At 36.9% G+C, this 72,089-nt stretch overlaps 1 protein-coding gene and 1 long non-coding RNA gene across 3 annotated transcripts; both read left to right on the plus strand.

Annotated features, from left to right (window-relative positions):
- Nucleotides 1-8,840: 8,840 nt before the first annotated feature.
- LOC141642887 (protein PIR) lies at nt 8,841-32,158 on the plus strand. Of its 2 annotated transcripts, none has more exons than XM_074451868.1 (30): nt 8,841-9,217; nt 10,344-10,416; nt 11,237-11,301; nt 11,934-12,011; nt 12,218-12,337; nt 12,435-12,505; nt 12,970-13,062; nt 13,204-13,273; nt 13,408-13,472; nt 13,573-13,768; nt 13,897-14,048; nt 14,945-15,038; nt 15,149-15,364; nt 15,783-15,994; nt 16,294-16,441; nt 16,879-17,047; nt 17,182-17,258; nt 17,739-17,909; nt 18,714-18,790; nt 18,900-19,002; nt 20,323-20,442; nt 20,543-20,686; nt 21,380-21,529; nt 21,822-21,965; nt 22,678-22,765; nt 22,853-22,980; nt 23,267-23,474; nt 24,225-24,397; nt 24,974-25,180; nt 31,736-32,158. In XM_074451868.1, exons 1-30 carry the CDS (start codon nt 9,164-9,166, stop codon nt 31,928-31,930), a joined length of 3,861 nt encoding a protein of 1,286 aa, XP_074307969.1. In that variant the 5' UTR covers nt 8,841-9,163; the 3' UTR covers nt 31,931-32,158. The 2 variants fall into 2 exon arrangements, with proteins under 2 accessions (XP_074307969.1, XP_074307970.1); XM_074451869.1 differs by having other exon boundaries at nt 8,852-9,217; nt 12,418-12,505.
- Nucleotides 32,159-43,452: 11,294 nt separating this feature from the next.
- On the plus strand, nt 43,453-45,836 carry LOC141642888 (uncharacterized). The gene is made up of 2 exons (XR_012543507.1): nt 43,453-43,514; nt 45,595-45,836. It is a non-coding gene; the product is annotated as an uncharacterized LOC141642888 (long non-coding RNA).
- The last annotated feature ends 26,253 nt before the right edge of the window (nt 45,837-72,089 follow it).

The following is a 72,089-nucleotide window of genomic DNA, read 5'->3' on the forward strand; positions in this document are numbered from 1 at the left end:
GTCAAAGACTTGGAAGTAGCCTTTCAAATCTTTGGAGAAATTCAATATGATGCTCAACCCACAAAAATGCCATTTTGGAGTCTCAAAGAGGCAAATTCTTGGGCTATATGGTGACAAAAAGAGGAATAGAAGCCAGCCCCCGAGCAGATCAAAGCTATCCTGGAGCTAGAACCACCAAAGACGGTCAAAGACATACAAAAGTGATCGGAAGAATAGCGGCCCCGAACGAGTTCATTTCAAGATCGTCAGAGAGGTGCAAATCATTCTATAATCTGCTAAGGAAGAACAAGGACTTTCAATGGACCCCGATCATCAGTCGCCGCCTTTGAAGACCGAAAACATATCTATCCTCTCCTCCCTTGCTTTGGCAAAACTAGTCAAAGATGTACCCCGACAAGATACCCGTCGATCCACAAAACTTCTTTGTCGGTGCGATCCTGGTCAAAGAAGCAGACGGACAACAACACCCCGTCTATTACGTAAGTAAAAGTCTACTGGATGCGAGAGATCGGTATGGTCCGCTTGAAAAATATGTTTTAGCTTTAATTATGAGTTGCACAAAATTAAGACCATACTTTGAAAGCCACCCTATAATAGTCGAACCAATATTCCTATCAAGTCCGTACTCGGGAAGCCGAATTGTCCTGGACGAATGTGCAAATGGTCACCCAAATAAGCACATACAACATAACATTTGAACCAAGGACAAAAATTAAGTCACAAGCACTAGCAGACTTTGTGGCTGACTTTAGTCCAACCCTAGAACCCGACCTAATAAAAAAGTAAACAAACCGACCAAATGGCGACCAAACGGACCTAGAATGGACCCTATTTGTCGATGGTGCAAATGCCAACATGAGAGGCACAGGCCTGGGGTAGTACTAAAATCGCCACGGGGGGATAAGATAGTACAAGCTATAAGCTGTGCATTTGAGGCTACCAACAATGAGGGAGAATATGAAGCCCTAATAGCTGGATTAAAGGTATGTATTGACCTTGGTGTGCAAAACCTAAAGGTACGTCTCGATTCCCTTCTTATTTCCAACCAAGTAAACGGAATATATACTTTAAAAAGACTCAAAAATGATGCTTTATTTGAAAATCGTTCAAATTTTAAAAGCAAAATTCCGCAATTTTAATATTGACCAAATTCCCGGGGACTTGAATACCTGTGCCGATGCCTTAGCCGGCCTAGGATCCAACTTCAGTCCCCTTGACTTCGACAAAATACCCATCGTACATTTATTAGAAACTGCAATAAATAAACAAGATGAAAGTTTCCCAATTTATGTTGCCAATTCTCCGACAAAACCCTACTACGATCGCTACAACAGGGGGAATCCTTCCCCTAAATAAGCAAGATGCCAGAGCACTAAAAATAAAAGCCGCTTCATATACTATTATTAACAACGTGCTTTTTAAGAAATCGCAGTCAGGGCCGTACCTCGGATGCCTGGAACCACAAGAAGTCGAGCAGATATTATCGTAAATCCATGAAGGATACTTGGGAAATCATAAAGGCGGAAGGAGCCCACAAGCAAGGTACTCGAAACGTTATTATTGGCCCACCTTGAGGGCCGACCGCTGAATTTAGCTCTAAATATAAAGCTTGCCAGATTCACGGACCATATATCCATCAACCATCTGAGGAACTACATTCCATATCCGCACCCTGGCCATTTATGAAGTGGGCATGGATATAGTAGGGAAACTACCTCAAGCACCCGGGCAAAAAGTTTTCATGCTAGCAATGACTGATTACTTCTCCAAGTGGATAGAAGGTTTATTCATACAAGCAAGTCAAGGAAAAGGATGTCATAGCATTCATCAAACACAACATCATATGTAGATATGGCATCCCCTCGAAATAGTATGCGACAATGGCACGCATTCGTGGGAAAAAGAACAAAGAACTTCGTGCTCAATGGAACATCAACCTGGTAACCTCCACACCAGGATATCCAAAAGCTAACGGTCGTCGAGAATCCAAGAACAAAGTAGTAATCACCGCATAAAGAAGAAGCTAGAAAGAAGGAAAGGCGATGGGTCAAGAGCTCTCCCTGGTCCTCCTGGGCCGACGAACCACGCCTAAAACATCCACAGGCCAAACCCCTACTCCTTGGTCTATGGATGTGAAGCGAAGATCCCTACCGAGGTTGACATTCCATCACCAGATGCGGCTGAACACAATAACAAGCAATATACCTCTAATGGAAGACAACCTGGACTTAACGGAAGAGCTAAGAGATGCGACAAGATTAGATTGGCGAAGATACCAAAGAAAAGAGTTGCAAAAAGCTACAACAAGACTCACAAAGCCGAGTATTTAGGGTAGGAGACCTTGTCCTCAGGAAAGTCTTCCAAAACACAAAAGAAAAGAATGCTGGCAAATTGGCCCCAACCTGGGAAGGTCCCTACCTGATTGACTCAATAGTCGGCCAGGGAGCATATAGATTACAAACCCTGGACGGCGAAATGATCCCAAGGGCTTGGAATATTGCACATTTAAAACTATTTCACATATAAAATACATCTCCCAAATCCGGTATAATTTTCACCTTAATATTTCTTGTCGGCCTGATATGATACTAAATGTATGATACTTGCCATTATATGAATAAATGTCGTATATGATTTCTTCAAATTATGTGTCCAAGTACTTGTCTATATTCTCATATTTACTTTTACCAAGTAGAATCTTCAATACTTGTTTTACATACTGCATTTTATTTAAAACAAATCTTAAAGATTGGGGGCCACCCCACCAATATCCAACTGATACCCAATTTTCAGTTGCAAAATAGGCCTTAAAATATTGAGCTCCACTTAATATACAAATCTGGAAAACCTCTTCCTGACTTGTATAACATAGATGGGTTATAAGCCCTCCAGGCAGGCAGGGGGGGCGTAAGCCCTCCAGGCATGTGCAATAACCCCACCCATAACACAATAAATCGGCGAGATCCAAGATAATAAACGGCGATTGATTCAAGATAATAAACTGGCCGATCGATAAATAAAAGCGGCTTTGATCCAAGGTAAAAACACCCAATACTACAAAAGTACCCTATCAAAACACAAAAAGGAACCAACAAAGACCAAATATTTATTCATCCAAAATAGCCAGCCTTGCCTCATACTTAATATTTATCCATTCCAGGGACATCCCCCCTGGATGGGCCAAAAAATACCTAAATATTCATTCCAGGAACATCCCCCCTGGATGGGCCAAAACAAAAATGAAATACATAAATCTAAGTAGGTTTTGAGCTGGTAACCGACTCACAACCATCCACCATTTCCTGATCACCAGATTTTTCTTTGGAAGGAGGAGAATCTGCCTCGTCTACTTGACCCATACGGCCAAATCGGGATATCAAGGCGTCCGAGTCGCCTCATCCCGGTCCGGGTCCCAATTAGCCCGCTCAGATTCCGGATCCCTCATAGCATCAACCCGGCCTTTCCCAAAGAAGTGCGAGCGGCATCGCAAGCCGCGCCTCCACTAGTTCCCTTTCAAAGACCAAGCTCTTCATTTTTTCTCACCGATCTTGCATTGCCTCGCTTCTCGGCACCAACTCTTCCTTGACAGTTCTCGCTCTTCCCTTACACCTCCAACTCTTGCCTCGATAGCCTTCTCGGATTTTTGCACCACCTCACAAACTATAGCGACCCTGGATGTCTCTCTAGTTTCCCCCACCGAGATTGAAGTACTACCTCATTTCCCCGGATGTGAGCACTCACGGTTAACTTTATCCACTTTCTCTTCCAAGCTAGAAACCTTAGCCTGGCATCCCCGAGTGACAAGCGGTAGCCAACCCGGCATCCAAACCCTACAAGAAACAATAGAAAGTCAATCAACCAAATGTAAAGCAACACAAAAGAACATATGACAAACAAAAATTCCCGACAACTAACCTCCTTGGCTTGAGAAGCAAGCTCGGCGACCTTCGTCACAAGAGAAGACAAGATAGAAACCACTTTAGTAGAATACTCAAGAGTATTAGCAGATAAAAGATGGCTGCCCATCCTAGCAGAAAACTCATTTATCCGTGCCCGGCAAAGATCCATATCATCAATCCTAGCAGACACCTGCCTAATACTCCTGATCGGTTGAGCTTGAATAGGCTCTTTCTCTCTCTCCTCCTCTTCAGGGACGACATCTTCCCTCCTTCTCTTGGAAGCTTGAACAACCTCCGGTGATACTAGCCTGGTGGATCCCGAGGAGGCCGGACATCGAAACCAAAATATCAAGTGTCTTATCACTCCCACTAGCCTCCTGGCTCTTGGACTGTTCGGCAATCCTAGCGACCCCGACTTTCAAATCTTTTGCGGAAAAAGTCGGCCAACCTAGCGAAAGACCCGAATCTTTGAATATACGAGAGAATATACATAAATATTAGATGAGAAGCGATAAGAAGACAACAGTTGACATAAAAACATATAGAAGACGTACATGAAAGAGCAATGGAGTCAGGCTTGCCTTTGGGTACTTTGACCACATTCAGCTTGGTCTTCATATACCGGGGCAATAATTCCCTGCCCAGACTAGCAGGTCAGACCCTCTCTTCCTCAGGAATAGCAAGGAAAGCCTCTATCCTGGAAATAGCTTCCTCGTCAAGAGGATCAGAGTTCCAATCAGGAGCTACAAGAGTCATCAAAAATACACAGGTGAAACTCAAAACATCCTAATTTCATATAATATATATTGCAAACTAGCAGTACAGGAAACCTACCACTTTCCAGAGGGGGATATCTCGGGTAATCAAAGCGACCCCGGACTCTCAAATCCGGATAAACAGAAAGTCTTTGCCCAACTTTTATCATCTCCGGAGTCCAGGTTAGTGATTAATGGAGACATCTTCGATTTGATTCTCAGATTAAAACGACCATTAACAGGATTTTTCATATGATATATTGCCTTAATATCATTAATAGTAATTACAAGATTGTGTTTAGCACATAAATTTTCAATGGAATGAACAAGTTTCCAAACCATTGGCATAATTTGAAAAGGTGATACTTCCATAGCACGAATGGTGTCAATCATTAAGGGAGTAAAAGGTAACTTACAACCTGCTTTGAACGCCCATTCAAAAATACAAAACCAACCAGGTGACACCCGGTTAGCTCTGACCGGATAAGATTCAGGAATCCATACCTCAGTCGAATCAGGAATAATATTTTTCTCCCTTAAAACCCTATCATAGTTCGTCTTCAATAAGTTTTCTTCAGGGAAATAAGGATCCAGAGATTGAAGAGCAGAAAAAATGGAATCCTGATATTTAAAAGCTATAGCACGAGCAGGAGGATCAACTTCAATCACCTCCTCCTCCTGGACGTCTTTGGGTTCGAGTTCAAGTGCGACTTTACTGGGGTGCAGGACGCTTTTTGGCTCCCATATCCTTTATTATTTAGTTTATTGTGATGAATTTTATTTATTGAAAAATATAAGTTAGCAGAGTAAGACTCCTGGGAAATAGGGGAGAATTTTAAGAGAAAATTTAGCAAAGAAAGTGGAAGAAAATTGGTGGAAAACAAACTCGTCACAAGTACCATATTTATAGAAAGGGTTTAACGGTGAAAAAACCCTAGAAATTGCAAAACTGTCATCATGACGTCACATAAATTAGCCGTTATAGTATTTAACGGTAACTAGGAGTCTAAGAGTCATTGAGTAAGTATAATTCTTTTTATTGTTCAGCCCGGTAAAATTGACATCTCACCCCTGGCCTGATCCAGCACGGGTAAAATGTCAAGGGGCAATTGTTAGGCCCAGTTTAGCCTGGTCTGACTCTAACCTGGCCTGACCTTACTAGGCTGAGTGAGGCAATCAGAGACCGGACAAATCTAACTACTATTTAGCTGTTGAAGAATATTATAGCAAGCAGGCTACTAAATTCTGGAAGAGAAGCCTGATGGTAAATGCGGAATAGCCTGGCAGGGCATTCAGACAAGCTGGATTAAGAAGATAAACGAAAAGTGCAGTTGTATGAGTCAATAACCGTGTCCCATTCTCAAGGAAGACCAAGTCCAACTATAAAGCTACATCATCTATGAATGTTAAACGGGAAAGACTGAAGATCAGTTAAGAAGTAGAACAGGTCAAGCGAATTAATAGGGAGCATGCCCTATTAATCTGGCAACAACTCCTACAAACGGGGAAGAACGTTGAGAATAATGTAACATTAATATTGGTAGAATTATAAATAGCAGAATCAAGCATTTGTAAAGGGATTCATTATTCATTAGTTTTTATTCAGCTACTATACAATTTATCTTTTATTCCCGTGTATTCAATTACATATACAAATTTGTATTCAGCTTATCAAAATAATAGAAGTGATATTCCTTACACCTCGTCTTCCCTTATTATTCACTCACAATATACAAAACTTATAGAACTAGATACCCAAATCACTCTTTAAATAAAGCCGGATCCATTCAGGGGAAATCCTGCTAAAACAGGGACGAACCTTCAAGGATGACAAAGATTTTGGATGATAAAAAAGGAGATTCCTCCCGAGTAACAGATTCTCATAATCTTGGGACGACAATCGCAAATTATTTTTAGGATGATTTTTGTTGGAGAAGGAGTATTTTGCAGGTCTTGAGGTATAAGAGTTAGTGGGATTACAAACACCTTTAGCAGACAAAGCTGGAGCAGCCTCATTAAGGCTATCAATGCTATAAGAGGTCGGATTGAAGACAGGATCAGTGGTCGCAAACAGGATTCCAGAGTCCATAAAATTGTCGGTTACATTAGGGTTTTCGGAATCAGTAAACACAGTGGAACTAGAAGTAACATCAACCTGAGGAGGAGAAACATGATTTGTTACCAAAGGAGTTGTACTACAAGACGCTTCGTTCAATTCAACATGGATAGAATCAACCACATCATTAGCCATGAAAGGTTTTTTACCTTTCTTATCTGAACCCAAAGGGTTAAAAGGATAAGCGACTCGTTTCCCATTAACATTTAAAAGTAAAAGGTCAACCACATAATTGAGTTCTCGATTAACTTCTTTGTTATGCGGGTCAAATTTCACATCATGTTCAAAGTCATCAAGAGCCTTGTTAAGAAGATTTAGATGTTTAAAGGCCAAGCCTCTACGATAAAGGGCCTTAACATTACTCGGATCAAAAGATAAGACGAAAGTGCAGTCACAACAAACCCGATTATACTGGGAAAGCTTCAACTCGCAGCCCGCTAAATTAAGGACAAGGGAGAGGCATAGGGAAGAGGCTACGGGCTGGTCATGCACGGGTGGAAGGCCTAGGAAACATATGAGTTTAAGGGCTCGAGTGTAGTGACGGGCAGCTAAAAAAAATTCCCTTCCCTGAAAAGGGAGTTCCCTATGTCTTTCACCAAATGGATATTGGAGATGAAAGGTACCCCCAATTCCATAACCAACTTAGCAAGGTCATCGTCATCGATGCCATTCATCCACAATAAACAAATCACAAAGATTAAACAGAAGAAAATGATACACCATCTAAGAAATCAACAAAAGAAACCCGGGTACAGCCAACAATTATCACCCAGTAGAAGCTCGATTAAAACGTACAACCGAGGAGCAAAACAGAGGGGAAACTAGTATTAGACGATAAAACGAAGATCAAAGAAGGAAAAAACAAGAGAAAACCTGTGATAAATAAAAGCATGGGAAAATCGACTGTAGATCAGCCTCAAGATGGTCAACACCTCTCAGGCGGAGCAAACAAACAAACCTCTCTGGTGGAGAGAACAAACAAGACCTAGAGGCATTGAGGCGGTGATTGATTTTTTATGAAATTAGGAAAGGTAGAGAGAAGGGGGAGGATTTTCTCTCTCTACCTTTGGTATTTTTTTTTCAGTGTTACTTTTTCACATACGCATTTTACTCTTTCACATACTTTTGTTTCATAATATTTCCATCACATACCCTTCTCATCAACCTTGTTCTCTCTTTTTTCTCTCTTACAACCTAAACAAAATTCTCCTAAGTTCATCAATAATGAATCTTAATCTCGCATCTCTCATGTCAAACAAATTGTTATTAAGAATACATTACATCAATTTTGATTGATTAAGTTAATTTGTGTTATAGGTTCTTTAATTAGTTAACTTTGTCAACTAGGGTTTGATGGGTAATCTACACCCTGCTAATAGCGGTGGTTGCATCTCGATTCGGCATCGGAGCACGACGATGGCGTGCGAAGGAGATACAAGGGACAAAGGAGGCGCTATGATGGAGTTCGGGTGGCCAATTTTGGGGGTTCCTAAGGGGGTTTATAAGGTGGTGAGATGTGGTGGCTCGGTTGTGATTCACTATGGTCTTCGGTGCGCAAGTGGCTGATTGTTGTTGGCAACGAAAGGGTAGTGGGCGACAAGGTGCGGATGGTGGTCAGGTGGTGATAGGGATCGACGAGCCGCTAGTGGTGGTGAAGGGAATGATGGCGGTGACAATGGTGGGGAAGAAGTTGTTCTTTTTTTTTCTCCTAATTTATCAGTTGTTGTAAAAGAGAGAAGGGAGAGCAGAAAGAGAAAATTGAAAAAAAAAGGTAAAAAGGTAAAATACTTATGTAAATGAGTAAAGTCTGTATGTGAAAGAACAATATTTTTTTTTGTATGATACGCGCAGTTAGTCTTGCTGAAGACGGGTCGGAGCAAGTGACGGGTAATGCCACTCACAAAACGGATAGGGGGGACAAGGTGGGGGCACCCCCATGTGCTTCCCTCTCTCCTTTATTTGGGTCATTTGTGAGAGAAAATGGTATCCGTCACTCTGATACGTGCCGTCTTCAATGAGATTTTGTGTACGCGTGATCTGAAGTACTAATGAAGTAAACCAAGAATGAGTACGGTTTCCGAGCAGCAAAAGAAAGAGTGAAGCATACACAAAGCCCCCTCCCAAGTCCCAACGACTAGTGCCCACTTCAACCACCTCCATCAACCTTTATCCCTTTCTTTAGATCCCATTTTTAACTCTCCAAACCTCGAACACATTTCATTTCCCAATTAATAATTCATCTTCATCTATTCACTTGTAACTCTAACTCCATTCATTCCTAATTCTTCCTTTTTCTGCTCAAATGCATTAAATTTCATCTCCTCTTTTTTTTTGCAGCAGATTATTATTATTTTTATTATTATTATTAGCTATTCCACGCCTTCTTTTTCGACATGGCTGTTCCGGTTGAAGAAGCCATTGCTGCACTATCTACATTCTCACTCGAGGTCTTCGATTCATTTTTCACTTCATTTCTCCGCCTTTTTTTTTGTTTAGTTTAGGGTTTAATTATTGTTTTGTTTAGCATGATTGTTGAAATATGTAAGATATGATCACTAAGGATTAGTACTTGATTTCCTCAATTTAAGATTTAATTGTCGTTTTTGTTTCGCGTAATTGAGCACATATGTAAGATATGATCACCAAGGATTACTACTCCGTTGAGTAATTACATTTCTGTAGAATCCGGACTCTCTACATTTGCAGTCGACCTCCTTAATTTTATTTCCACTTAATTTCACCGCTGTTTTTCTTGTCGAGTTCACGGTTTAATTATCGTTTTTGTTTAGCATCATAGCTGAATTATATATTGGAGCATTGATGTGCTACATTGTTACTTTTTACGGAATACTAATCTGCGTAATCTATACTATTTTCGTAGTATAAAAATTTGTGCATTATTTAAATTCTTACTTCAGATTCTTAATTAACTTTTCACTCACTTTCTTTGCTGTTCTGTTAAGTTTAGGTTTAATTATTGTTCTCGTATGGCATTATTGCTGAAATTTATAAGTTATGATCACCAAGGAATATTTCATATAGTACTCCATAGTATTGATGTGTTACATCATCATTTTGTACTAACTACTGTAAATTTGTATACTGTACTATATGTGTTGTAAAAACATTTCTGCGCTATCTACATTCTCGCTTTAGGTTCTCAATTAACTTTTTAATTGATTTTTTCACTCTTTTGTTAAGTCTAGGGTTTTATTATCGTTTTTGTTTAGCATAATTGCTGAAACATGTAAGATACAAAGGAATATTATCTATAGTAGCACTGATTTTTTTACATCGTAAATTTATAATTATCAGCTTTTTTTTATGTTATACTGAATGCTGTGTTTGTGTTTGTGTTTGTCTCCTGTTGTTTGTTGGAGTGATATCATATTGGTGTTGGTATATGTTTCTGCATCCACTAGCTTGTTTCTACTTTCTAGAATCAATTGATATATGCTACCACTTACCATTGATCTCGTTCTTTGCTTTTGATGTGAGAGCAAATTGTGGAACGTCTTTAGACTCAGATTTTTATTTTACTTTACTTTTATGAATATTGTTTATTGGTTTTAGGATGACCAACCTGAGGTGCAAGGGGCAGCAGTTTGGGTCTGCGCTGATAGAGGCGCTACTATTAGTCCAATCGGTAAGCATTATGCTATCTAGATACATTTTCATTGATAATTTGTTTTTTTTTGCTCAAGTTTTACTTGTTGCGTAAGGGGCAAGGGCGAATAAGATATGATAAGGTAGGTTACTATGTGTTACATGACTTGTATGCTTTGGTGACAACCGTGGCTCAAAAGAAAACGTGCGAAACACAAGGGTAGCAACTATCATGATGTGAACCATAGTTAATACCTGAACATAGAATTCAAGGATGTGTTTATGGTAGTCTAATTTCTCTAGATGTATGTTTCCTCCTTCAATCCAGCTAGGTACTTTGTACATAGAAGTGTATGCCGTAGTTGTCTCTTTCTCTTCAAAGCTATGCGGCTCTGTATCAATGTTCTTTGATGTGTGTGAATTAATATCTGTTTGGATCCTGACTTTCCTTTAAAAAACTCTCATATGCTTCATCCAAATCGAACTGTGACTTCTCTATTTTTTGTAGATAAGATTACGCATGATAGTTTGAGAGTGTAATTATCAACCTCTCATTTTGTATATGGGCGTCACATTTAGGGTGTCTTTTTGTATATGGTCGTCACACCACTTGTTTTTATGTAGAGGGCGTCACCTCTATGATATCTTTTGTTCATGGGTGTCATCCCTTGGTTACCCCTTGGTGTCCCTTAATTAATATTACATCTTAAAAAAAAGCACACAAATAAGATACTCTCTGTTGTACTTGCTCACAAAGCATCTAAGTGACCTTTTATATTTTCGCCTAAAAGAAAGGAAGAAAAAAAGCACTTTGCTGTTATACGTTATTGCTTCTCAAGCTTCACTTTGCTCATCTGCAGAGTATAGTGATGTTTCTGCGTATCGCCTTTCTTTATCAGAAGACACCAAAGCTCTTAATCAACTGGTATGCATCTTTGTGCTCCATTTTTTTAATCCTATGTTAATCAGTGGTTAAAATATTACACATAATGCTCATATCAGGTTTTAAATGATCATATTTGTTGTTGTAATAACTTTGGTCTTACCTGTCCATTATTTTCGAGTCTAACCTATGGTTTTTAATTCCTTTTATCTTTAAATTGAAGAATGATTTACTTACTTTATTTTTATTGTGGTTTTTTCTTAAAACAAATTCATATATAAGCAGAGGCGGTTCTAGGATTTGATGGATGGGGGTGCGTAAAATTTTTTAACTATGAAAATATGGAGTTATATGAGAAAAAAAATTGCTTAATTGGACAAAATGTATGGTAATATAACATTAAATAAAAATTGTTCAATGCAAGGATAGAACCCATGACCACTAACTAAGAAATAGTCTTAATAACCACTAGACCAACTTAATTAATGTGCTCCTTTACTAAAAAATATTGTAACTATTTTTCGGGAAAGGGGGTGCAGATGAACCCCCTGCACCCCCGCCAGAAACGCCACTGTATATAAGAGACAAGGCTACAGAACTATGTGCATGTGTTTGCTCTGCAATTTTTGTGTTTCTACGGGGTTGTTATTAAAGTATTCACGCTTCACTTGCAGAACATGCTAATTCAAGAAGGGAAAGAAAAGGCATCTCTGCTTTATACATATCGTAGTTGCATAAAGGCACTTCCTCAGGTTAATTTCAGCTTTGCCTTTTACAATTCTAGAGAGCAGATAATTTTATGGTCCAATAATATGTTAATTTGAAACAAGATTTCTAGTTAGTCAGTAGTTCTTTTATTATAAGTTGGCACTAGTGGCATTATCCATCCCAAATTCTCAATAGACTACATTATCTCATGCATGCTCATATTCGGATTCTAAGTTGAGAGCAATTGCAGCTCCCTGATTCTATGAAGCATAGCCAAGCTGAGCTATACCTAGAGACTTATCAAGTTCTAGATCTGGAGATGAGTCGTCTTCGTGATATCCAGCAATGGCAAGCATCAGCAGCATCTAAAGTATGAGTCCCCCAGTCCTTTGGTTTATCTCCCTGGCATACTAGATCCTTTTACTTTTAACTAATGCATGTAAGTGACAGTTGTCATTTAAATGCAGCTAGCTGCTGACATGCAACGGTTTTCAAGGCCTGAGCGTAGAATTAATGGCCCCACTGTAACTCATTTATGGTGAGCAAAAACAACTTCCTTCAGAACAAACAAAATTTGTAGTGATAATTTGGTGTACTGGGGTCATTAGTCAACATCATGTTCCTCAACTCTATTGCTTTCATGATATATAGAAATAATGACAGTGCTTCATTCTTATCGATTGATAAATGCATGGTACAAAATTAATATTAGTTAACATGGACTTTTTTTTATTATATGTTTTATAACCCCTGCCAAGGTGTTGACCTTTTTTTCCATTACCAAAAGATGACACAATCCGATGGTAATGTGTATCATGTACTCTACCAGCCTAACAAGTTTTTCTTTGTGAGGGGTATGGGTTTAAAGATTATTTTTACAAGGTAATAAACACTACCGGCCTAACAATTTTTTTTGGTGACATTTGTGGTCAGAATTCTGTATCTATTGCTCTTTATAAATACGTCGTAGTTGTTGTCCTGAAGCTGTGCTGTATGCTACAGGTCCATGTTAAAGCTGCTGGATGTTTTAGTGCAACTTGACCATCTTAAAAATGCCAAAGCTAGCATACCTAACGATTTCTCGTGGTATAAGAGGTATGCTTGTTTATTATGCTATATATAGTGTTCTTCTGGTTGTCTTTGTCAGCCTGATATTTTCTGCACATCTTGTGGATCGCTCTTTTACTTGCATCTTTTGTAACCTATATGTAAGAAAGTGAGTCCTTTTAACTGCAGGACGTTCACCCAAGTAAGCGTCCAATGGCAAGACACTGATTCAATGAGAGAGGAGTTAGATGATCTACAGGTGTTGGGAAGATTTTCTCACTCTCCATTTTATAATGACGCTGCTCATATTAGTAGTACACCTTTGATTGATTGTCATTGGTGTGAATTCCTGAATATATAACTTGGTTCAATCTTCTTTTTGTCTGCTAGTAGATTTTCTTAAGCACAAGGTGGGCTATTCTATTGAACTCACATGTGGAGATGTTCCGAGTGAATAAGTATCCTTGCTTCATAGGATTTAGGAGCTGCATGTCAGATACTTGTAATTATCAGGATGCAGTTATCTTTCATTTCTTGACATCCCTTAACTCTGGATAGTGTTGAAGACATCCTTCAAGCTCTGATTGTCTTCGCTGTTGAGTCATTGGAGTTAGACTTTGCACTTCTCTTTCCAGAGCGGCATCTTCTTTTGCGTGTCCTACCTGTTCTTATTGTTTTAGCAACTACATCTGAGAAAGATACTGAAGCACTCTATAAAAGGGTTACGATCAACCGGCTCATCAATATTTTCAAGGCAAATATTTAGAATTGTCTCTTACATCTTTCAGGCATATATATTGATTCCTAATATTCTGAAGATTAGATTTCATCTATTGGTGTGCAACAGTGGTTTTTTGACTTGCTTCGCCAATAAATATGCAGAGTGACCCCCTTATACCAGCATTCCCAGATCTCCATCTTTCTCCAGTTGCTATCATGAAAGAGTTATCAGTATACTTTCCGAAGTTTGCTAGTCAAACACGTCTTCTTGCTCTTCCTTCACCACATGAGCTTCAGCCTCGCGAGATCCAAGAATATCCTTCAGTTTTTTTTGTTCTGTAGTATATCTGACATATATAATTGAACTGTTTCCACAGCATTGTGATAGCGTCTCAGAGCATGAAATTACCAGAATCTACTGCATAACTATGAAGTCATACCATTATATTTTGAAATTCACCATTACTTTGACTTGGGCGTGAATTGCAGAATTATAAGGGTAACTTGTCATCATTAGTTGATGAATTATGAAGTTTGAACTGCGCTGACATGGTTATTTTTTTCATTTATCTTATGAAAGGTCTGTTAGCGGAATAAGTTTGAAGTGTGTTTGATAGATTATTTTAATTTTGTTGAATTTTATCACATTTCTGTCAGTCATATGACTCATATCCCTTCACCCCTGTGACTATCCGTTGTTACAAGCTTGTGCTATGTAATTATGTATAACTTAGGGATTTAGATCTCTCATTTTGTAAATCTGAATTTGGTCACCCATGACAGTTGGTATATAGTAAATTAAGGAAAGAAACCATGAATGTAATAACAGCATTTAAAAAAATGTATCAATTGGAATTCCAAATATATTGTAGTTGAGAGTTTGCTTCTTAAATTTCTATAATTTCTGTATATCAGTTACGTGGTATATAGAAAAACAGGTTTAGTTAGTACTAATATTCCAAACATTTGATTAATTGCTGATCACTTTCTTTCTGGCATAACCTTCTCAGTTTGAGGCGAATGTATCTGCCAACCTATATACATTTCTCTTGTTTCATGGCAAATTACATGTATCATAGGATGGTAATTTTTGCCGTGTATTGGTTACATTATTTCCATGTGCATGTCTATTGACAAGCATATATGCAGAAAGCTGACAAGCATATATGCAGAAAGCATAAGACTTGTAATTCTCCCTGACCTATGTTACCTATCAGCGTCAGTATCTGATAGTCAATCATATAGGAGCTATTCGGGCTGAGCATGATGATTTTGCAATTCGTTTTGCTTTATGTATCAATCAGGTATTACTTCTCAAATGTGTCCGTATCTAGGTCACAAAAATGGAAGTTTATGTTTTTTTTTATCTTTCGCATAAGGATTTTGATGTTTTATGTCTTATGTGTTTCTGGAGTTGGATTTATTGAAGTCCACTGAGAGTGCTGATGTTGAGTGGTGCAAAGATGTCAAAGGCAACATGTATGATATGGTTGTTGAAGGATTTCAACTCTTGAGCAGATGGGGTGGCCGGATATGGGAGCAGTGTGCTTGGAAATTTTCTCGTCCATGCAAGGATCAAGCTTCTGAAGAATCAAATAATGCTTCAACTTTGTATTCTGACTACGAAAAGGCACAAACTAAGTCACCTCTCCTTTTTTATTGTTGCTCAGATACCCTTGATGTTCTTTTAACTAATGAGAGATAATATTAATTAAAGAATACCAAGGGGGTGACCCCCATGTATAAAAAGCTGTTTTAAAAATTATATGGGACACTTCTCTTTAAATAATAATTTTAAAAGAGACAAAAAGAGAGATTATTTACATCAGCTTATTTTTTGGTAGAAAGCTAGTGTGCCTGTGGAAAAATAGGATGAAGTTAGTCAATAGTCTTTATCCTGGAAGGCTCAGTGGCTAGATGGTGAGAGAGTGGAAAATAGGGAATATATCTGATAATATTCTGTACAGCTACTAAGGTCCATCCTTACATATGGGATGCAAATATGCAGAAGGGATTCATTCTGATGTTATGCCTTCTCTCTGTTGCAGGTTGTAAGGTATAATTACAATACAGAGGAGAGGAGAGCGCTGGTTGAGCTAATTGGCTATGTAAAAAGCATTGGGTCAATGATGCAAAAATATGATACCTTGGTAGCTGATGCCTTATGGGAAACAATTCATGCTGAAGTTCAAGATTTTGTGCAGAATACATTGGCTACTATGTTGCGTACTTCTTTCAGAAGGAAAAAGGATCTCTCTAGGTGGGCATACAAGAAATGTCTTCCAAAAGAAACTGTTATATTTATTATGGGTCAAACAATTGAGGCAAAAGAAATGGTCCCCACTTTATAGGCTGTAGCTAATTTCTTGTGTTAGCTTCTAAGTTCACAGTGCTGATGTGTATGATGCACATTACGTATTGTGTCATTTGCGTGATTATATACCTTGATAAGCATATTGCTTTTTATGTAATTTGGTTACATTGCATAATGTGTCATTTATGCTGTCTCTTGGTTTGCTGTTCTTTACGATTTCTAATATTTAGAGCTTAATATCTCAGGATTCTGTCTGATATGCGGACTCTGTCAGCAGACTGGATGGCAAACACAAGCAAGCAAGAAGGCGACTTGCAAACTTCACACCAAGAATTTGAAGATAGCAGAGGGAGCCACCTGTATCCTAGACCAGTTGCACCAACACCAGCACAGGTATGTTGTTTATTTCTTTTATTTTTAATCAGCTAACCATGAACTGTTCCTAAGATGGCTAAAAATTACTACCTCCATCCCTGACTAATTGTCAACAAATTTATGTGGCGATGCAACATGCAACGTAAAATTTGTCATATTTGATTTATTAAAATGACTATATCATACTCATTTTTTAGAAGTTGCGGCTATTGTAAATTGTGACAAAATACAGGTCAGACTTGCATATTGTTTGACCACCAAAGTGAAATGGTAACCACAAATAGGATGGAGGGAGTATGCAATAGCTGTCTATGTAATAGGTTTAGAGTGTTATGACCATAGATTTCATGTCACTTGTTCATGTTCTCTTGTTGTATGATTCAGTTGCATTGCAGCTCAGAACTGCCCTGCAGATGCTATTGTATACTTAATGCATATTTCTTTCCAACATTCAGGTCCATTGTTTGCAGTTCTTGATATATGAGGTTGTTTCTGGGGGGAATTTAAGAAGGCCAAGAGGGCTTTTTAATAATAACGGGTCAGAGATTCCTGCTGAAGATTTAAAACAACTGGAGACTTTTTTCTACAAGCTTGGATTTTTTCTTCATATCCTAGACTACAAAGGTTTTCTTTTTTTTGCTGCCCGGAAGTTTACCATCCATCAGTTGGTCACTTCTTTCTTTCTGAAATTTTGAGCCAGTTGGCCTCTAGAGCAATTGAAAAATAATAATTCTGAGGGTTGTCTATTATATCTGCAGTGACAATTGCATCTCTTACTGATCTTGGCTTCCTTTGGTTCAGAGAGTTCTATCTAGAAACCTCCCGAGTCATCCAGGTAAAAAAGAAGCTAGATTTCTGTACAGTTGAAAATAAGTCCCCATTGAAATTCTTGTTTTTAGATGATTGTAGTACATATTCCACAGTTATTTATGGAAGATAATGCTGTACACTCTTCCCCTAACCCCTTCATATGCCTTAAATTTCTCGTGCAGTCTATCCTTATCCCCTGCCTGCATACAACAATTTTAGTGTCTCAAGGGCTCCTGCAAATTGTGGGATAAAGGGGGTGTTGGATGTACGCAACCTTACCCTTGTGCTAGGAACACAAAGAAGCTGAATGATCCAAGATAAAAATTGTGTCGAGAACTGCATCGAATCAAATGATTCATTACTTCACAATAAAAAGAACCACAACCTGTTTAATGAGCCGTTTTGCTTTATTCCATCATATCCTCTACCAGTATCTACTGCCAAAAAATGTGATAACTTTTTGTGTTCTTGAGTAAGATGCATTTAAGTTTTGTCTTTATTGCAGTTTCCAATTGAGTGCTCTTTACCGTGGATGCTGATTGATTATGTGCTAGAGTCTCAAAATGTGGGCCTGCTTGAAAGTGTTCTTATGCCATTTGACATCTACAACGATGCTGCTCAACAAGCACTAACTGTGCTCAAGCAGCGCTTCCTGTATGATGAAATTGAAGCTGAGGTACTTACAAGAGTGACGTTTTGACTCTATTTTCCTTTCCTCCCTGATTTAGTTGGATACGATATCCACTCATAGATGTGGTGATATCTTGCTCGTGATTGTCCTCTGTAAAAATGATGGCCAGTGGTCATCAAAACCGATATGTCTACTTGTGATAAATCCATTTTTGTCTACTACTAGAATTACCTATATAACTGTATTTCGAAATTCTCGAAGTATTAGAAAGTTAACTATGAGAGTGAGCTTGCCCTTGCTCTCCAATTGCAAGCTAGCTTGTAATTAAGAGGAATAAGTGAGTCTTTGAGAAAATCATACTTCTTACTGTTGAGTATGTACCTAGATATACTGTGGTGCTACATTGCTACCATAAGGGGGATGTTAGATGGGCTGTAGATAAAGATTCTTATTTTGCACTTTTTTTTTTCCCTCTCTCACTTCTTCTACCACTTAACTCTAACAAAATTAGTCCTGACATTGCAAACCTTTACATGATCAACTTGTACCACTGGCATAGGTGAGGTGCATAATAAATCAAACTTGTTTTTGTGCTGCTTAATTTATGAGACTGACAACTTGTCAGAGTTAGCTTTAGTGCAGTCATTGCTGACCCAGTAACCCTTATAAGACGTAGTATGTACCATGATATTTCTTTCCTATTTTTCTTTGTTGCTTAGTACTCTATGCTTTTAAAATACCTGATTGCTATAACACTCGAGATCTGTTATATTGTTAACCATATTTTCCTTTTGCTTTGTACTTTATCCCTTGATTATTCTCATCTGAGACTTCATTTGCTTTCTATAGGTGGACCATTGTTTTGATATTTTTGTATCAAAATTGTGTGAATCAATTTTCACGTATTACAAGAGTTGGTCATCTAGGTATATACCTATTTCTATATCCTGTACCTTCTTTTGCCGTTTTGACACTTTTTTTTGGTTACAACCCGACCTCACTGAAACTTCGATCTTCTATCATTGCAATTGTTAGAGACTTGCTTGATCCATCGTTCCTCTTTGCTGTGGACAACGGAGAAAAATATGCAGTCCAACCTATGCGATTCAATGCTCTATTTCAAATGACTAGAGTTAAGGTGAGTGTGTCTCTTCAAGATTATGAGGTTGTGACTTGTGACCATATGTAATTTACTGCACTGCTAAACTTTGAACAAATTCTGAACTGAGTGGAAGCTTCAACAATAGTTGGCAGAGTTCTGCCATTATCAAAGGAGATTTTATAACAGAACATCATCACCTTATGTTATTTTTAAGTGCGTAGAATAAGTACTCCCTCCATCCATGTATAATGTCTCCATTTAACCAGCGGTCATATTTAAGATTTAGTGATGAAACTACATTTTTAACCCTTTACTTGCAGACTTTACAAGTACCCCATTACTGTTGCTAATTCTTTTGTAGTTACTAGATATAGAAAAAGTGCAATTATTTTGTGATGGACTTAAAAGAAAATGTGGTCGGTATAGTGGAGTGGATGTTATATAACGGTACTCCCTTTTATTTTGAATGATGTTCCACATTTCCTTAAATGGAAAATTCACGAAGATGTTCCACTTATTTGATGAAAAATTACGTTTCTAAGTCAGCTTAACATCTTATAATAAAATACATTATACACTAACCCTAGCCTAGTTTGATAACTAAATACCAAATTAATAATAACCCTCATCCATCGTCATCTCAACCATCCACCTTACTTACCTTCTCTCTGCCCTAATCTTACCCATCCCATCACCACTGTTAAACCCAGATCCCTCGACCCCCCCTCTCTCTAAAACAATCAATAAATCCCAAAACTGTCAACCACAAAAGCTGAAATTTATGACCATGGTGAGGTGTGGTCATGGCGGGCAAGATTTTCTTGACAGCAGGTGGTCGTATGGGATGTCGCCAGCGTAAGGTAGTTGGCGCGTGGTACAAGGGGAGGAGAGATGAGTCATGGCGTGGGCTAAGGAAGGGGGGGGGGGGTATGGGTAAGCTGGTCGGAGCTTTCGAGTCGCCAGCGTTTGGCACTTGTGGTGGAGGGGATTATTGTGGTAGCTGAGGAACGGGGTAGGAGGGAGGAGAGATAAGAGGACTTGGGTTTAATAGCTAATTTTATGCAAGTTGATTTAGTTCATTAACGAGGTGTGGAGGAGGACTCTGTTTATGGGTTTCCTAAAATCTGTACAAAACCCAATGTGGAAAATCATTCAGAATGAAGGGAGTATAATTCCCTAAATAACTGGTGCTTCTGAACAGTATAGTACTATGCTCTGAAAGGGGACTGGCCCATTTACTTTCATTTGACGACTATCTTTTTCTTCCGTTGACACTTCTCAGAAATTACACATTGAACACATTTCTTATCCTTGTCTTCTTCTCACTGGTCCTGCAACATATTTTGATTGTTATAGTTACTGGGAAGGAGTATCAACTTGAGATGTCTAATTTCCCAACATATGAACAAGATATTCAGAGAGAACCTGGAGTTCTTGTTTGATCGTTTTGAGTCTCAGGATATATGTGCTATCGTGGTAAGTAACTAGCTTGGGATTGCTTACATTATTGCGTCGTGACTTGAAATAGAGTCTTATTTATTTAACGTCATTGTTTCTTGATACTAATTTTTATCAGGAACTGGAAAATCTCATAAATATTCTGAAGCATGCCCATAAGCTGCTGTCCGAGGATCTGGCGATAGATTCATTTAATCTTATGTTCAGTGAGATGCAAGAGAACATATCTATTGTTTCCTATTCGAGTCGACTTGCTTACCAGGTTATTTTTCAGCTATTTTCCATTTCCGTATATTTTGATTTCAAACATGAACTTTAACTTGGAGTCACTCCAAACCCTAAGTTACTTGGTTCATTATTGTTGATAATCCAGTAATTAAGACTATCCTACTTGGACTTATTGGTGATTCCGATTTAAGCTGTCATTTCAGAACATCCTTGAACACTTCACATTTTTTTAGGAAACAAATACTTTATTTGATGTCATATCAGTAGTCACTGAATTGCAGGCTTTAATAAATTTAAGACTGCTTATGGTTACCATACTTGTAGACATTAGCTAAAGACTGGGCAAACATATCCCTGATTCTCTGCCTCAGTATCTTGGCAAACATTAATATGACCCCACTGTGAAGATCCACTATGCATGCAAAGGTTGTATTTTTTGTACCTTCGAATTCATGTTGCTAAAATTTTACTGCACAAGAAGTGATGCCACATAAACACCCTCGAGTGCATGCACAAAACAATTGTCATCAAGATGCGATTTTGGCTTGGATCATTAATTTGGGTTTATTGGTCATTATGCTGCAGGTTGAGTTTGTTGTTGTCCAATCACTTATAGGATTATTGGTGTTTAACGCCCCCCCCCAATGCGTAATTTTGATAGAAATCATAGTATGCTACACCATTACTCTTTAACAGTGTACATTTCTTTTCTTCTGCAATTTTGCAGATTTGGACAGAGATGCAAAATGATTTCCTGCTCAATTTCATATTATGCAATACTACTCAACGCTTCGTCCGATCACCAAAGTTGACCAGTGTTCCAGTTCAGAAACCATCAATGCCATATGCGAAGCCCAATTTCTATTGTGGTAACCAAGTAAGAATACATTTCTTCTAGGCTAGAGTCATGAATATGATGTCTGTTTTTGTCTTTTGAGCTGCCAATCTGCCATAAACTTTAGTTCAGAGAAACATCTTTGCCAAGGGCCAAGGATGTCCTTTTCTTCTTATGTAGATGGTTGATTCCTCATTATTCTCTATTTCGCTGCTGTTTAGCATAAGTCAAGATGCCCCTCATACTATTCAGTTTTCATTATGTAATCTGATTCATATTTCTATTCTTTTTCACTTTCGACCCTGTTTATCTTACAACGTATTGAATTTTCCAGGATTTAAATTCAGCACATCAAAGCTTTACAAGATTGCACAATGGATTCTTTGGAATGCCTCACATGTTTTCAATTGTCAGACTCTTGGGGCCACGATCTTTGCCATGGCTGATCCGTGCTCTGCTTGACCAAATATCAAACAAGGTGTATTTTCTTAAATTTTTTGTCAAGTTCCGAGTATTTCCATATAGACAAATATTATATTTTGGTTAGATATCTATTTATAGCTTATGGCAGTTTCTTCATTTAGTTTGTTGTTTTCTGGCTTCCTGGCAATGATTGCTATTGGTTCACTTGCGTAATTGCTGTCAGTGTCATGTTTAGTTATGAATGAGAAAGACAATACTATCACTTGTAAAATGTTACTTCCTGTGTCGGTCTAATTCATTATTTTTGTTTTTTTTTCTTGTGAGGGAATTTAAATCAAACAGATTGACACGGATGAGATATAGGGAGTACAATTATGTTAAAAGTGAGAAATACTTACAACACACACAAGTGGGCAGAATTGTGATTTACTCCTATATTATCCTATTTATTTTTTGGATGACATAGTGATTTCCAACTTCGACTATGACATCGTGGGCTTACAAGATTTTGAAACTGGGTCTGACCGCTTCTGTTGCTCGTGTTATACCTTCCGTCAATATTATTTTACTGAACCATTTGCTATGTCAATTCTTTACACATTGTACATACTAGTTGTGAGTATGCACAACGATAATGTCGCATCTGTATGCCTTAAGCAGAGTCCAGATCGCTACTGGCTACAAATGCAAAAGTTTGTCTACTGATTAAATCCTGTAACCCCCACCAAATCATGTCCAATTTTATTTTTTTGTACTCTTTGGCACAGATAAGTTCTCTTGAACCCATGATTTCGGGTTTGCAAGAAATGCTGCCCAAATCTATAGGGTTGCTTCCCTTTGATGGTGGAGTAGCAGGTATGAGCTATCGCTATACTGTCATTTTTTGTTCTTCCGTGTGTCTTCTTGCCTTTCAGAAAGGTAATTTGAATTTCTGATATTTAGGCTGTTTGAGACACATCAAAGAGCAATTAAACTGGAATTCAAAGACAGAACTCAAGCAGGATGTTCTTCTGGCGATAAAGGAAATAGGAAGCATACTGTATTGGATGGGTCTTCTAGATGTTGTTTTGGTGAGTTCTGCAATTTTGTTTTCCATGAAGCAACAAAATCTTGTGTAAAGTGGGAACAGAGCAATCAACTAAAAGCGTGATCAAATAGGAAATGGTTTCTTCTCACAACAATTAAAACCAAACTAAAAAAGGAAACTACAACAACCACAAGGATGTAAAGGATATAGTTCTTTATCAATCGTTAGTTTAATTTTGAGAAAAATATGATGCTAATCAATTTAGTTAAATAGTTCATCCAATGGCTATTTCGGTCAAAACATCGTTTATAGTTTCAAGTATCCTGCAGAGAGAAGTGGATACAATCCGCTTTATTCAACTAGCTCCCTGGCTCGGCTTCATACCTGGAGCAGATGGACAAATTCTGCAATCACAGGGAGATGGTGAAAGCCCTATTGTGAATCTTCTGAAGTCAACTACTGCAGCTATTGTGTCAAACCCTAACCTCTCAAATCCAGGCTCCTTTCACGCCATGTCAAAACAGGCAGAAGCAGCAGGTATACGAAGTTCCCGGTTTCAGCCCTCTACAGTTCTGCTCAGTTTTTTGTTCCATTCAAACTTTTGAGTTTTGAACCATAAACCAATGGATTAGCACGCAAATATTTCTCAGTTACTGTCAGGATTGTGCAATTCTCTATTATATTGTGTACTTGCAAAATAACAGTGTACTTATGGTTGAACTTTACAGAAAATCCTTCTGTTAATTAGCGTAAGAGGGCAGTAGGGCATACAGATTTGATGACATGCATAACTAAAATAGAGGGGTTAGAAGAGTTATATTTCATAACTACATTTTTAGTCTTTCAGTGAAAAAGAGGATTCCTAGGTAGGTTTGTCATGAAATTTGTATGCAGCATAACTTAAATAATGACGAAATAGCGAATGTCCGATCACCAAAGAATATTTGGCACCCTCTATTTGGTAACTTGTGTGCACTGTGAAGTCTGCAATTTCGAATTACGGAGCTGATGAGGTGCGTAATTAAGTTTGTTAGCTTACCCGCTTAAACTATTGCAGTGAAAAAGATCAACAACCTTGGAGTTCTTAAACACGTAGCAAATCAAAATTTGTAGAATTCTGACGAATAGATGTTCGGAATTTACTTGGTTCTCCGTACCAGCGAAGTGATTGTTTCTTATTGGTCATGTTTTCATTTTGTCCTCTATTGGTTTATCGTTTTGGACAGTACCCTGAAATAGTGAAATGTGGCTTACTTCATGCGTGACATTCAATTTATCTTGTTGCAGATCTCTTGTATAAAGCTAACATGAACGCTGGTAGTGTTCTGGAATATGCTCTTGCTTTTACAAGCGCTGCTCTGGATAAGTACTGTAACAAGTGGAGTGCTACTCCAAAAACAGGATTTATAGACATAACAACTTCAAAAGATTTCTATAGAATATTCAGTGGCCTCCAAATAGTAAGAAATATCCAACTCTAACTTGCTTCTTGTATAACTATTGCTTGCCTGGAACATTTTAGCCTCTAGCTTACATCATGGATCAATGGATGTCTATACTCCCTCATTTCACTTCTTCACTTTCAATGACTATATACATAATACATGGTATTGCCTCATGATAGTATGATACTGCACTATCAACTTATTGCCTTCTGTTTTTTTTTCCAGAAAGTATATACCCCGAACTATATATGTCGTATGGCCTCATGATACTGCACTATTGGACCTTATTTTCTTTCATTTTCCAGAAAGTATGGTCTTATGTGCTTATAAAAGTAGGTGTTGTGCAATGGTTGAAGTACCTATCCTACCCCTCATGTTTAGGGCTATAAATGAGCCGAGCCCTCTCCAGTCCCTACAAGCCCTCAAATTCTGTTTCTGTCAAAAACAACTGGGTCCATTCTTTTCACTTTGGCTTGGCCATGTATAAGCTCGGTGCTGCCAATAAGTGTGATTTTCTGAGAGAAATAGGTTGGAACAGAGTAAACTTGCAGAAAACATATACTTTCTCTGAATGATTTCTTTTACCTGCAGGAACATTTAGAGGAATCTGTACTAGGAGTCCCTAATATTCATGCAATGTTGGGAGATTCAGTAGCGTGGGGTGGCTGTACATTAATATACTTGTTAGGCCAGCAGCTACATTTTGAACTTTTTGACTTTTCATATCAAGTCCTTAACGCCGCAGAAGTAGAGGTTACTGAACTTGTGCAAACGCAAAGAAATCTCCAGGGCGTGCAGGTAATAATCCTTCAATTTTCATCTAGTGCTTTTCTTAGGCTTTATTTGGATCTATGTTACTCCGAGTCATCTGAGAAGTAGTCTCATGTCCGACACATGTCATGATGTCTGACACGCATATTTGAAAATTTGATAACACAGGGATACACTCAGCCAAGCGTGAGTGCGTGACCAACTTTTTTAACCCGGACATCATAAAAACTGAAATATATGCCTAGAAAAAAAAAATAATTAAATATTTTTGAAGAATCATTTCAATGTTATATGCTGTGAGATTAAGAATTTGAAAAGTTGTGCCCATTTAATTCAGAAACTGAAAAACAATCAAAAATAAAGGGGCATCTTGTAGGAGTTGAAGTAGTAGTAACTAAATGTCCATTGGGCACCGGCTAAATGTCCAAGAAGCCCTTTTAAATGAAACCCTTCCTTTGAGAAGAGCAGCACATCATGTTAGATCTTACTTCCATCTTGGAGTAGTTTTCTTCTCGGGTCAGACACATGTCACGCGTCATGTCTTGTTGACAATGTGACACGTGGCTACCAAAATCCCTTGTTTGCTTACTAAGTACGGTTGGAGAAAAATGGAGGGATCCATTTCCCCTCTCGATTTCCCATTCCCTTCCTCCCGTCCTTCTCCCCTCCCGTTTCCTTCTCGTTTTTGTGTCCAAATAAAGTGGTATTGTGTGTTTTTTTTGGTACATAAGTGGTACTGTGTGTGAGATAAGGTGCAATCACATTTCATAATTACAATGTAATACTTCTTCCATTTTTCACGTTCTTCATACTTTCTTTTTGAAGAAATTTGATTGTGTTTTCCCCGTTTGCAATATTTCCCAAAGGCTTAGTTTAAAAAAGCGTGCCTTAGTGCGACGTAGCGCGCCTTGGATAGGGCACTTGCCAAAACACCTCGGTGCATTTTAGGCGAGCATATCTTTTCGACAACGCTCACCATTTATTTTCCTAATTATTCCTAACTTTACTTCTTGACATGTTAGCTAACTTGAAAACTCCGAAAATGGGTATTGTTGCCCAAATTTTTTTTTGGAAATACAAATTTGCTATAAAACATAGGGCGCTTCACGTCCAAAAGGTGCCCGCCTCCGCCTTGTGGTTTGCGTCTCGGTGCACCTTGCACATTTTCAAACTAAGCCCAAAGGCAAATTTTTAGGGATTACTAAACTTGTGAACTATCCTAATGAACAACTTTATTTACATATATTGCCACTAGTAAACCAACTTGTACTTTTGTAATGTTTAACCTATTCACTCAGCCACCTTCCTCCCCCTCCACCTTCCAAATCCTCCTTGTGATATAGCTCCGATCTCCTCTCTAGACTCCATCCTCCCCATTGTCAGCACAATCTCACACTATTTTCTACGTCCTCTTCCATCAACACTGCTTCCTCTTCTCTCACCTCACTCGTCGACGATTTTCGCTCTTCTCTCTCCTCCTTTGAGTACCTGTTTACTTTTCCCTCCACAAACTTCTCAATTTCATCCCATTCTTCAAGACGGCGCTATTTCCTCTCCATACTCAACCTAATGCCTATATCCTGGTTCCCCGGTCTTAGAACAGCTAGTGGTTGTATGGTGGTTGACACTCAAGTGGCAGTGTTGGGGGGAGGTTTGGTAGTGGCGAAAGTGTTTGACTCTCTTTCATGTGATAATCCTCTATTATTATATAATATTATATAATTTATATAATATATAAATTATATAATAAGAATCCTCAAATTTTACCCTCCAAAATGCATTCACCTAAATAAGGAAACAAATGAGACTTTCTTTCATTAAACTATTATCATTTCATTAAAATATAATCTTATAATAAAATTATAATCTTTTCATTAAACTCAAAATTATGATTTTTTAATTAAAATAATAAAATTGGTACAAAGCTATAAAATATAAATTGTCATATCTTTCATTAATGCAATTATTACTTTAAAGAATGACATGACACATACTTTACTTGTGTAAAACCAAAATATAAACTGATATTATTAGTTTCATGACCAAAGAAAAGTCGTTAAAATATTTGGAGGAAATTTATAAAATGAAATCATTAGTTTTGGGTTTCATTAAAATACACATTTCATAATTTTACTCTTTTTAATTAGTATTTCATTTCAATTTTTTTTTGTTTTATATCAAAATACAATGGGGTGAAATACTAAAAATTAATGAGGTGTCGATTTTATATCTATCATTAATACCCTAAAAAATAAACTCTATGTATACCGCATGCATTGCGTGAGATCATTACTAGTTATCTTAAGCAGATACAATTCTAGCATCATTCAAGGGTGTTGGTAGGGAAAAATATGTTGTACGACTATTGAGTGTGCGCAATTATTGGAATTCATAATTACTAGTTTGAATGCCCGTGCGTTGCAACGGGGGTAATTAACTTATTTATAATGCAAAAAAAAAAAATATTATAAGGGTTTAATGTTTATATTCTATGTCTAATGATTTGTTTACATTTTATTAAAATATCTCTTTCAAAAAAAAATAAAAGATTAATATATACGTGGGTTAACTCTTATTTATAATCATATAATCACCCCACCTTATACTAATCTTTCGATGTAGGACAATTCTACTATTTATAAGTAATATATTCACCAAACTTGGATTTTTTTCTGATGTGGGACAATTCTACTATTAATACGTAATATATATTCATCAAACCTGCATTGTTTTTCAATGTGAGACAAATAACATACTCAGAATTACACTATCTTTTTTGCACTTAGTTTGACATCCAACCAGATCTCGAATACCGAATATAGACAATTTCTACTCATTATATTTAATAGTTATATTTAAATTTAATAATATGATAAAGTACTCTCCATTAATATTTGTACGTTGTTTTTCTTCAAAAAAATGTAACATAATTTAGATACGGAAATTTCCCGTGGCACCCCTTAATTTTGTCAGATTTTCTATGTTACCCCTACTTTTAAGAATCTGCCTATGATACCCTTGAGGTTCCATTTTTTTGCCCATGGTACCCCTAATGTAAAGGTCATTAAATGGATGTTATAAAATAACAATTAAAAAATAATACCCCCTTTATTATTTTATTGGTACAGATATCTCTCTCTTTTAAATGAAAATTTAATTAACTATATCATTATAATATTGGAAATTTCTCATGGTAACCTCTTTGATAGATTACACATGCTACCATGGACGTTTGTTTTCTATTTTTTTATCATAATTAAAATATGTGCAAATGATAGGAACCTATACTCTAATGATAGAATATTTTTTAACACAATTCTAATTATATTATTTAAACGTAGTATATTTACCACACCTAAATTATTTTTCAATATGGGACATATAAAATCTATAGGTAGAAAATATAATGATATTAACTTTTAAGAGTTCTCCAAGACAATACTTAAGACACTCAAAACATTTTGGGTTGATGCCTAAGTTCCAAGGATGCCTCCTATTTATAATCTTAGAATCACCCACCTTATGCTATATTTCGATGTGGGAAAATTCTATTTTTTATATGTAGTATATTTATATCACCTATATTGTTTTTCAATGTGGGACATATAACATACTATGAAATACACCATATTTAATATGCGCAAATTATATGAAATCTATATATATACTCTAATGATAGCATTTCTTACCATGAATCTAATAATATTATTTTCATAATATTTTTACCGACATTATTTTGCCAAATGAAATGTAAAAGTTTTTATATAAAAATTAAAAACATCACTTAAATATAAAATAAGAAATACAGAGTATATATTATAATAACTAAAAGATTTTCCAAAGATTAACCTAAGTTAGAAATCATTATTGTAGAGACAATGAATACAAACTCTTTTAAGAACTCTCGACAATACTTAAGAGAATCAAAAGATTTTGGGTTATGACTTCTATTTATAATCATAAGATCACCCCCGCCTTATGTAATCTTCCGATGTGGGACAATTCTAATATTTATACATAGTATATTCACCAGACTTACATAACTTTTCAATGTAGGGCAAATAACATACTAAGTACACCATTTTTTTTTTGCACATACTTTGACATCAACCCGATTTAATAATGAGAAAATACAATACAATACAATCCACACTCTAATGATAGCATTTTTTTGTCACAATCTAATTATATAATTTTCATACGATACTTTTTTGTCAAATGAAATATAAAGTTTTTATATCAAAATTATAAACATCACTTTAATATAATATAGAAAATGTATATATATGGGACAATTCTATTATTTATACATAATATATTCATCACACCTACATTATTTTTCAATGTGGGATATATAACATACTAAAAAGTACATATCTTTTATATCAAAAAATTTTGGGTTAATAACTAAGTTTCAAGGATGCCTCCTATTTATATTTATAGAATCACCCTACCGTATACTATTATTTCAATGTGAGATACATAATTTAATTATTTAGACGTAGTATGTTCATCATGCCTACATTATTTTTCAATGTGAAAGATATAACATACCAAGAAATATATGTCTTTTCTTAAAAAAGCTACTATTGTATACATATTATTTTTCTTTGAAGGTAAAACCACTTAGTCTCGATCATTAGATAGGGATCTCTACATCGTACATATAACGACTCATTAACTCTTTATTACTGCATTCAGAAGATAACCATTAGTAAAATCTTTAGTTCGTACTATGTCGAGAGACTACCATTAGTAAAACCTTTATTTTTTGATTTTCTTGTTCATGTTCTTAACTCAATTAGTAAAAGCTTTATTTTTTGATTTTCTTGTTCATGTTCTTAACTCTTTCCCGGGTAGTTCCCTACAACGATTTCCACTTTATTTTTTATATCATATCGTAGATAATGATAGAAAATCTTAGGAGCTCTTTAAAATAATATTTATGAGACTCAAAATTTTTTGGGTGGATACATAAGTTCCAAATATGCCTCCTATTTATAATCATAGGATCACATCACCTTATACTAATCTTTCGATGTGGGACAATTCTAACTATTTATATGTAGTATATTCACCACTCCTACTTATTTTCCAATGTGGGACAAAATATACTAAAAAGTACACAATTTTACGTATTAAAAAGTACATCATCTTTAATATGTGCAAATAATATGAAATCTATATCCTAATGATAGCATTTTTTTCCACAAAGCTAATTATATTATTTTCATAATTTTTTTAACGATATTTTTTTGCCAAATAAAATGTAAAAGTTTGATATAAAATTTGGAAATATCACTTGAATATAATTTAGGAAATATACATATTATAATAATTTAAAAGATTTTCCACTTTATTTTTTACATCAAAAATTATACTTTCCTAAATTGATTTTTGATGATGTGGACGCTCTCAGATCGCTCGAAAAAACTCTCTTTTATATATATATATAGATTCTTCATTCGCGCATTTTGGTCGACATTTTGATTGTTAATATCAAGAGTATAATCATGTGTTTTTTAAGACGCTATAAATATTGCTGTATATCTACATGTATAATGTAATAAGGAATGAAATTTATACCTAATATGTACACCGATATGAGAAATTGAAAAATCCGGTGAGATTTTGGCCGGAAAAATAAAAAAGGCTTGATTTCACTTTATAGCAAAGTTAAGGGGCCATTTACTCCAAATCAAACTTAAGGGGCTTAATCTCACGTAGAAGTAAACTTAAGGGGTTGTTTACCACTTTCGCGGTTTATTAAGAGTTGTTCCCTAAATAAATGGGAAGCGCAGTTGCTCTATTTCCCACCGGATAGTTTACACTTGCAAATTATCTAGTTTTATATTTTGTTTATTAAGAGTTGCGCCCTAAATAAATGGGAAGTGCACTCTATCTGTTCCACCGGATAGTTTACATTTGTTTTGGGAATGATTTTGGAGAGTAAATGCAAGTAGGGTCAAGGTATCAATTGGATTCCTTTTGCACTTGTGATTTTGTGAATATGTGAGGCTACTTGCCCACCGATTTGTATATTTTCCCTTCTTAAATACAACTGTTTCACGAGGTGGAGAAGTAATAATTGAAAATAGTTATGTGAGAAAAAATGTAAGGAAATGGAGTGGGAAAGAAATAAAGAGGATCTCCACCCCTTTTTACATGGTCTGCGACGGGCATGATTATCCTTTTTAGTGAACAAAACTTGCTCGCAATAAAAAGTACACTACCTATTGCCCTATTGGAAATGGAATGGGGTACTATTTACTACGTAGTAGACATCCTTAATGTCAATATTATCGAAGTTCCTCAAGAGCTCCTGTAAATGGTGGGATTAGATATACGCAACCTTACCCTTGAGTCTAATAGTATTCATAAGCTAATGAACATTGCATCGAAATCGTTCACAATGAAAAGCACTAATTGTACAGGAAGCTATTTTGTTTCATTTCTTCAAATTCACAACCAATGAGTAGTGAGCCTTTGACTCCATTGGAATGAAAACAACCTCGACACATCTGAGAAAACTGAAAGTGGAGAAGGGACATTTTATTTAATTATGTATCTGATGAACTGAAGGGATGGGAGCCGTTGTTAGAAGCCATGAAGAAAGCAAGGAGGTTAAACAACCACGTGTTTTCAATGCTTAAGGCACGTTGTCCTCTTGAAGACAAAGTAGCTTGTGCAATAAAGCAAAGTGGAACTCCTCTGCATCGAATTAAGTTTGAAAACACAGTCTCTGCTTATGAAACACTTCCTCAGAAGGGAGCCTAAATCATCCAGTCAATGTTATAACCTTTATTGGTAAGGAAGCTTTACACTTTACCCCCAGAATGCACACATTATTGCCCTTATGCCTGCGAGTCTAGTTATAACTTGAAACGATGGTTAAAATGAGAGGCAATAGAAACTGTAAAGCATTATGTGTGTATATATTACGTTACATTACATTCTGATCGGTGTAGAAATACGATGCTGTTTAAGAATGTATCATTCCTTCAATCTGTTTTTTGGTTCACATTTTCACCATGATTACGAAATGGATTAGCTGTTACTCCTTCCAATTCATCATTAGTCTCACTTGTCTTTTTAGCGACCAAATGAGAGTATGAGACTATTAAATGAATTAGAGGGAGTATATGCTTTCTGAGTTTTCTGTAAGATGAAGATTTACATGTAATCAAATGGTATATTTTTTGATAGTGGTGGTGGATAAGGTTGATATTAAGTCCAGTTTTGGTTGCTTAGCCGTTGATAGTGAGAAAACTATTTGTGCTGTTAATTAGTCTTTGGTTGAATGATAATGGTTTGGTACGCTGGGTACTACTACTAGTGGCCTAGTAGTGGGTACTGCACTCATTCAAAAAGCTCACTAAACAACAATACTCCATTATTCCTCCTTTTTGTCTACCACACACCACCACCAAGGCCGCTTTACGTCTCTGCATACATATTTGCCTTCTCTTACATTTCTAGTCCTTTATTTATAATAACTCATTACTCATTTATTTATTTTGTTATTCAAACCGTAGCATGTGCATATATTCTATACATGTATTTATGATTATCAAATTCTTTGACCATGAGAATGTGCTATTATTTAAGTCAAGTGATTATTTAAAGGTATACCCTGCCATTTAATGTGTTACTTTTGTGTGGGTCGCAATTTTCTATCTCAAAAGACTAAAATTAGTGCGTCCGATTTATATTTAATTCAATTACTTATTTACATGAATTTCTAACATGAATAGATAAACCCTGTTGTTATGTACGTTTTCGTTGTATTTCGTAATTTACATTTCCGTTATATTTCGTAATTATTTATTGAGATCTATGTACATATTTTATCATACTAAGCCAAAAACCGATAACGTTGTTCTATGTGTTGTAATTTTTCTCAATTGTGCGTGCCTTCCATTGAACAATAAAGAAAAAAAAGGAGAAATCTAGCCGAGATAACTACCATGCAGTGTAGCGTCTAAACATGTTTTTCATTGATTTGCACATGTTCTTTCTACTACTTGATAATTTAATTATTAATGTTTCTAATTTTAATCGTTGGTGTTAAATAAAATTTGCGGATAATGATTTGGCGTTCGAATTTCTATCTGTAAGTACTATAATTCAACTCCATTAATATCTTGAGGTAAGTGTTATAATATGAAAATCTAACATGTGTATTGATATTTAACAGTGACTTGGTTTACTTTAATTTGCAAACGATGCAGAGTATAATAGACTTCATATATGATTTTTGCTATCTAAACATAGTTGATTCATGTTGATATTATCTTTTGAATTGTCAAACTTTTACAATGGTCGTATTGTTGTGTTGAATTGTTGATAAAGTTATTATGTGTTTGATAAATCAATTAGTACATATGCTACATGTTCTTCACTTATACATGAAGATTGTTTTCATCTATACATGCATTAATTATTGTTTAATTTGTGCAATTATTGTTTGATCATTAGAAAATTATGGGTGTAATAATTGGTTTTGGTGTATAATGTTGCTGCATTAGACAATCGATATGTTTTAGATGAATTCCAAAGTTCTTGATCTTACCGAATTCAAGAACACGTAATTTGCACAAATTATTTGTACCAATGAAGCCATCAAAATGGTTAATAAATGTCTTACATCACGATTTTATAATTTCTATATATGAGATTATTTATTATGGGTCATGCTCATTCATGAACATGATTTACTCAATCATGGACATGAATGAGCATTATACCCTTGTCATTTCCATACACCCATTTTCCATTTTACCACATTATCAGTAATCCTCTAAAATTACGCACTCTACAACCACCCACCATTGGCCACCAACCACCACATACAACCGCCATACACCACTGTCCCCTACCATCACGCCCTATGCACTGAATTGATTCAAACAGTGGGTTTGTTTTTCAGACTCAATTGATTCAATTGGCTCACTTCTCAATTATCATCCGATTGTTGGTAGGCTTTGAGAACAATGTAAGTATATTGGGAGAAGGCCTTAATTAGCATGAACTAATACACAACATTCAAGTCAATGCTTTCGATTGATTGCAATCCATGTTGATGCTTCATGTGAATGTGCTACTACAGTTCGCTTCCTCATTGGCAATAATATTCATTAATAATATTTTTTTCAAACCCTAATTTCATTAGTATAAATTAATCTAATCTCCTTAATTTGATATAAAGTTAATAAATTAAAATTTTTACCTGATTAATCTGAGAATTAGCGTATATAATTGATTAATTTGATAAATTTGATTACATTTGTGTTTTTTTGGTGCGAGATTTCATTAAATTTGTGAGAAAGTGAATTAGAGAGTGTTTGTCTATATTGTTTTGGAGGGAAGGGTACGTAATGGAAAATTAATGGCAAAAAGTTCATAAAAGAGTAAAGTGCGTCCATGAAAGAGCAACTACGTTTATTATTTATCTCAAGTTATGACCTCAAGGAGTACTTGATAATTTGGCCAGTTATGTTTGTGCGTGTGTTTATGTGAAAACAAGATTAGTACTTTAAGGTATCTTGGAGGTCGTAACTATCCTCCTACGCTTTGTGATCCGCGAAAGTGGTAATTAGGCCCCTTAACTCTGATCAATTGTGAAATTAGGCACCATAACTTTTATTTGGAGCAATCAAGCCCCTTAAGTTTCATCAAAAGTGAAATTCAACCCCATTTTTTAAATTTACACAAGAATTTTAATTAAAAAAAATTTATATTAGTATTAAACAATTTATTAAATAACTAAAAATTACTAATTGCAACTTTACGAATTTTTACATAATTTATTAATCATTGAAGAACACTTTTACATACATATTTAGTAAATTGTTTATAATTTAATAACATTCATACATATATAATAAATTATCTATATATTATAAAATTCAAAATAAAATAATTCTCAATATTTAATATAAATATAAAAGTTCTAAAATTATAAAAAAATTTTTTATATTTGATAAATTATATTAAAAGTGATATGAATATAAGAATTTGGTGAAAATTATGAAAATGGGGTTGAATTTCACTTTTGGTGAAACTTAAGGGGTTTGATTGCTCCAAATAAAACTTATGGGGCCTAATTTCACAATTGAACAGAGTTAAGGGGCCTAATTACCACTTTCCCGCTTTGCGATCTACCCTTGAATGCAAGGGTTTGAGCCACGATTGTAGATGCGTAATCTAATAAACAACGTTAAATTACTTATAATAATTTAGCGCTCAACAATGAATGATATAATTCTCACACTTAAACACAGAAATTCCCAACGATACTTATATACTAAGAAGATTCCAATAACACAACATCAAATAGAGTCTTCACAAGAGTACTTGTGGATGCTAAATTACAAACTAAGGGATAGATAGCTGATTACCTCCATGATCGGATGTGCTCGCCGTGCTACTTCTACTTCTAATGCTAATCTATGTTACGCCTAAGAGACTAATCTCTATGATACTCGGACTCGCCCATTTGCCCGGAGTACCCGTGTCCGTACGACCCGACCCGGATACGGACACGGAATTCGTGTCCGGACGACAACTTGAAATATGGACACTTCAGTGTCAACAAACCATAGAAACAGTCTTACCTGGTGGCGGATTCGAAAGAAACATCTAGTTCACCGGATATTTATTAAAGAGAAGAGGAAGAATTTGCTTGGGAAGCCATTAAAAAAAGTTGCAGAAAAAGAAGACCATTAAAAGTAGAGAGATGAAGTTTGTCAAGAAAAGTCTAACAGAGTAATTAAAGAAGCAAGTGGTGGGGTTGTTTTATCTCTTTATGGAGAGTTGTGAATATTAAAATAATTTCTTTTATCTTCTTACTCCTTCTCACTTGATGGTGTACACTGGTTATTTTAAGTGGTGGGCCTAATGGGTAACCAATTAAAGGATGTGTAGGTGATTTTTAGGTTTATCCTTTAATTATTTAAAAATTATCGAATAACACACATTTTTAATAAAAAAAAAATCTAAATACATGAATGGATGTAGGTTGACCGTGTCCAAATATGAAAATCGGGTACGTTGACCGTGTCCAAAAGTTACCGTATCCGCTAGTTATTCGTGTCCCCGTGTCCTTGATATTATAATTTCAAGTGTCGGATACAAGGATTCGTACCCGTATCCATACAGCGTACCCGAGTCCGAGTACCATAGACTAATCTAAAGATAGACTAAGTTGTAGTAGTAGTTGTTGTTTGCTTGAATGAAATGCCTCCTTATATATGCGTCATCCGGCTTCTTGGAAACTACTCCTTAGTGGGAGGCGGTTAGTAAACCGCCGAGTCTTCTTTAAGTTTCATATGGGCGCTTATAACCCTCTTTAGCCCACCGTTCTGCCTTTTGGACTTCTTGGACTTCGTTTATCTTCAATCTTGGACTGACTTGACATTAGGCCCAATAACTTTATTTTTCAGTTCTCAGGCCCACATTCACTTAAAATAATAAATTTAGTACTCTAACTAAATTAGGCGCCAACAAATAGCCCCTCCCCCCCAACGTTCGAAGGTTTTAATTCAAAAGGGAAATCTTTGGAGGCTGAAAACTTCTCAGGTTATGCGCCTTACCTTAGGCTTATTATGCCAAAAATTCCAGTGCTTTTTCCACCGATACCATGCTCTACAAACCCCAGAGCAAATCACCAGATTCTTCCATTCCAGTTTAAGAAAAATCTACAGAATCATCATAGATTCATCTGACCCTATTAAGAACAAAGGACTTGACCCTTCGTCATTCTGGCAAGGCTTCGACTATCCTTTTCAAACAGATCTCTTGCACGCTTTCTTGAAGGATTTGTCATAATTCTTATCAGTTAATACCTGAAGAGAAGAAAAGAAGAATGAACTACTCATCCAAAAAGTATCGTATTTATAATACTTTGAGGAACTCAGCCGTTATTAACGTTTTGCATTGTGAACAACTGCTCCACTTCTTCACATCCCGTTCTTTTCGATTTCTTCGACTGATTAGGTTTCCAAAGAACTTTTCGGAATAATAGACGATTTTCAATCATTACATTAAATGAAGGAATCTATATTATTGACGCATATATTCCGTCTAGGTTAAATTTATTAACTTCCATAGGCACCTTCAGCGCTAGGGTTTTATAGTTCTTGACTTTTTGAAGTCGACCAATCTTTTGAAATTGATTGCTGTACTTCATTATCATCTTCATCAAAACTCTCAATTACAATTGGAGTCGATTCACTGTCTCCTGCTGGTGCCTTATCCCAGAATTCTTCGTGAAAGAGCTTCCTTTCCTCAAAATTTGAGAAACCTAGACAACCGCAATTTACGGTTACTTATACTCCATTCCTCGTGGTTACCATCCTCCATGGCTGCTCAGGATGTGGTCTATGAGTTAAACTCAACTCATATGCACACTTTAATCCCTAGACTGTCGGGGTCATATGTAAATAACCAAGCCCAACGCCGGCATGTCCTGATTACTGCCCCTTTTGATTGAAGCGGAAGTCTTTTGAAGACCCCCTTCATGATTCTTCTCTGCCCTAAAGCCTCATTCAAACAAGGCCCATGTGTTGTTCTCTCAATTTTGCCCGAAGCATTGAGAAACGGTAGTCTCTCCTTTAAAAGGTCTATGGCACATCCAGCCCTATTCGAGGCCTTAATTCAATTATATTGACATTGCGGTTCAATGTCAACCCTCATGGACACAAATCCCATCCTTAATAAGAGAGAGAAAAACTTTTAAAGACTTTTTCCAAAAATTTTGTATTTTGAAATACGAAATAAGGAAGACAAAGGAACAGTCCCCTTTTAAATATTGAAAGAAAATAAGAAACATCTCGTTTCCACAAATTATCTTTGTAAAGAAGTTAAAATAATTAACCCTCTTTCCCTTTCCCAAGGGTAATGATTATCCTTAGGCGGCAGTTTATATGCCCAATCTGCCACGTTCACCAATAGGTCAAATCAATCCCCAACTGTCTCACCATATTCGAAGAGACACATAAGTGGGCAACAATAATTTCCATGGATTAAATCCAAATTTCGCCTTTTTATTTTAAGGACTTCTGAAGCACACAACGCTGATCCATATTATTCACTCATTTTTTCAGCGCTCGGTTATCTCATTCACTATTCTCAATCCTCTTATGGACTTATGAATCTATTTTGTGAATTTCAACCAAAGCTACTCGATGGAAGATTTATTAGAGTTATATCTAATATGTTGAATTTTCATTTCAAAGAACGTGAAACAACTTAAAGAAGCTGATAACTTATTATTATCATTCCGTAATATTTAACATTTACAAAATAATGCTACAATTTATGATTGCAGCATGGAGATGAAAATAAAATGTGACCAAATATCCTTGTCACACAAAATCTGAAATATTGTGGATAAAAGCATTACCCTATCACACCAACTGCAAAGTAATACGTCTACTGTTAAAGAACAGTTCACATTGCTACCATTATCCCGGCCACCGGACACATTTATACATCTTCTTGTCTCAGAATCTCGTTCTCATCACTGCCGTACTCAGGGACATACTCCTCATCATCGCTGTCCACTTCAATTTCTTCTGGAAAATCGTTGACATCATTCCCTTGCTGGTTTCACTCAAACTCAAGCGGCGCTATTAACCCAACAGGGTTAAGGTTGTAAAGTGTGCTTGGATCATATAACCCTTCCACTAAATAAGCCAGCAAGCTTGTCCTTCTCAAAACCTCTGAGGGGACGGGTCTGGTACCCAAATAAGCCGTGATAATTGACCCATTTGGGGGCCACTTAACTCCCCATTGAAGCTGCCTTTTATACTCACGCTTCAGGTTCCCAGGGCTAGACGACAACAACCATATTGCCCAAGTGCGGCAAACCATGATCATGCTATATCTTGTACGACTGCTCGCACAAACCAGGATCTTCCTCAAAACATCCTCCACATTACATATTTCGTGGAACGACTGATCCTCATCCGAAGGCTTCGCTCCTTCCTTCGCCTTTTCGGCTAACTCAATGAAAGCTGTCCTTTTATAGACCTCTTTGAAATACATATTTGAATAAGCATGAATGTCCTTTTTTAGGACCCCATTTGCCTCTTCAGCTTTAAATTGCATTAAGGCTGCATTTACGTTTGTTGACGAGAAAAAGAAATCATTTCCTCCACTGAGAACATCTCCATGATAAAGGAAATAAAAAGGTTTTTAGGGGTTCCTTCAAGGAAATATTTTGGGGATATTGAAAATGGAAAAAATGACCACCCTTAAATAAGCGAGGCCAAAGAAATACCCCAAATAACCCTAGTTGTGTCAGACACGATTCGTATCCACTTGCTACACGTCTCTAAACAAGTGTCCTTCATCGCACCGCTTAAAAAACACGGCAACCTAAACGACATCTCCTCGTAATACGCATTAGATTTTCTTGGATTCTTTTATTAAGCCTCTTTTATTTTATAGTGAAAAACGTTTTCCAGAATATCTTATTCTACAAGAAAATTCTCAAATCACTTTTTCAAAAACCTTTTCCTTTATTCAGAAAAACTTTTCAAAAAACTCCAATGCATCTTCTTCGTCTGCCACCGTAGTTGGACCCATCCGGTACACTTCCTTGCACGGAAAAGATCTCCCCGCAATCTGTTCGATTACAACCACACACAACGCAATTTACCACCTCCCCAGGGTTGGTTCTGGAACCTGATGACGGGGAATTCTGCCAACAAGACAATTGGTGCTTTGTTGAAAAAGTATTGTGTTAGTCATAAAGTTTCTACGGCATATCATCCGCAAACAAATGGACAAGCTGAAGTGTCCAATAGAGAAGTTAAATCTATTCTTGAGAAGACGGTGAATCCTAATCGGAAGGATTGGAGCTTGAGATTATATTATGCATTATGGGCATATCGAACGGCCTATAAAACCCCAATTGGTATGTCACCTTATCAACTTGTGTTTGGGAAAGCGTGTCATTTACCTGTAGAATTGGAGCATAAAGCAAATTGGGCGATAAAAAGCTTTAATATGAGCTTGGATGATGTGGGGTTGCATAAGAAGTTGCAATTACAAGAGTTGGAAGAGCTCCAACTTGAATCATATGAGAATGCAACTACTTACAAAGAAAGAACGAAAGCTTGGCATGACAAGATGATATTGAGACGGAATTTAAAGTTGGTCAAAAAGTCCTTTTATTCCAATCTCGATTTCGTCTATTTCCAGGTAAGTTAAAATCCCGTTGGATCGGTCCACTTATAATTACTAATGTTTATCCTCATGGTGCAGTTGAGGTACGTGATCCGACGACGGATAAAGTGTTGAAAGTTAATGGGCAAAGACTAATGGGCAAAGACTAAACCCTTTTTATTATTATTATTGTTATTGTTATTGTTATTGTTATTGTTATTGTTATTATTATTATTATTATTATTATTATTATTATTATTATTATTATTATTATTATTATTATTATTATTATTATTATTATTATTATTATTATTATTATTATTATTATTATTATTATTATTATTATTATTATTATTATTATTATTATTATTATTATTATTATTATTATTATTATTATTATTATTATTATTATTATTATTATTATTATTATTATTATTATTATATTATTATAAAATGCGCACAGCTTTCATTATAATAAAAAAAAAATGTTTACATGAAATTGGTGGGGAGCCGAGAGACAATCTGGGCTCCCACACCCTTAGCAATAGTAAAGCTAATACGAGTAAAAATGTAGCGGCTACCCGAGCCCCAAATCCCGAGATACCGAGAATTTCTGAATCCGCTTGAGCAAGGCAACAACATCCGAACTCAACTCCCCGAGTGAAGAGAAAGAGAAAGGTAGGAAACCATAACCCGCTACCGCGCACAAATCCCCATACTTAGCACACTTTCGCCGAGCAAAGATTGGGCCGACAACCCGCCCGCACAAAATCGCCAACCCGGGCCCGAGTCAAAGGTGAAGAACCTGTCAGGTCGACGCACACATCACGCCCCCGTCCCAAGAATAAAGCAATAAATCCGCAGGACGAAGAGAGCCACCATGCCCATCAACCAAACCGATATCAACCTCCTTCCCCGCAGAAATACCGGATCTATAGCAGATGTCGAAGAGAGTGTCCCTTGACAAGGTTATGCCGATGTTTAACGCCCACAAGATGCAAGACAAGAAACAGCGTGGTCCCCAAAAACATCCCCGGCAAAAACCCGAGAGCAAGCGGACAGGGCCTAGATACCGAGAATAACGGAACACCTGGACGATACCCCAAAGACACTACGGTAAGTCCTCCCGTTCATAGTCCGCCCCAACCCCGAGATAGAACCGCACGCAACCAATCGGAGGAGTGAGAACCCCGCCGAGATCGCCAAAGAGCGATCCGGCGAGGTGTCAAAGAAAAAAACAGACTCGAGGCGTGAGCAACCGTCGTGAAATAAATGTCCGCCAATTTCTTCATAAGTTTGGGGGCGACAATTTCACTAGGGCGACCTAATATATCGAACCCGTAGTTGCGGTAAACACCGTGCGGCATCATCAAAAGCGGGGCCAGCCTACAACACGAGAAGGGCCGAGGAGCTTAGCCTCGCAAAACCAAAGACGCAAGCGGGACGCAATAAAAGCATAGAACAAAACATCTCCGACCGCATAAACACCAAGGCCACCCAGATGAAAAGGGAATGTAGCAAGGCGCCACCGCCAATCCCCAAAACCCGCCCGACGCAGTGACAATACGTTCCAAGCTAGAACGCAGAGCGACATCAAAAGGAAGATGGACAGACCCAAAAACACTAGGGGAGCAAGTACGAAGAGAGAAGTAAAGCTTAGATATACCAGTACAAGCTCGAAGAAGAAGCAACTCACACTGCGGGTCCTCAATCCTCGCAACCAAGTCCATCAGCTCAATGGTCTTAGTTACTCTCGTCGCCACAATCTCACTGCTAAAACCAGGACAAGTACTGACAGGTCCTCCCAAAACTGTAACACCGCGCAATGGTCGAGAAATAGAAGTGGGGAAAACCCCCGGAAGCCGGCTCCGTGGATCCTCAACAGGCCAAAAGACCTCCGTCTTGGAGACATTTAGGTGTAAACCAAAACGAGGGCCATCCAACCTAATCAAGTCCAACACCTTCCCCACCTCCAAAGTATCTCCCACAATGGTGCCATCATCTAAGTACCATGCCTGCAAAGTGAGGTCAAAAGTGTCCCGGATCTTGCAAACCAAGGGATGCAAAACCAACGCGAAAAGCAAAGGCCCCAACGGATCACCCTGCTGAACACCCTGACAAGACCACAAACAATGCTCACCATAAAAAAGGCGGGCCGGGCTGGAATAACAAAACTCCACCCAACGGGAAAGAGCCGGGCACCGACTCTTGTATTATTATTATTATTATTATTATTATTATTATTATTATTATTATTATTATTATTATTATTATTATTATTATTATTATTATTATTATTATTATTATTATTATTATTATTATTATTATTATTATTATTATTATTATTATTATTATTATTATTATTATTATTATTATTATTATTATTATTATTATTATTATTATTATTATTATTATTATTATTATTATTATTATTATTATTATTATTATTATTATTATTATTATTATTATTATTATTATTATTATTATTATTATTATTATTATTATTATTATTATTATTATTATTATTATTATTATTATTATTATTATTATTATTATTATTATTATTATTATTATTATTATTATTATTATTATTATTATTATTATTATTATTATTATTATTATTATTATTATTATTATTATTATTATTATTATTATTATTATTATTATTATTATTATTATTATTATTATTATTATTATTATTATTATTATTATTATTATTATTATTATTATTATTATTATTATTATTATTATTATTATTATTATTATTATTATTATTATTATTATTATTATTATTATTATTATTATTATTATTATTATTATTATTATTATTATTATTATTATTATTATTATTATCCCGTCACCCTACCTCCAACTTGTTCTTCTTCTCCCCTCTTTTTCGATTAAACCAGCAGCAGCAACAATACACCCTAAATCTCCATCAATCGTCCTCCTTCAAACCCCGATTTCTCTCACATTTCTCAACCAAATTCGATAAATTTTGCACCAAACTCTTCCTCTTTCCGTCCTCATTCCTTCTATGTAAGAAAGGGACTGACTTTCTTCACATTTCAAGTCTGCCGCCCCTTTTTCATTTCGAAATTCCTCATTAATTTTGTGCATTTTGTGTGTAGATGTTAACTTGGACATCTCGGAGTAGCTTTGAGTCGGAAGTTTGAAGAGTAAAGAGGTAACGGTGATAGGATTACTCGACATTAAGTCGGTTCTGTGTGTTAATTTTCGTGTTGGATGCTTTACTTTGTGATAAAAGTTTCACTCTTTATAAAACTTTCCTATTATTGTAGCATGTGACGGTCTTATACTAGATTTATTTGTTAATTTTGAAGAAAGTTTATACCTTTAGCTTCATGGTGAGATGTGTATGAACTTGGTAGTTTACACATGTGAATATTATCTTTTTTTTTCATGCTTAAAAACTCGTGTTAAGACGGTTTCAACATGGCCGTTCTTGGACTGTGTTTTGGGGACTGTTTTGGTCGAATTTTGGGCGTCAATTGTCCTAATTTGTTAGCTTCCGACTCAAGTTTATATACATGTATGAATATGGGTTATTAGTATTGTACTCCCGTCTCAAAATGATGCTGAACTAGATTGTTTGAACTTTGTTTTAGAACGGTTTCATGGAGGTTTTGATGCTGGAATAGGACTGTTTTTAGGACAGCTTTACTACGCATTTCGGGACTGTTTTAATAGGGAAAGTAGACTGTTTTTTAGTCACTTTGTGCAGGTTGTTCATGGACTATTTTGTAGGCTGTTTTGGGCAGCCGTGTAGATGGTCGTGTGTAGGCTGCTTTGGGCAGCCGTATGGAGGGGTGTGTGGGGATGTCTTTGGGCAGTCGTGTGGGTGGTAATGTGAGTTGTTGTTGGTCAGTTAATGGTGAACAAACAGGTTATGTTGGGTGTTGGTGTATGTAGAAGTGTCTATGTTAGTTTCCGTCTCAAGCATGCTCGTGTATTTGCCTTGTTATATAAATGTCAATATTGCAATTTGGATAAGTTTTTATAAATGTGTGTCAGACTCGTCTCTTGGTGGGTGTTGGGCACATTTGGCCTAGACGGAATTGGCGTAGGACTGACCTTGGGCTGGGCAGTGGCCATGGCAGGCCTGGTCAGTGGGCAGGCCACGACGTGGCTGGGCAGTGGCTGTCGTGGGTGGCTGGGCTATTTGGTTGCAGTCTGGTGGGGAGATGGGTTAGTCACGGTGGTGTTTAGCACGGGTTGTGCAACCTCCTTTTCCCTTTCCTCCTTTGTTCTATGCTTTCTAATGTGTTATAGTATGCCTTGGACATGCCTAGTAGTTCTTAGTTCATTCATAAATCATAAGTCATGCTTGTAAATGGTGAGCAAGTAGATTATTTACATTTTATCTCGTACTTTACGTGGTTAATTTCGCTATTTATCATTTATTATATTTTATTCAAGTAACATGTAAATATGAGATAAAACGATTACTCACATTATAAAAGTATGAAATAATGTAGTATAATACATTTACGAGTTATAACTTGGTTATTTTCATTTACTTATCTTATCTCAAGCATGAATGATTTATTTTATATAATTACTGGTAAGGAGTCGTATTCTTATAGAAATGCCATAATACCATCGTATATGTTTGACATACATTTACGCCCTACTTGTGCTGTTCTGGCAAGTACGGGTTTGACCTACTTGTGCTGTTCTGGCAAGTACGGTTTTTGGCCACTTGTGCTGTTCTGGCAAGTGAGCTTTATCTTAGTCTTTCCGCCACTTTCGTGCTATTCTGGCGATTGGGGTACTCGGTCTCCATTAGTAGTCGAGTCTTGGGTGCGTGCTGTGCTGGCGCACGTCGAATCGGGATGTACACCCGAGAATCTGCAAATTTAGACTAGGACCGTATTATTATCGTAGTCCTACCCGGGGAAATTATAGTCTAAGAGTGGTAAATGTCTTGCATTATGGATGGTTGCATATGTCATTTTTACTTGGGATGCGTGTCCACAATTATTTAACAGTTAGTCGTCTTTTGTTATTCAAATGTCTCACATAATTGGATGAATTTATGTCAAGCTAATTTTAGCCACTTTAATCATTTCTATTCAATTGACAAGTTTTATTCCATGGCATTTATCTATTCACATTGGTTACAATCATTTTCTATGCCTTGCTTAATTGAGTTATTTGTTACGCTTATTTTAACATAATGTGGCTGGGAGGATCCTTGAGTTACTCCCCACTGACTGTGGCTTTCATGTTTACATGAATGACAGGTTTGTGAAGATGCAATTGTGGGGTTTAGACGTGTGAGCTAGCGAGCACCTTGGACTAGTAGTCGTTTTATTAGGAATGCTTAGACTCACCTTTTATTGTATCGTCATTCGAGGGATATATTTTCCCTCATCTTTGACTATCATGTTTGTATAAATTTAACTTTATTTCCGCATTCTTTATTTGGGTATTAGATTATAGTGAACCCGCACTTTAAACATTAAAAGTTTCAAAATTTTCCTAATTTCCGCTTGAACTTATAAGTTATATTTTCCGCTTTATCGCGGGGTGTCACAGTTAACCTCGTCGAACCATCTGCTAAGAGAACCGAGCGCCCCTAGAGAGTGTTTACCAACATAGGGTCGACTTATGCAAATGCCCTGAAAAGGCTCATGGACCAGGGGAAGTTGCAACCGATCGGACCCACCCCGGATCCGACCGATGCCAAGAAGTCCCGATTCTGGAACCCCAGCGCCTACTGTCAGTATCATCGATGGAAAAGGCATGACACCGAAACTTGCTTCAAACTCAAGCACCTCATTCAAGATATGATTGAGAAAGGAGATTTGCCATTACCCCCACCAACTAAGCCAAACAACGAGACGAATCCTCTGGGAATCCACGCCATCTCTGACGATGAGCCGACCCTAGACTCCTCTCACCTCATCCTGCCAATTGACGACGAGGTGAATGCTTTGGAGAAGGATCCTTCAGACGGAGTGTTTGTGTTTAGTGCTGCCACTATGCTCACTATGTTTCAACAAGTTGAGGAGGCCATAGCCAACCTCTCTGAGAGAATCACCCGACTCGATGACGCCTACCGTCGACTCATTTTCAATCCTCCACCATCGCGCCCGAGGGAGAATTCCCCAAGCATTCAAAACTACCCACCCCAGGATGGATTGCTCCCGCGACCATTCTGGCATAGACCTCACGAAAATCACCCTCAAAATAACTACCCCCATAAAAATCACCCTCACAAAAACCATCCTCACAAAAATATCCTCCTCAAGAACTACCCACCGAGGAATACCCCTCCAAGGTATCCTCGAGACTCCGAAATTAATGGCATATGGAGAGATGATGTTGAGGATGTCTATATCATCCCAGGGAAGGAGAAACGAGCGAAAGAAATCAGACATCTTACCCGGTCCGGACGTCCCTACCAGAACCCGAACAATCCAACGGTCGTTCCAACAACGAATGACCAAGTCGTCCTAGAGGTGGACGCTCAACCAAAGGCTCCTGAGAACTCAATCCTGAAACATCTTCAGAAAGCAAAAGCCGAAATCTCAATTTGGCAACTGATCGCAACGTCTTTTGAGCATCGACATGCCTTGGGAAAATTAACCGTGCCCTCCCCCTCTTCCCCAGAAGAAATAGTGGCACACATGAGAAGGGACGCCCTGATCTAAACAACCCATTCGTTTTCTCCGACGAGGATATCCCTCCGTTCGGAGCCAATCATAACCTGGCCCTGTATATCACCGTACAATGCCTCCAGAAAAATGTACCCATGGTCCTCGTAGACGACGGCTCCGCGGTGAATGTCATTCCTCTTAAGACTGCCCACAAGCTGGGGATTAAGGAAGAGGATTTGGTCCCAACGAATCAAGGAGTACGCGCCTACGACGGCACTCGTCGCAAGGTCGCTGGGCTTATCACTTTGACCGTCGCAACCGGGCCGCTGGAAAGACAAACCAGTTTTCAAGTGGTCGACATCGACGCTTATTTCAACATGCTCCTGGGACGTCCCTGGATTCACGCCGTCAAGGCGGTCACCTCAACTCTCCACCAGAATATCAGGGTCCCCTTCAACGGGAAAACGATCACAATTCCTGCTTCCCCGATCAAAGCTGTTATGAGAAAGGGGATAGCCTCCCAAGCTATTTCTGGGGAAAACGATCACAATTCCTGCTTCATCAACCTCACGGTCAACCGTATTATGATGCGTCAGGGTTATTTCCCGGGTTTGCCGCTCAATCCACTAAAGGACCCATTGCCTCCCTTGAAACAGGCTAAGGTCCCCAACATTCCCTTTGGGCTGGGATACGAACCTACCGACGAAGATATCAAGGAGATGAACCTCCTAGTCCGAAAGCGCAAGAAGCACGGGGTTATCCTCCGTCCCTACCATCTGACTCTCAACGGATACTTTGTCCCCGAGGGAGAGTCCGAGCTCTACCATGGCTTTTCAGAGCCAATCTATGACTCTGTGGCCAGGGCTAGGTACTCGGGAGTGGAAGTCTTCCAGGACTGCTACTTTATCTTCGACAACATCGAAGCTGCATCAACTGAATCCAAGCCGTCACCATGCCTTGACGGACAAGCTGTCACACTTCTCTTTGGAGAAGATAACGTCAAACACCTCGACTATGAGGACATCATAAACATCGCCCTGAAGGACAATCAATTTGATCCAACCGCCTTGATCTCCGATACTGACCCGGAGAAGGCTACCCAAGGCTGGAGGAAGACCACCAAGTGGACAGATCGCCAAGGCCGCATTCTCAAGATAACAACTGGAGAGAGCCCTATGTTCAAGGAGGGAAGTGAAGAAGGATCTGAGTCTGACTCTGAGTCGGAGTCAGAGTCTATCATAGCTCCTAACGCTCCTAATGTCCCGGTCAAGGTCCCCTTCCCACTGTTTTATCACAAAGTCGTGGCTGATTCAGAGGCTGAGTCTACTAGGGTCACCCCCACTCCCATGAAAGGTGACAACCTGGAGCCTGTTCCAGGGGCCGCTTCCTCTGTTGTGTCGCCTCTGACTGACCACGAAATGTCTGTCCTCTGCGAGCTTTTCTCTCGTGTCAACTTAATGAACGCTAAGTTTGCTTATGACTCGTCTCATTTTAACTGCAATGCAATTCTGAATGACTATGGGGAATTTGACTTGAGTGACTACCCACCTCACCTAGCCAAAGAACTTGACAAGCGGGAAACCAGAACCCCCATTATTGAGGAGACCGAACCTATTAACGTAGGAACCGATAATACACCTCAAGAACTTAGGATAGGGACAACCCTGGACCCCTCGGAAAGACAACAGTTCATTGACCTCCTCCACGAATACAAGGACGTGTTCGCCTGGTCTTACAGAGACATGCCTGGGATTGACAGAGAAATTGCAGAGCACCGGATACCCATTAAACCCGGGGCTAAACCTGTGAAGCAGAAGCTACGCCGGATGCGTCATGAATGGGCCCTGAAAATCAAAGAAGAAGTGGATAAACAGTTCAAGGCTGGCTTCATCAAAGTGTCTGAATACTCTGATGGGGTGGCCAACATTGTGCCAGTACCAAAGAAAGATGGAAGAATTCGGGTTTGCGTCGACTTCAGGAATCTGAACAAGGCGAGTCCTAAGGACGACTTCCCTTTGCCACATGTCGACATTCGGGTGGACAATACTGCCGAGCAGGCCCTCCTATCCTTCATGGACGGGTATGCTGGGTACAACCAGATTAAGATGGCTGAGGAGGACATGCACAAGACAACATTCACTACACAATGGGGTACATATTGCTACACGGTCATGCCTTTCGGCCTCATCAACGTCGGGGCAACCTATCAAAGAACCGCTACTACTCTCCTGTATGATATGATGCACAAGGAGGTAGAGGTATATGTCGATGACATGATTGTCAAATCAAAAGAACGGGACGGCCAAATCAATGCCCTCCGGAAATTCTTCGCTCGTCTGCGGAAATATAACATGAGACTAAATCCTCAGAAGTGTGCATTCGGGGTCACCTCCGGAAAACTCTTGGGACATGTCGTCAGCAAAAGAGGCATTGAGATTGATCCAACCAAAATCAAAGCCCTTCAACAAAAGCCGCGGCCTAGGAACGAGAAGGAGATTCGGGGATTTCTCGGCCAGGTCCAATACATCAGCCGCTTCATTGCCAAGCTCACTATGATTTGTGAACCAATATTCAAAAAGCTTCGTGCCTCCGACCACACCGATTGGGACGACGAATGTCAGAAGTCCTTCGACAGGATAAAGGAAATCCTATCCAAACCTCCTGTCCTCATGCCACCTCAACCGGGGATTCCTCTATCCCTATACCTGGCTGTTACCAACACAGCCATGGGAGCAATGTTAGCACAAACAGTTGGCAACGAAGAACGAGCCATCTACTACATCAGCAAAAAGTTCATTTAGTACGAGACGAGGTATACCCAACTGGAAAAGACATGCCTTGCCCTAGTATGGTCAACAAAAAAGCTGCGGCATTACATGCTCAGCTACACGGTCCACATCTACTCCAAGATGGACCCGGTTAAATACATCTTCGAAAAACCCGTACTAAACGGAAGGCTGTCTAGATGGACACTCATGCTGTCCGAATTTGATCTCAAGTTTGTACCCCTCAAGGTTATAAAGGGAAGAGCATTCGCTGATTTCCTAGCGGAGAATCCCGTCAACGAGGACCCAACGACCGACACATGGTCACTTCCGGACGAAGACATCCTTTGTGCCGATTCCGACGCATGGGATCTATACTTCGATGGTGCATCTAATATGAGAGGCTTCAGGGTAGGAATCCTTCTAATGTCATCGGAGGGGGGATATGTTCCGATCTCGGTCAGGCTAGACTTTGCCGTCACCAACAATGCCGCTGAATATGAAGCATGTCTGATCGGCCTACAAGCAGCCATCACACTTGGCATCAAGAGACTGAGGGTCCACGGCGATTCCTCACTCATCATCAATCAGGTATCTGGATCATGGAAAATCCGATCCGACAGCTTAGCTCCCTACCGAGCGAAAATCAATCAAGAGGCCGAGTTCTTCGACCAAGTCGACTACTTTCACTTGCCACGAGAGGAAATTAGGTTGTTTGCATGCAAATCGGTTATAGTTTTTCCGAGTTATTCCATTAACATATAAAACTTTTAAATTCGTGTTTATTATGATATATCACGAAATCAATCATGCATGTTAAAGTTTCTGGTCCTAAAATGTATTTAGGATATTTTGGTTAATTTATGGATTTTTAATTGTTCATTTTATATAATAATGGCATTAAAATGTGATTTTATGATAAAAATGTCATTTTTGGACTAAAATTAGCTAAACTTCATTTTTTCCAGCGGTTTTTGGATATGTTTTCAAATATATTATATTTTGATGACCTGTAATGTTTCATTATTTTATGAGGTCTTATGCTCGAAATATGGATTTTTCAATATAAAAATCGAATTTAAATGAAAAATAGGTTAATATGAGTAATATTTCGAATCTGGTCATAGAAATTTAGTATGTTGTCACATGCAATTTTACAATATGTTTGTAAAATAATTGGCTATATCAAAGTCTTTATGCATGATTTATAAATTTTTGATGAAAAATAACATAAATAGTGACTTTAATTAGTGAAAAATTGCTAAAACATACTTGATGACTAAGGAAAAACGTCACATGATGTTTTTTATCACCTATTTCAGATCTAAAAGTGAAAAGTTAATAAAAATAATTTTTCTCATATTTTTATGGTTATAATTGATAAATCCGATAAACCGCAACAAAGTTTTTCCTTGATAATTTTCGAAATTTTTAACCTAAGTTTTTGAACATTATGAGTGTCATGGTATTTTTCCAGAATGTTCATGAGTTTAAAATTTCAAATTTCAAATTTATTTGAAATTTTTATGATTTATTTGAAGTTTAAGGCTTTATATTGTAATTTTAAGTCCTTTTATGAACAATTTTTAGAAATATAAGTTAATTATTGTCAAATAGTTAGTGGAGACTAATTTTGAGTCCTAAGTTAGATAGGGTAATTAACTTGTACATAAATATGAATTTATGTAATTATAGTGATTATTAAAGGTTAAATCACGCAAATTCGTAAAAACCGATTAATATACGATATTGGCTCCTTAAAGGCGATTTAGCATAAAATTGGGCATGTTCATACATTTTATAATGCAACATTTTATTTATGATTGTCATAATTTTATTTTATGTAATTTTTGAATTATGTAATTTTACTTAGTATGGCCTTAGTTTTTAATTGGGTATTACCCAAATGTATGGGAATATCGATTTGGTTGTAATTTATTGTGATCTCGTATCACCGTTTTGTAATTTAATAGATTTATTTTATTTTAATTACAAATGTATAATAGGAAATTATGTAATTTGTTATGTAATTTAATTTATTCCGGAGATCCTTGAAGACGGTGCCACTTAAGAAGGCGATCCATTAAAGACGGTGTTACCTCCAGATGCGTGCCAAAACCGAAGTTCAAAGAACCAATGGAGTTGGTTTCCGAATTTGTAATAGTTTATTAGATTTACGTTTTTAGGAAGGCCATACTAGGATTTAATTTATGCTTTGAATATTATTTATATGTTGCATGCATCGCTAAATCGTCATATCTAAAACATGCATTATCATTTAATCGAGTTTATCGACCGTGTCAATTAAAATTATCATAGTTCACCGCTTTAGTTCACTTAAAACGTGATAGATAATAAATTGACATGACCTCTCGCTAAAACAAACAATTGAGACTTAGCCTTACCAAAAAGTAGAAGCCATGAAAACCTATTTCGTGAGGGAGTGCACTCGGCCACACCGGGGTACAAACCTTGTTACGTAGGGGAAGTGGGTGATAAATGTCTATCCACCGAATTCATGTTGATGAGGGTTTCATCGGCTACACCGTGCCCAAGTTAATGTGGGTTTGGATCATGGACACATTTATTCGAAATTTGGATTGAGCTCAACAAAAGTATTCATAAGGGATTTATCGGCCACACCGTGCCCTTGTCGAATGTGTTTTGGGCTAAAGATAAATGTTAATGTAATTTTATCGACCAAGAGTTCTAAAAGTAGAATCGATTAAAGAGTTAATCCACCGAGTTATATTGATAAGGGATTTATCGGCCACACCGTGCCCAAGTTAATATGAATTTGGATCTTGGAATCATTTATCATAGTTGGGTAGAGGTCACTATGTAAATGCTATACTTATTTACAAGTATTATTATAACGATGAATGTGTTGTTTTCATTATTCCGTTATCATATTGTTCTATTTCTTTACCTCAAATTATACGATATCATTTCGATTTTTAGTTCAAATCTCCATTAAAACATCGTAACTAAAGACAAAAATTTGAATTTTTCTTCTAAAAACCTCGGCTTATCCATTGTAAGGATCTCTTGTGAAGAGTATAGATGAAAGTTATTCGTGATCAAAAGGGCTTTTGATTTTCGACTAACATATCTACTTACAATGAATAGTTTCTCATGTGCTTAATTGAGTTAAGTATTTTGAAACAAATCATTTTGGTGACTAGATTTGTTGGAAATCGTAATAGACCAAAATACCGCAACCACTTCAATGAAAGTTTTAAGACTAAACAAACGAATGAAGAGTAGTCTTCATGAATATAATTTTGCTTCTCAAAGCAAAGACTCATTGAAATGATTGGGAGCATTCTCTTAAACCGTTAAGAAAAGGATAAGGTTTTAAAGAAGTAAAATTAGAATGGAATTGATACAAGGTAATGTTAAAAGTAACGTTATTGAGAATAACAATGCTAAACCTATCAATCCCGACCGATAAAGTTTCCATTGTCTTAATTGTTGGACGCTAGAAAGGAAACTACCCCAAATTATTCAAGGATCAACAAGTTAGTTGTGGGACATCTAATGAGACCTTCTTCTTTAAATGTTTATTTGATTGACATAAATTTTTGCTAGTACTACTTCGTCAATATTAGAAACCGGTGGTGGTTTTCATCATTATACTTGATACATAGGATGATTAGAATATGACGACTAGCAACAATGATGTTGAGAGATAGAGTCATTTTGTAATCAATCTAGTTTTGGGTTTAGAGTTGTACTTAATTGTGACTGTTAAGTGCATAAACTCTAAATAAGAATATAAACTTGTTAAGTTACAAAAGAGGTTTCACTTTTGTGACCCTATACACCATGATTTTATGTATGGCTAGCCCATTATCAAGGTGATTATATTCTAAACAAAATTAGAATGATACATCATGAAGATGATGCAAGTCTCAAATTGGTATCACAAGATTAAACCTTAAATTCTGGAATGATGAACGTAAAGAGTTATCGAGTACTCTTGAAACCATTAGATTGTTAATCTTATGGTATATGCGTATCTTGTATTCAAAGCAAGATGTCTCGTGCCTTTTGGTTGAAAAGGAGATCGAGGTTGTAAATCATTGATCCAAAATAAGTTGATCATTTTATTTTACCAACGATTTAAGTTGACACTAATGTGTTCACTTAATAAGGTAAATAGAGAAATCTTTGAAGAAGTTCAGAGATTTCAAAGAATCATGATCTAGTCGTGATGTGATTATCAAAGTGAAGACTTTGATATAAGCCAAAGGAAATGTGATATAAGTATCACAAATTAATCTCTCCTAGCACACATTATGGGATAATGTGTGATTGGATAAAGAAATCAAACGCTATTTGATATGGTTTGGACTTTAATCAAGTTATTTTGAGTTACTTGATCCTTTTGGGGAGTTTATCATTTTGCCTAAATTATTTTTCCATTAAATCTAAAATGAATCATATGAGATATGAAATGGTAGGGTACCATGTATGTAACTTTTCAAAAGAAACAAATACTCATTTTTCCTTACTATAATCACAAGTACAACGGGATTGTGGCTCGTGAAGCTGTCTTTCTAGAATACAAGTTTATTTCTAGAAGACAGAGTGGGAGAAATTATTCAAGAGCCACAAAGAATGTTATGTCGCAAGAAACTGGTCTTTCTTGGCTACATGAGACGTTTTGTGTAAGACGTTGTTTCTTCAAAACCTAGGAGGTTAAAGTCATCACTTGTTGATGACGATGAATTAGTGTTACTTTTAGAAAGTAAAGAGCTTGCAACTTACAAAGAAATTGTTTGATTCAAGTTGATTACTTCTGGAAAGTAGTGAACATGTGACTTACATAAGAGTGTTTAAGTCACAACTCAATACAAGGCTTAGAGCCATGAAAATCCGAAATTAATTCCAAGTGAATTATTAGATATCAAAGCTTGATTGATAGCAAAGGGTTTTGCACTAGTTGAAATGCTTAAGTCTATTTGGATCTTCTTAGGCATTGTGTTTCATTATGATGATATACATATAGCAAGTAATCTAAAACCCACTTCTTCAAGTAGAAAGAATGTATTCAATACATGTCTTGAGTTTTGTAGATTCTTGCAATCCTAAGATAATGTGAAATTTAAGAGAGGCTCTTGAGTAGGACATTAATGAGTTGGAATCAATGTTTTGATCATATTATAAAACTTTTCTCAATAGCTTGAGAATTTGTGTTTATAAATGGAGTTTATTGGGAGTTACGGAAATTTTAATTAGTCTTATATGTGGATGACATATTGATCATTGGGAATGATTTAAGACTTGGAGAAATATAGTACATCTTTAATATCCAGATTTATGGAGATAAATCCACATGATATTAGCGTCAAATAAGAAGTCTTATGTTGATAAGATTCATGACTAGTTCAATCAAGTTGAACATATTTGATTGATTCCATTTGCTTCCGCTGCCGAATCAATTAAATAGGAAATGATGTATAACACTTCATATACTTTGAGTTTGATGAATTGTTTCAAATCGAATTTAAGTAATAATTACCAAGTAAGCCATAAAGATTACCCTTAAGTGCTTGCAGAAGCATTAAGGATGTAATGCAAAGTGTTTTTTGAAGCAATTTTGTGTAAGGGTGTTACACAAATGACAATTGACAATTGAGATTGCGCATGGTTTCCGACAAAACCTTAATCAAAACACATTAGGATGGTTAAGATACCATAGTGGCCATGTTATTTAAGAAATGGATTTGTTAGAATCATTCTAAGCAATAAAGAACAATGAGGATGCTCACAACGGAAATTGAGTACACTTGCAATCATGAGATGTGCGAGAGGGATGGGTCCCACACACTGTGAAAACAGTGGGAGTTATTCTAAGGCTAGAGGGCCTATGTCTTGATTGGATTTCGACACGTACTCAGAAAGTTTCGTAATGCAAATGTATACATTACAAAGGAAAACGAGTATGTAGTAAGGTTGAGTTAGGTACAAGAAGTTGATAAAACCCACTAACCAAAGCCTTCTCATAGGCTTAACATGATGAGTCATGTCATTTCAATTGAATTGAGATGAACAACTACATTCAATGTAACACTCGCGAATTTCCCATTTTGACATTTAAAATTTATTAAACCGTTTGATTACTTTATTTTATAATTTTGAATTATTCAATTTAATTAATTTTATGTCAAACACGATTTTTATAAATATATTATATAAAAGCTCATTTTTATAAAAATACGTCTTATTAAATTATATTTTGAGGCATGATTTTTATAAGAATATATTTATTCGCATTTTTGGTCGGATAATAATAATGACCGCAATAATAATAACTTATGTCTTAAAAATCCGTCTAACATTAGACCGTTACATTTCAATAGGGAATGTTATCTAAACACGGACCAATCGGATTTTGACAACACGCTCACCTACCTACCTCTAAATATCTCCCTTATGTATTATTATATATTTTATATAATTCTTATATTATTATTATTATTATTATTAATATATTATTATACATATATATATTATTATTGATGTCATTATATAATCTGTATTACTACTACACGCAACCCCACCCCCCTGCTTTCCTCTTTATTTCGTCCTCTTCTCCCCTTTAAACTAGCAGCAACAACGACTCAGTAACAATAACACAAAAACACAGCTTCACCATTTTCGACAACCTAAAAACCCAGATTTCATGCTCATTCCTTCACCAATCCTCTTAATTTTTGTACCATTCTTCTCCTTATTTCCTCCTTCATCTTTCAAGGTAAGAAAGACTCGTTTTTGTGATGGTTTTGTTTTTCGCCGTCTTATTAAAGTCTCGGATTTTGCCTCAACCATTTCGTTTTCTTGCTCCTTACTGAAGATTTCGAAGACTCGGTGGGATACTGAAGCTTTAGGGACCGTTTATTCGAAGAATAAGGAGCGTTAAAGGTAACGGTGATAGGTTACTCGACAATCGTCGAAATTTCCGTCTTTTGTGTCCTTTTAAATGTTCTTGTTTATTAAAGTTTAAACCTTTATATTGTTTGGCATTTGTATGATGTTTCTCGTCTTGAATGGTGTTTGACATGGGACTGTTTTGAGTCCGAGATTCCGTCATGAGCCCTGTGTGTTTGAGCTCAGTTTTGGGGTGGTCTCTGTTATGCGCCTTAGGACTGGGTCGGGCTCGGTTTTTATGCGTCTTTTGGTTCTGCTTTGGACTGATTTTTGGGTCGGATTAAGAAGTGGTGTGAGGGGTGGCCATGGGTAGTCGGATGGTGTGAATGGTAGTCGGGTGTCGGTTTGCTCGTGGCGCGTTAGGGTCATTGTGAGGTGAATTTTCAGCATTTTTATCCGCTTCCCTTTGGGATTAACTTCTGTCTCTGCATAGAATATGTGTTGAGGTCGTTTTGGCTACGTGCTGTGAGAAACTGAGAATCAGACTACTCTTGTGGGTGGCAGTTAGAATTGGTAGAGTACTATGTTTCAGATTAGCCGCAGGTTAAGGAACCTTAGCTTCTGCTTGTTTTTCGTAATCGAAACCGCGCATCACTAGCCTTTTGTCTGTCTAACTCATGAGTTACTGCTCGTTTTATAGGGGTAGTTTTGTGGGTCGTTCTTGGCGGGTAAATGTTGGCTAATGTGGTTTTTGTTGTGCTGGTTTTGGGACGTTTCACACTGTTTTGGGTAGTCATAGTGATGGATGTATGTCCCGTGTTAGCGACCTTTGCAGGCGGTGTTCATGGACTGATTTGTGGTGGCCAATGCTTTGTAGATGATTGGGTACCGTGAACCGAAATGTCAATATGTGTTTCCGTCTCATGTCTTTATAAAACAATTCGTTAAATTCGTTCATTTAAATACTTCCCTTTTATGGTTTATACTTATAAAATTCTGTTATTTAATTATTTAAATTTCCGTCTCAAATATGCCCATGTACTCGTCTAGTTACTTAGCTATGGGGCATTTGGGTTTGGCGCCAATTACATAGGTTGAAACATTTAAATTTCCGACCCGTGTTTTATATAACATGACTCGTTAAATATTGTTCTTTTACGTATTATGTTTTATTTATTTCATTCACTTGGTTTTATTTGTTGGACTCTTTTGGTACAAATTGTTGGGCTCATTTGGTCTTGCTTGTTGAGTTCATATGGTTTTATTTATTGGACTCATTACACCTTGTTTTTTTGGGCTCGCCATATCTCTTTTGTTGGACTTGCCCCATGATAGAATTGTTTGGGCCAATCTCATGTTTTATAGTAGTGTTGTAAATTAGTTACTTGTGCGTGTTTCCACTTTGTTCCCGTAAATTTCACATCACGTAAATTATTCATTATCATTTATTATATTTTATTTAACCGGCATGTTAAATTATAAAGTGGAATGTTTATTTATATAAATTAAGTATGAGATATTTATTATAAGTAGTTACTTGTAGTGAGTCGTACTCTAGATAATATCTAGTATTGTTCGGTTGTGCGAATCTTGGTTCTACCGGAATACTAGGGGTGAGCCTGAGGCCCTCTAGTTGCAGTATGAACGTCGGGAGTGATGTTCCCATCCGTACTGATGGTGCTGCAAGCCATAAATATGAATGTGACATTTATAATCCCGGCCCTGAGTCTTGGTCCTATCGGATACTAGGGGTGAGCCAGAGGCCCTCTAGTTGCGATATGATTCGGCGGGAGTGATGTTCCCATCCGTACTCATGGTGATGCAGACCATAAGTATGAATGTGACGTTAAGCATCCCGTCCCTGAGTCACGGTCCTATCGGATTCTAGGGGTGAACCATAGGCCCTCTAGTTGCGGTAAGGTCGTCGGGATTGATGTTCCCATCCGTACCTGTGGTGAGATGCAAGCCATAAGTATGAGTGTGACATTAATAATCCCGTTCCATGTGCTTGTTTGTTGTGCTTGTTGGTTGTGCTTGTTTGTTGTATTTGGCCATATTTTAAAGGTAACCGCTGAGCTAGATACTTGTTTGTTATGTCTCGAACATGTTTTAAAGGTAACCTCTGAGTCGGACACTTGTTTGTTGTATTTGGCCATGTTTTAAAGGTAACCGCTGAGCCAGATACTTTTTTGTTATACCTCGGACATGTTTTAAAGGTAACCTCTGAGTCGGGTACTTGTTTGTAGTATTTGGACATGTTTTAAAGGTAACCGCTGAGCCATATACTTTATGTGTTGTGCATCGGACATGTTTTAAAGGTAACCTCTAAGTCGGGCACTTGTTTGTAGTATTTGGACATGTTTTAAAGGTAACCGCTGAGCCATATACTTTATGTGTTGTGCCTCGGACATGTTTTAAAGGTAACCTCTGAGTCGGACACTTGTTTGTAGTATTTGGACATGTTTTAAAGGTAACCGCTAAGCCAGATACTTTAGAGGTCGTGCCTTGGACATGTTTTAAAGGTAACCGCTAAGCCAAGGTACTTAAGGACTTGTGTCTCGGACATGCTTTAAAGGTAGCCTCTGAGCCGGATGCTTTGCTTATTATGTGATGTTAGTAGCCCCTTTCATGTATTGTATGTTATTTGGTTTTTAAAGTTGGATGTATCATATGCCTTATCTATGATTGACTTAGCCTGTTTTGAATGTTAGTCTCATATCTGAGTGCTTGCATTAAATAGTTTTATTCATGATGTTCTAATATGTTCTTGTTTATCTGTGTTTCGACATTTTGTGGCTGGGAGAACCTTGAGTTACTCCCCACTGACTGTGGCGTTCATGTTTACATGAATGACAGGTTGTGAAGACGCTTACTTGGGGAAGACGTGTGGGCTAGCGAGAACTAAACCCTTGGACCTTAGTTTGATAGTTTAGAAACCCTTTATTTGTTTATTCGTGGGATATCTTTTCCCTGTTTTCTTGACTTGGGTTGTAATAACCGAAGTTCGGCTGTTTTTTTGTATTTGTCTCATTTCATTTTTGGCACCCGCGTGTTAATCCTTAACTAGTAATAAAAAGTTTTTAAAATTTCACAAATTTCCGCTTTAATTTATTAGTTATATTTTTCGCTTTATCGCGGGGTGTCACATTCAAGATCAAACTGGATTATAGAATATGAAGTAGTAATCAAGTATTGACTACTCATATGATAATCACATTTATCGTTCGAGTTTTTTTTAGTCTGAAAAAAACTCCTTTATACTTTGTTACATCCAAACGGGTTGTAGAGACAATATTGAACCCCGTTAAAGTGAACCCGGATTAACATGGTATTCACCCATAGTCACTTATATGAGGTGACGTCTCGAAGTGACTAGAGTGTGATGCGATTGATGGCAAGTTCAGGTGTCATAGAGTCATGTGAGATGACTAGTCGATCACATAGGCAGACTGTTAGGAACACTTTGTCGGGCCTTCTGACCGCTTATAGAGTTCTGGCAAATTTATATAGCCTGGTCGTGGCGAGAGCTACTATAGTATTCTAATGAGTCGATTCTTTTGACTAAAGACTGTTCGCCTAAGGTGGCATAGTTTCAGATTAACTTTGGTTTGTGTTACTACGACCTTCGTAAATGGGGTCAAATAGGCATATTTTGGGTTATGATGGCTGTGGCTAGTCGAAGGGAATACGTGCGATATGAATTGTCCACCCCCTTGTCAAGGTTAAAACAATATCTCAGGGCCACTCGAGGAGTAATGAACTGGAAATGCGTGGCCACGCTCGGAAGATATCTATGTTAGATAAATCCGGTCAATAAGTTATTCTCCAGATCGAGGAAACCACTCTCGATATGATCACTTGCAAGTACGAACTGAAAGACACCTTGCATTGAGTGGGAGATAGTAATAGGACAAGAGAATTGGTGACGCACACTTGTCGAGGACAAGTGGGAGATTGTTGGAATATGTGTCCTCCGACAATAATGCGATCACAACTGTTGATCATGACGATCACATGTTTAAGTCTCATTTTAAGAATACATGTGGGAAGTAATATTTTACTGTCAACTGGTCCACACATATCGGTAATGATTGGCTGACTAGAGTTTGACATTACTGTCGTGCGACGGTGGTGATCAGTTGATCCCCTTAGGTCATACCTAAAGGGTAACACCCTTAATTGAATGTTTAATTGATCGTATGACGATACGAGTTAATTAAATTATTTAAAATTGACGGACGATTTTGGAAGTAATATTTACGTGTCTCATTGTAATTTGATTAAATAAGATACGGTCTAAGTAATCGAATTGTTTTATTACTTAGATGAAATTATTGTTTACGGAAACAATTGAAACGGAATGAATAATTTATTATAAATACAAGATGTTGTGATTTATAAATTGGTAAACCATTTTTGGTGCAAGTAATTGTGAATTACTATGTTAATTTTTATAAGTGACATATTTTATTAATATGTTGATTTTTTAATGGTTAAAAATACATTTTATAAATAAGATGTCATGAAATGTGTCACATGTGACATATTGACAAAATCAGAAATAAAATGGACTCATCCATTTTATGTGTGTGTACCGAAATGGAGGGAGTACTTGGGATAAAATTGTGTTGATTATTTATAAGTGGAAAACATAATGATAATGCCTACATATAGCCTTGCATACATAGCTTTCTCTTGGGAAGAAAAGGTGAGCATGCATTGGGTTTTCTCTTCTCCCCATTTTCGGTTTTCCCATAAGAAAAGAGCAAAATATTTTTGCTTACTTTTGACTCACACACTACATGCAAAAGCTAGTGTGTATTATTCATTCTAACATCATCTAAAATATAGAGTTTTAGAGAGATAAATTACTCCATCTTCTCCCTTCTCTTAACCGAAAATAAGAGACAAAATTCCATATTTTGGGTCAAATTTATTTAGATTAATATTGTTCTAGTATTGATAATATTAATCTTTTAAGGGGTTACTTTGGGTATAATTCCTTGGGAGAGATTCTACTCTTGAATCTTTATTCATCCATTTTAGGAGAGCTCAAGAACAAGTCAGTAGGAAAACTCATTTGTACCCAATAATCCGAAATTATCATTGTAAGGGTTGATGATTTCTTCTCCTTTTAATTTAAGTTTGCATGCATAAGATTTGTAATTTATTTTATGACTAAATAAATTTGAACATATATGAATATGTTGAGTATAATGAGATTATGAATTCTAACAAGTGGTATCAGAGCCTTAGGTTGTTTGCATGCAAATCGGTTATAGTTTTTCCAAGTTATTCCATTGTCAAATATGAATTTATGTAATTATAGTGATTATTAAGGGTTAAATCAAGCAAATTCGTAAAAACCGATTAATATACGATATTAGCTCCTTAAAGGCGATTTAGCATAAAATTGGGCATGTTCATACATTTTATAATGCAGCATTTTATTTATGATTGTCATAATTTTATTTTATGTAATTTTTGAATTATGTAATTTTACTTAGTATGGCCTTAGTTTTTAATTGGGTATTACCCAAATGTATGGGAATATCGATTTGGTTGTAATTTATTGTGATCTCGTATCACCGTTTTGTAATTTAATAGATTTATTTTATTTTAGTTACAAATGTATAATAGAAAATTATGTAATTTGTTATGTAATTTAATTTATTCCGGAGATCCTTGAAGACGGTGCCACTTAAGAAGGCGATCCATTAAAGACGGTGTTACCTCGAGATGCGTGCCAAAACCGAAGTTTAAGGGACCAATGGAGTTGGTTTCCGAATTTGTAATAGTTTATTAGATTTACTTTTTTAGGAAGGCCATACTAGGATTTAATTTATGCTTTGCATATTATTTATATGTTGCATGCATCGCTAAATCGCCATATCTAAAACATGCATTATCATTTAATCGAGTTTATCGACCGTGTCAATTACAATTATCGTAGTTCACCGGTTTAGTTCACTTAAAATGTGATAGATAATAAATTGACATGACCTCTCGCTAAAACAAACAATTGAGACTTAGCCTTACCAAAAAGTAGAAACTATGAAAACCTATTTCGTGAGGGAGTGCACTCGGCCACACCGGAGTACAAACCTTGTTACGTAGGGGAAGTGGGTGATAAATGTCTATCCACCGAATTCATGTTGATGAGGGTTTCATCGGCTACACCGTGCCCAAGTTAATGTGGGTTTGGATCATGGACACATTTATTCGAAATTTGGATTGAGCTCAACAAAAGTATTGATAAGGGATTTATCGGCCACACTGTGCCCTTGTCGGATGTGTTTTGGGCTAAAGATAAATGTTAATGTAATTTTATCGATGAAGAGTTCTAAAAGTAGAATCGATTAAAGAGTTAATCCACCGAGTTATATTGATAAGGGATTTATCGGCCACACCGTGCCCAAGTTAATATGAATTTGGATCTTGGAATCATTTATCATAGTTGGGTAGAGGTCACTATGTAAAGGCTATACTTGTTTACAAGTATTATTATAACGATGAATGTGTTGGTTTCATTATTCCGTTATCGTATTGTTCTATTTCTTTACCTCAAATTATACGATATCATTTCGACTTTTAGTTCAAATCTCCATTAAAACATCGTAACTAAAGACAAAAATTTGAATTTTTCTTCTAAAAACCTCGGCTTATCCATTGTAAGGATCTCTTGTGAAGAGTATAGATGAAAGTTATTTGTGATCAAAAGGGCTTTTGATTTTCGACTAACATATCTACTTACAATGAATAGTTTCTCATGTGCTTAATTGAGTTAAGTATTTTGAAACAAATCATTTTGGTGACTAGATTTGTTGGAAATCGTAATAGACCAAAATACCGCAACCACTTCAATGAAAGTTTTAAGACTAAACAAACGAATGAAGAGTAGTCTTCATGAATATAATTTTGCTTCTCAAAGCAAAGACTCATTGAAATGATTGGGAGCATTCTCTTAAACCGTTAAGAAAAGGATAAGGTTTTAAAGAAGTAAAATTAGAATGGAATTGATACAAGGTAATGTTAAACGTAACGTTAGTGAGAATAACAATACTAAACCTATCAATCCCGACCGATAAAGTTTCCATTGTCATAATTGTTGGACGCTAGAAAGGAAACTACCCCAAATTATTCAAGGATCAACAAGTTAGTTGTGGGACATCTAATGGGACCTTCTTCTTTAAATGTTTATTTGATTGACATAAATTTTTGCTAGTACTACTTCGTCAATAATAGAAACCGGTGGTGGTTTTCATCATTGTACTTGATACATAGGATGATTAGAATATGACGACTAGCAACAATGATGTTGAGAGATAGAGTCATTTTGTAATCAATCTAGTTTTGGGTTTAGAGTTGTACTTAATTGTGACTGTTAAGTGCATAAACTCTAAATAAGAATATAAACTTGTTAAGTTACAAAAGAGGTTTCACTTTTGTGACCCTATACACCATGATTTGATGTATGGCTAGCCCATTATCAAGGTGATTATATTCTAAACCAAATTAGAATGATACATCATGAAGATGATGCAAGACTCAAATTGGTATCACAAGATTAAACCTTAAATTCTGGAATGATGAACGTAAAGAGTTATCGAGTACTCTTGAAACCATTAGATTGTTAATCTTATGGTATATGCGTATCTTGTATTCAAAGCAAGATGTCTCGTGCCTTTTGGTTGAAAAGGAGATCGAGGTTGTAAATCATTGATCCAAAATAGGTTGATCATTTTATTTTACCAACGATTTAAGTTGACACTAATGTGTTCACTTAATAAGGTAAATAGAGAAATCTTTGAAGAAGTTCAGAGAGTTGAAAGAATCACGATCTAGTCGTGATGTGATTATCAAAGTGAAGACATTGATATAAGCCAAAGGTAATGTGATATAAGTATCACAAATTAATCTCTCCTAGCACACATTATGGGATAATGTGTGATTGGATAAAGAAATCAAACGCTATTTGATATGGTTTGGACTTCAATCAAGTTACTTTGAGTTACTTGATCCTTTTGGGGAGTTTATCATTTTGCCTAAATTATTTTTCCATTGAATCTAAAATGAATCATATGAGATATGAAATGGTAGGGTACCATGTATGTAAGTTTTCAAAAGATACAAATGCTCATTTTTCCTTACTATAATCACAAGTACAACGGGATTGTGGCTCGTGAAGCTGTCTTTCTAGAATACAAGTTTATTTCTAGAAGACAGAGTGGGAGAAATTATTCAAGAGCCACAAAGAATGTTATGTCGCAAGAAACTGGTCTTTCTTGGCTACATGATACGTTTTGTGTAAGACGTTGTTTCTTTAAAACCTAGGAGGTTAAAGTCATCACTTGTTGATGACGATGAATTAGTGTTACTTTTAGAAAGTAAAGAGCTTGCAACTTACAAAGAAATTGTTTGATTCACGTTGATTACTTCTGGAAAGTAGTGAACATATGACTTACATAAGAGTGTTTAAGTCACAACTCAATACAAGGCTTAGAGCCATGAAAATCTGAAATTAATTCCAAGTGAATTATTAGATATCAAAGCTTGATTGATAGCAAAGGGTTTTCCACTAGTTGAAATGCTTAAGTCTATTTGGATCTTCTTAGGCATTGTGTTTCATTATGATGATATACATATAGCAAGTAAATCTAAAACACACTTCTTCAATTAGAAGGAATGTATTCAATACATGTCTTGAGTTTTGTAGATTCTTGCAATCCTAAGATAATTTGAAACTTAAGAGAGGGTCTTGAGTAGGACATTAATGAGTTGGAATCAATGTTTTGACCATATTATAAAACTTTTCTCAACAGGTTAAGAAGTTGTGTTTATACATGGAGTTTAGTGGGAGTTACGAAAATTTTAATTAGTCTTATATGTGGATGACATATTGACCATTGGGAATGATTAAAGACTTGGAGAAATATAGTACATCTTTAATATCCAGATTTATGGAGATAAATCCACATGATATTAGCGTCAAATAAGAAGTCTTATGTTGATAAGATTCATGACTATTTCAATCAAGTTGAACATATTTGATTGATTCCATTTGCTTCCGCTGCCGAATCAATTAAATAGGAAATGATGTATAACACTTCATATACTTTGAGTTTGATGAATTGTTTCAAATCGAATTTAAGTAATAATTACCAAGTAAGCCATAAAGATTACCCTTAAGTGCTTGCAGAAGCATTAAGGATGTAATGCAAAGTGTTTTTTGAAGCAATTTTGTGTAAGGGTGTTACACAAATGACAATTGACAATTGAGATTGCGCATGGTTTCCGACAAAACCATAATCAAAACACATTAGGATGGTTAAGATACCATAGTGGCCATGTTATTTTAGAAATGGATTTGTTAGAATCGTTTTAAGCAATAAAGAACAATGAGGATGGTCACAACGGAAATTGAGTACACTTGCAATCATGAGATGTGTGAGAGGGATGTGTCCCACACACTGTGAAAACAGTGGGAGCTATTCTAAGGCTAGAGGGCCTATGTCTTGATTGGATCTCGACACGTACTCAGAAAGTTTCGTAATGCAAATGTATACATTACAAAGGAAAACGAGTATGTAGTAAGGTTGAGTTAGGTACAAGAAGTTGATAAAACCTACTAACCAAAGCCTTCTCATAGGCTTAACATGATGAGTCATGTCATTTCAATTGAATTGAGATGAACAACTACATTCAAGATCAAACTGGATTATAGAATATGAAGTAGTAATCAAGTATTGACTACTCATATGATAATCACATTTATCGTTCAAGTTTTTATTAGTCTGAAAAAAACTCCTTTATACTTTGTTACATCCAAACGGGTTGTAGAGACAATATTGAACCCCGTTAAAGTGAACCCGGATTAACATGGTATTCGCCCATAGTCACTTATATGAGGTGACGTCTCGAAGTGACTAGAGTGTGATGCGATTGATGGCAAGTTCAGGTGCCATAGAGTCATGTGAGATGACTAGTCGATCACATATGCAGACTGTTAGGAACACTTTGTTGGGCCTTATGACCGCTTATAGAGTTCTGGAAAATTTATATAGCCTGGTCGTGGCGAGAGCTACTATAGTATTCTAATGAGTCGATTCTTTTGACTAAAGACTGTTCGCCTAAGGTGGCACAGTTTCAGATTAACTTTGATTTGTGTTACTACGACCTTTGTAAATGGGGTCAAATGGGCATATTTTGGGTTATGATGGTTGTGGCTAGTCGAAGGGAATAAGTGCGATAGGAATTGTCCACCCCCTTGTCAAGGTTAAAACAATATCTCAGGGCCACTCGAGGAGTAATGAACTGAAAATGCGTGGCCACGCTCGGAAGGTATCTATGGTAGATAAATTCGGTCAATCAGTTATTCTCCAAATCGAGGAAACCACTCTCGATATGATCACTTGCAAGTACGAACTGAAAGACACCTTGCATTGAATGACAGATAGTAATAGGACAAGAGAATTGGTGACGCACACTTGTCGAGGACAAGTGGGAGATTGTTGGAATATGTGTCCTCCGACAATAATGCGATCACAACTGTCGATCATGATGATCACATGTTTAAGTCTCATTTTAAGAGGCCATGTGGGAAGTAATATTCTACTGTCAACTGGTCCACACATATCGGTAATGATTGGCTGACTAGAGTTTGACATTACTGCCGTGCGACGGTGGTGATCAGTTGATCCCCTTAGGTCATACCTAAAGGGTAACACTCTTAATTGAATGTTTAATTGATCGTATGACGATATGAGTTAATTAATTTACTTAAAATTGACGGACGATTTTGGAAGTAATATTTACGTGTCTCATTGTAATTTGATTAAATAAGATACGGTCTTTAGATGAAATTATTGTTTACGGAAACAATTGAAACGGAATGAATAATTTATTATAAATACAAGATGTTGTGATTTATAAATTGGTAAACCATTTTTGGTGCAAGTAATTGTGAATTACTATGTTAATTTTTATAAGTGACATATTTTATTAATATGTTGATTTTTTAATGGTTAAAAATACATTTTATAAATAAGATGTCATGAAATGTGTCACATGTGACATATTGACAAAATCACTAATAAAATGGACTCATCCATTTTATGTATGTGTACCGAAATGGAGGGAGTATTTAGGATAAAATTGTGTTGATTATTTATAAGTGGAAAACATAATGATAATGCCTACATATAGCCTTGCATACATAGCTTTCTCTTTGGAAGAAAAGGTGAGCATGCATTGGGTTATCTCCTCTCCCCATTTTCGGTTTTCCCATAAGAAAAGATCAAAATATTTTTGCTTATTTTTGACTCACACACTACATGCAAAAGCTAGTGTGTATTATTCATTCTAACATCATCTAAAATATAGAGTTTTAGAGAGATAAATTACTCCATCTTCTCCCTTCTCTTAACCAAAAATAAGAGACAAAATTCCATATTTTGGGTCAATTTTATTTAGATTAATATTTTTCTAGTATTGATAATATTAATCTTTTAAGGGGTTACTTTGGGTATAATTCCTTGGGAGAGATTCTACTCTTGAATCTTTATTCATCCATTTTAGGAGAGCTCAAGAACAAGTGAGTAGGAGAACTCATTTGTGCCCAATAATCCGAAATTATCATTGTAAGGGTTGATGATTTCTTCTCCTTTTAATTTAAGTTTGCATGCATAAGATTTGTAATTTATTTTATGACTAAATAAATTTGAACATATATGAATATGTTGAGTATAATGAGATTATGAATTCTAACAAAAATTTCAAAGAGAAGTAAGTCAGGTGGAAGACTTGAGTACACTTGACTACGAGCGGTATACTTTCGCAGAAGATTCATCCGTTTAAGAGGACACACTTGTTTCTGCGCTTGTTATTTCTTCGACATTGAAGATGCCGGCCTTGGCAAGTCATTCCGAACCCACCATTGATTCTATTCCTAAAGGCTTTAAGCTCCCTACCACTGATACAGGGACCTTTGAGATCAAACCGTCTTATATAAGCCTACTTGAGAGAAATCTATTTGGAGGAAAAGCTGGAGAGGACCCCACCAAGCACATGGAGAAATTTATCACATATTGTTGTTCTATTCCTTTGACTGCTGCGGTGACTCAAGATCAAGTCAAAGAGACTCTTTTTCCTTTCTCTCTGAGAGATGATGCAGCAGAATGGCTACGTGACTTGGATATGGAGACCGACGAAATCACTAACTGGACTTCACTAGCTCTTGCATTCTACAAGAGGTATTTTCCACCCTAGAAGACTAATGCCCTTAGAAGCCAGATTATGAGTTTTAAACAAGGTCCTACCGAAGATTTTAATGAAGCCTAGGTTCGTTTCAAAAGGCTAGTTTGATCCGTCCCCTATCATGGCTTTCAGATTTTGTTCCTTTGCAACCAGTTTTACAACGGGTTGTATGACTATCACAGAGCTTTGCTTGATTCCGCTGCCAATGGGAGATTCCAGGATAATACTAATGACGGACGATAATGCTTGGAAGTTGATTGAACAGATAGCTATTCACACTGCTGAGTATGGTAACCCCAGAGATAGTAAGAGAGGAAGTGGTTCAGACAATGTTATTGCAGCACAGCTAGAGGCCTTAACGGCTCAAATAGCTGAATTAAAGACATCTCAGTCTTTGGGTAATAAGCAAGAAACGGTTCATATGGTTCAACAAGAGGTGTCCTATGAGATATGTGGGATAGATGGTCACACTACGGCCAAGTGTATGAGTACTGTTGAACAAGTTCATGCTTTCCAGTCTTTCAAGCAAGGTACTCTCTATTCTAAGTTCTTCCCTGAAAGGAGTCAGAATGTATTTGCTCAAGCCACGCCGCATAATGCTTATATTATTCCTCTAAATCATGGTAATCGACCATAAGGGAATTTGTTCGGCAAAATCAAGGAGGTTTTCAATAGATGTAACCTCCTCCTAAAGCTCCAAGTAATGAGATGGCAGAGATGAAAGCTCTATTGCAACAAAGTTTGATGATTCAACAAAAGCAAACAACTCACATTTCCGAACTAATAACTCATAACAAGATGTTGGATAATTAAGTTGCTCAAATGGCGGCTTAAAATCCTTCAAAACAGTCCAGTAATCTTCCTCCTCAAGGAAAACAAGCTCATGAACAAGTTAATGCTATTTCTTTGAGGAGCGGTACCACTTATCAAAGTCCGGATGTGCCCATTGTTGAAGATGAGGTTTCGTATATGCACCCTAAGGGATTGGGTAATCTCAAGTTGAGTGATGATGAGAAAGAATTATGCAAAGATCAAACACGGGATAAGCAAAAAGACGAAAAAGGGAGGAACGCCGTGAGTACTCGATCGAACCCCCCCACAGGATTGATTGAGGAACCACGGTACTCGATCGAGTACATCACGGGATCGATCGAGGAACCGCCCCAAAGCATGATTTTTCGCATTTTGAGCTACGACAATGGAAGAAAATAGGATCCTCGATCGAATGACTACTGGACTCGATCGAGTACATCACGGGATTGATGACAATATTGATATAGAAGCTAAATTGGATGCCTTGGAGGCCGATACTTTCAAAGGGGAGCCCATCAAAGTTTTTGATGAAACTCCTATGACGGATAAAGTGTAATACTCCGTATTTGTAAGTCTTGGGGTACTCTATCGAGTAGGCCTTACTCTATCGAGTAAGGGTAAGTTGCGTTTTAGAAAAGTTTCTGACCTGTTGGGTACTCGATCGAGTAGCTGGGGCACTAGATCGAGTAAGGGGGTACTCGATCGAGTACCTTGGGTACTCGATCGAGTGTCCGGTTTTACAGGGAGTTTTCTCGGGTTTTGTTAATTATGCGATTAAGGTATTTAAGCTTCGTCGTCGTTATTCTAAATCACTTTTACAAAACCTAAATTACTGTTTAAGAGAGAAAGCAAACAAGTTCATCTTCTTAATCGCATTCTTAGCAATTCCCGGAGTTCAAACGGTCAGTTCTTGTCGTTGATTATACCGTTGAGTTCCTTGCGTCGAGGGTAAGATCTATGTACCCTTTTTATTGTCTTTCCTTTGATTTGGTTAAACCCTAATTTAGAGATTGGGGGTTTTATGTGTAGTATGTGATTTGGTAGCCTCTATGTGTTGTATGATAGGAGGAGGGTTCATAGAAGAGGCTTTTTAACTCAAAGCAGAGAGACCGTCGATTGTGTGCATACCGGGTAGGATTTCCTACTCGCATTAGTCCCATAATGGGATATTGATTGATGTATTGTATTTGGTTGTTTGATATAATAATTGTATTGTGTTTGTGGTTGTGATCGTTGTTGATGGTTCGCGAGGCGTGGCCTCGGGCGAGTGGGGTCACTTGCGGGAGTGGCTTCACGCCCTAGTTTCGCCTTCTGTGGAACCCGCCACGGAAGGGATGTGCACATTAATGGACAGGGTTATCGCTCACTATGTGGAGCGGGGATTTGGTGGGTACGGCTGCGGTCCCCCACTCGGCGGGTGTCCAAAGTGGACGATCGATATTGAGGTGATTGGAATTGATGGGTCAGTGTGTGTGTGTGACAAAGAAGTCGTCTGCTTTATCTTATCGTTGTTGTTTATATTGATTGTGTGATTAGTACGACCGGTGTTGTTTTGTAAACTGCGGTGATCCATTCGGGGATGGTGAGCGATATTGAGCGGTATTGAGATGAGTACTTGGATAGCCGGGGATGCCACGACATGATGATGATAGAGTCTTCCGTCGTAGCTTATTAGTTATTTACATTTCATTAGAACATCGGTTTGAGAACATGTATCGTACTTTTGGTTTGGTTTTGAGGATTGTAACTATTCGCTAATTATTTATAATAAACGTTGTTTCTTCATTGTTGTTTGATTATCATTGCCTCGGGTAACCGAGATGGTAATGTCTTCATACCTGAGTGGTCCTGGTAAGGCACTTGGAGTATGGGGGTGTTACAAATGGTATCAGAGCGACGATCCTGAAACCTGTAACCAATGAACCTAATGAACATAGGGAGTCAATTAAAATGAACCCGGGGTAAAAGTTGTAGGAGCTAATGCAAAGGCTTGGGAGACGTCTTAAAGTCGCGGGGTCGCCCTACAACTTTGAACCGGTCACGTGGAGGGAGTGTTTGTCGAGTCGTATGTGTGTTTGGTTAACTTGTGTAAGAATGTGATGAAATGTGTTAATTGTTGGATGTTCGAAGTTGAAGGTTGAGAATGTTAAAGGTTAATGAAATATGTGGAAACTGTTGATGGAATGATAGCATGTTGAATGTTTTACAACGTGGCATTTAATAACATGATGAAATGATCTCGTAGATAGTAGAAAAGATGCGTAGCATGTTTATTATGATATAATGTGGTTTATAAAGTTTAGCATGTTAGCATATGACGTAACATGCGGGTAGCTTTTATGAATTGGCATGACTCGATCGAGTGGGACCGACTCGATCGGGTGGGTTTTTGACGGTTTGAGTCCGAATCGTGTTTTTGGGTACTCG

This window comes from Silene latifolia, chromosome 2, assembly GCF_048544455.1.
Source record: "Silene latifolia isolate original U9 population chromosome 2, ASM4854445v1, whole genome shotgun sequence".
Taxonomy (NCBI): Eukaryota; Viridiplantae; Streptophyta; class Magnoliopsida; order Caryophyllales; family Caryophyllaceae; genus Silene; species Silene latifolia.

Excerpts from the sequence above, each read along its gene's own strand:
- LOC141642887 (XM_074451868.1), top strand. The coding sequence starts at position 9,164 with ATGGCTGTTCCGGTTGAAGAAGCCATTGCTGCACTATCTACATTCTCA. Across the intron at positions 16,442-16,878 it reads TTGCACCAACACCAGCACAG|GTCCATTGTTTGCAGTTCTT; the intron begins GTATGTTGTTTA and ends TCCAACATTCAG. Across the intron at positions 25,181-31,735 it reads GAAATCTCCAGGGCGTGCAG|GGATGGGAGCCGTTGTTAGA; the intron begins GTAATAATCCTT and ends GATGAACTGAAG.